Source organism: Triturus cristatus, chromosome 1_2 (genome assembly GCF_964204655.1).
Source record: "Triturus cristatus chromosome 1_2, aTriCri1.1, whole genome shotgun sequence".
In the NCBI taxonomy this organism is placed as follows: Eukaryota; Metazoa; Chordata; class Amphibia; order Caudata; family Salamandridae; genus Triturus; species Triturus cristatus.
In genome coordinates, this window is record NC_140580.1 from 984,086,155 (window position 1) to 984,158,243 (window position 72,089).

Genomic DNA, 72,089 nt, shown 5'->3' on the forward strand with positions numbered 1-72,089 from the left:
GGAAGCTGGAAAGAACTCGGGCATTGTGTGTGTTCCTGGGATAGCACCTATATGCGCCGATCTCAATTTACTCTTCCTTTAGGATTGTGCTGTTCTCAAGTGTTTTAAATGCCATCATAGAGAAGGATTTCACTGTGCTAGTAGAGTAAGACATTGCTGACTTTCACTGATCGCTACAAATTCAAAATAGTTGATTAGATTTGCCAGCAACAGCTAAGTTGGTTATGCAGTGAGTTAAATGTCAATTAGTCAGTTTCACAGAGGATGACTCTGGTGGCACGAACTCTGGAATGCACACAAGCCGCACCGGCTAGATGCCAGCCGCCTCCATGAAGCGTATCACTGCCACAGACCCTAGCTCGATTGAGGCACAATTATCCCCCCACTCCTTTCTGATATTGTCTCAATCTTTTGCACTCCTTTGCACTCCTTTCTATTAGGTGCTGCCACACCTTCCCTGCTGTGGGCTCACGTAAGTTGTAGGAAAGGGCACAAGCGTGCTGTGCTCCAATATATTAATTCTGTGCCAACTGAGTTTCTTTGCCTCTCTCCTACTACCCTCTTGCCCTCCTAGGTGTTTTCCTGGTTAAGCATGGCTAGGCAGGTCAGAGGGGGGAGGAAGTTGGTTGTTTTGGCTTGTTTTAGGCTACATTAGTAGCAGACGTCTCTGTGGTCTAGGAGTGAACTTGGCTTACTGAGCTTGATATGTGACTGTCAGGCTCAAGGCCCCCAGAGTTCCAGGACTCTGAGGCTCTGTGTCAAGAGACCAAGACTCCACACTGACACCAGTACAGAAACAAATAGTGGCCAAATGGCAGCCCAGCCGGCCAAGCAGGTTGAGTTGTAGCACAGCGGAGCAAAGTACAGAGCAAACCCAGGTCTCAACAAGTCAGCACCTACCTGATGCAGACCCGATACAGACTGTAGGGTAGTGCAGTGCAGGACCGCCAAGCCTCGAGACAGCCAAGCCACTCACACCTTGGGCTACAGGCTATGGGCTACAGCCATCCATGGGTGCAAGCCCCATCGGCCTAACGCCGGCCGCTTCTGCACCTACAGAGGCACCGTGGGTCTGACCCACCCTTAGATACTGAGACGGCTACTGACTGCACCTGTCTTGCCCAATCTGCCATTCACCAGGAGCGCGGCCCCCTACTTCCAACTCCTTACTTCCTGCTGCCCACTGCTGGTTGCTGTCTACTGTGGGGGTCGGGGCTGGTGAAGCCGGATCAAAAGGGAGTCGACAAGCAGCTGTTGAGCACACACTCGCTGGTGCACCCGCTGGCGTGCGACAAAGCCAGAAACCTGAAACCAGAAATCTGTGTCCCTGTGTTTCGCTAATCGGAGTGTGTTAAATTGGTGGGGTAACTCTTTTACAAATTAAAAAAACACTTTCTGGCATTAATGACTGTAGCAATTCCAAGATAACACTTGATGCTACTACTTGGATTATTGTTCTTTAAATCAGTGTACCTCAAGAGGAAATGTCCAAATGAATAAAATAATTCAAACACAGTCAATCGAAAATATTGCAATAAAACCCTTTGTGGGAGATTGGCTATATTTGTATTTTTTGTAGATCTTAAGCTTTATGAATAGAGCTTATATTTTATAATATGTTGAATTTAATTATATAGCTGTATGCTTTTATTAAGAAACCAAAAAGATGCATTTTAAAGTAAAATAATTATCAGTATAGCAGTGAGAGAAAACCTAAACTATTGAATCAAGGCAGCACGTGAGGAAAGAAATAAAAACAGAAATAGGAAAGATATCTGTGGAAAACGCATCTGACATTAACCCACAGCATGTTGTGAGCGACAGTCACAGGCGTAACTGATAGTTCCTCAAGGACAACAAAGGCTGCACAATCTCTGCCCACAAGTTTACAGAGGTCATTCACTGCACAGACCAAAACTGATTTGATCCTTCTCCTCGGTTAGAAATTAGAAACTGGACAGTTCTGTGTAATAAGAAACGTGTTTGTTTTTGTTGATGTTTCCTTTGACTTTGATTGGAGACTCTGGTTTCCAAGAAGCTTATGAATATGATCTCTTGCAGTAAAAGTAAGGGTGGGAGGAACAGGTTGAGAGAACGAGGGAGAGAGGATGAATAACAGAGGGGATGCATAGAAAAGTGCGTGGAGAGAATTGAGAAAAGGGTGGATGAAGAAAAGGATGGATGATGATTCTATGGAAAAAGATGTTGCGATGGATGGAAAAAAGGAAGGATGGGAGACGAATCTAGAGCTGTAGGATGATGAAGAGATGGATGGATGGAGAAAAGGACGGGTGATGGTTTGACAGAGAGAAGAAAAATAGTTTGGGAGAAATAAGATGGAGTGGTAGATGAAAAGAAAGAAGGATAGATGGTTGGCATGGATCATATTCAAATGGATAAAAGGAGGAATAGATCGATAGAAAGGGTACGGTAATGGATAGAAAGTAGGCCTTAGTGGCGTTTGCGGAGTTTCACTCTGCGGAATTCTGCAGATTTACTGCAAAATAGGGAGGGGAATTGCTCGGTCAACCCTAAAATAGAATTGCCTGCTTTCTTAAAAGTGAGCGTGTAGTTTGCGTGCCAGATTTTATGTATTAATAAAACCACAGTAAAGGGCTGTGGATGTGTGTTCCATGCCAACTGGAGGCTGCTCACTATGCTCTGCCAGTGCTGCACGCAGCTGCCCTGACCTCTAGGTAGAGGTCTTATAAAATGATCCCTAATTTTGTTTCCTGTCCCATTGTTTAGGCTGGCGTGCCAACACATAATGAACGCTGGCTTTGGAGGCTTCGGGATGACCACAAGCCAAACTGTCACTCCTGGAGCCTAAGCCTTGCGCGAGAGTCAGCACCTTCCCCAGCCCGGAGGACCTCCGAGTCTGCCTAATCCCCCTCTAGGAAGAAGAGCCACTCCTGCCCCGCAGTGCCGCCTCTGGCTGGACTAGGTACACAAGCTCCGTGAAATGGCATCCAAAACCATCACACACTAACACTGGGGAAGGCTATGGTTCCTGGGATAAATACAATATTTTGTTTTCCCATTAACGTGCTATGGTTGAAGCAAGTTCTAAAAGTAGTAAGGAAAAAAAAACGTAGTCAATAGGTCAAGGTTGAATGCGTTATTTTTTTCCACTGTGTAACTCATCAGGATCATAACACCACCAGGAAGTCTCCTAACCTCAAAGTAGGCCCTGCCCCTGGGTCATGCCTTGCTGGAACTGATAAGTGATAAGTCACCCAGGACCCCAGCAACTAAGGGGTTAACCATGTGTGATCCTCTGTTGGTAAGCCTGTGGGATTCACTCTTCCTTTACTGCTGGGTTGCACGTGCCAGCTCTGTGCCTGAGTACTGTACATAGATGAGGCCACCCACTCACCACACACCACACACACACAGACACACACACACACACACACACACACACACACACACACACACACAAACACACACACGGGTCAGCGCTGCACTGCTTTTAGAGAATAGATCTACTGACAATGCAAGGAAACCAATGTGTGGATGCCTTTTAGCCCTGCGCACTACTGCTGAAGAAGTTTGTGATAAGGCCTGTGATCCTTCTAACTGAAAGGATGTCACTCCTATACGCATGTTTTTAAGATCATAGTGATATATCATGAAAGACAGGAGTGTTGGGTGCAACAGTTTGTGGAAAGACATTGATTCTGGAATCGTCTGTATATACAGTGATATTATTGCCCTAATCCTGATACCAGAATTTTCACCTATGAACCTGCTGGCAACTACAGAGCAACAAGCAGTATACAGTAACCTGAAGCCCTAAACTGGAGAGAGAATAGGTCATGGGGATTCAGGGTCTTTGTGGCTGGTCTTGAGAGCATGGAACATGGCTTTCTATGAGCTGAGTGGGTAATAGTGATAGCATGCAATGCAAATATTACGTTTAGGGGTGTTTTATTGGTTACAATCAAGTTTAACTGAAATCCCAAAACCCTAAGTATGTTTTATTGTAAAGTGTTATTTAGAGAGAGAATAGAAGTAAAACAGGAGTTAAAAAGCTGATTGACATTTACACTTGGCATAGGAAATGGGAAAGCATGAACACTCCTTGTTTTTTACTCAGGGATCTTGTCTGCATGTTTGCATGAATACAGGGTTGCATCCATTCCAGCATTTTATTCCCCATAATCTTCTAATCATAGGAAATCCGTGCTGAATTACTGATGCGCACATTAACAGTAATTCCAGGAGTAGGGGCGATTACCAGCCAATTCACAATATATATATATTTGAAATTGTCTGATATTTGCCAAGACAACAAACGATTTGAAGTTGGGGGACCACCAAAAGACCTACAGGAAGGATGTAATGAAACTGAACAGACAGAAGTGTTTCAATGCCATTGCTAGAACCGGAAAATTACAAAATAAATGATGTAATCTCAGTAGCTGATTTGTATGCAAGAAGTTAGTAACTATTTACAAATTATATATTTTTCCTGAGACCAATCATTACCAAACATAAGGGTGTTCCATGCTTGGGTAGATCAAGGTAGGAATACAGCCAGTGAATGACAACTGTTGGATACTTAAAAACAGAAGAGAATGATGGATAGATGAAGGTGTTTTGGGGGGACACCAATTAATATAATGTCATTATCACCCACAACTAAATTTCACAGATGAGGACATTCTTGCTAAAAGTACTTCATCAACACTAGAAGTACGTGTCAAGTTTTATAATTATTCCAGATGAGAATGATTACCACTGCTGCCAAATGACACAAAATGACTGAAAACAGAGGTAACGACTTTGGTCCATCTGGAGCAAAGTTTTCAGTGTATTCTGCCCCATTAATGCTCAATTTACATCCAAGTGTCAATTTATCTCCCCCTGAAAATAACTAGTATCCAGCCAGAAATTCGCACTCTTGCACTGGTCTGTACTACCAAAAAAGTTACCATACACCCTGTGACTCATTTTTAAATAAATGAGAAATTCGTCACCCAAAGGTTTATGACTTCACCGTGGGTGGATTTCTACCTCTTTAAGGGACTCATAAATCTTTTCTAGAATGTACCAGGAAGCCTGCACAAGAAGCATCTTCTCAGGCTTAATCCCGGACTTTTTTTGATGGATTACACTTTTGCATGCATGAATACATGCACATATACTCACTTGCAAAAAAAACATTTATTTATTTTCTCGACTGGAATAATATTTTTACCCATGAAGAACCACCTTTGCCTACACCTTTCCAATTTTGGGGATGTTTCCTTCCTATCCTGGAAATTGACTTACTCCTGTCCTTGACAAGTGTACATTTCTGACCATTACAAAAGTGGAAAGGACTGGAATATGTTTTCTGAATACCCATAAATGTGGGTATTCTGCTCTGAAACATCCACCATTCTGTTCAGTAGGGGATTTACTCAGACAAACACCAATTTATGAGCATAAAAACAATACTAATGAGGAAATGTGGGTTTACACGTGTAACTAAAGTTATTTATTTGGGTAATTCTGACTTACATATGCAAATAGTACATATGTATGTGGTATTTAAATAGCTCAATCCTAACCAAATGGCAGTTGTGCTTTTTTTATGCTTTAAGAATGCGTCCTTCTGTGTTCTCGATAACAATTCTGCTATGGTTGTGCTAGAATGCAAATTTCGGTCTTTCATTTGTAGGGGTGCAACTACATGCGTTTAGCTGCAGACTCTAACGTACGGAATTCGTATGTGTTGCTGACGTATTTGATGTGATTATGTAACGTGTTAATTTAGATTTGCACCTTAAATAGTGTTCTTATTATATGTATATATGTATATTCGTTAGGCCTTCTGCCATTTCTTTTGTTGACTGATTTCTTTAGGCCTGAAATGCAATTTCCCTGGGAGCTCTCGTATTAGTTTTAATAGTTGAACTTCATATGCATGTTCGACTTGTTCTTTGTCATACTTCTGTGGCAGGTGGAGAATTCATCCTTGTTAGAATAATGTCTTCGTTTTAGGAGTTAGGCTTAGGGAGAAGAGGATACATTGAGCGCTGATACTGATAAAGGAGAACTGTTGTACTTTCTCATTGGAGTGAGTCTGGGAATCAAGGTCGTCTTGCCTAGGCCTGGGAGTATTGCTGGCAGTGAAAAAACACATAAGGGGTGGTGACTTGGACGAATGGTGTGATTCCCCAATGCATCCTGGGATACATCCTGAAAGAATTGAGGTACTGAAGTTAGGGAAAGTGTCCTGGGGACTTCTGCTTTGCCTTGAGATAGAGAGCATCTTGGAACGAGCTCTGTAGCTTTATGCTACTTGACCCATCTGACGTGAAGAGGCTTCTTAGGAAGACTTCACGCGCTGACACCTTTATGGATGTTGCCTTGGGAAATACTAAGTAGGGATGTCACATTAGTGGTAGTGTAGGTTAAGGTTAATGCTTTATACCCACAAACTCCCAATGAGGTGGAATCTCGATGTTTGTGCTGTCATCTTTTACGTTCTGGTCCTTGAATTGATTATTTTGTGTATGCTGCCTCGCCTTAACTTCAATCATAGGTTTGGCTTTGCATTAGTTCCAATGTATTTCTACATCCTCATCTTGTGGCGCCTTAATGTCCAACTGTTTTGGCTTTGTAATAAACTAAATCTAAATGAGAGTCTGTGATTCTTCGGAGTCATAGTTCATTGGAACTGCATGATTGCTTGGTTAACGATTTTCTTCCCTCTACGCTTTCATGCTAATAAAACTAATCAGCAGCCCGAGGTTTCCAAATTAAATCTAGAACGTGGAACCCAGCTCCTTCAGTTGAGACCTAGGCAGAGTAATGGAAAGGATATTTGAGACTCACCTACTTGCCTTTTCTTGTTCCAGATAGCTATCAAATACATAATATTACTGTTCGGTTTAGTTTTGGAGGTTGCTTTAGCTGAAATATTTTACAAAGAATCTCTTGCCATTTCTGCTACCAACCACGCATCAGTAGTTGAACTTTTTAAAATGTTAATTTCAGTCCCATACACCTGCTGTTTCGAAAAGTCCTTTCTAGTAGCCTCGAACAACAGGCTTCCCCTATCAACTATGCTTTTGCCCAGATGGCCTACTTGTTAGTAAAGATTTTTGGCTTGGCAGCACAAAGTCCGTGGGGGCAGGGGAAGCAAGCGGGAGGTAAAGCCTGACATAGCCTTTAAGGTACAGAATAAGGGATGGGCAAATTTGCTCTCAGGCAACCCTTCTGTGATTCTTCTTCAGGAAACTTACTTCCAGGAAGGTAAAGATTATAAATAAATTTAAAATGGTTGTAAATAATGTATTTTTCTTTTGTCCCAGCTGCTCTAATTTTGATTTGCAGGCAGGGGTGGGGGGCACCATTGACTGAGCGATACAAAAATACAATCCTGCTGGGTAATTGTTTTGATTAATCTATTGAGGTGACATAGGCTTTTGTTAGTCATAATAGCCTGGTAGTTCATGTTCCTGAGCCCTGGTGTGGTTTGGTCAGAAAGTTATCTTCTTTAAATTGTCTAATATACAATTATTCAGTTGTATCGAATATTTAAAACACTATTCCTAAAATTTGCAGTTTCATGATAAACCCGGGATTTTAAAAGCGCTGCAACACATTTATAGTGAGTTAGATGTATTGGGTGTGTAGTGTTAGGGCAAATGAGAGGCTCATCAGTTCAAGGGATCTAGGGTTGTAGTCTGCTGCCATCTGCCTAATTTGTTTTCTTATATCTTTTGGTCTCTACTGGGCTGTGGTAGTCGTCATTCACATGTGGTTTTTTGCAGACCATTCTGCACTTGCAATTACAATACAATACAATACAATACAATACTTTCACTGGAACTTATAATTCCAAACAGTCATAAGGCAGAGAGTGCGCCACTGATGCTGTAAAAGTCTGATTTATTGTATGAGAAGCATTCAAGGCTGCTGTCATTTCAATTTATGAAGACTGAACCATAAGAGAAAATGTAATTCATGACTGTATGTGAAGCAGTGGAAACCTTGTACACCTAGCTCATGTCTGGGGCACCCTGCCTGGATTGAGAAAAGTAAATACTAAAATAACTTAGAACAAGTAACTTATGATGAAACCAAAGATGCTAATAGTGGCTTTTTAGATTGTTCTATGAAGGAAAAGTTATAGAAAAAAGATGGAAACCATCTATGATACAAGCAGTGGGTGAGTAGTTTCAAAGTGGTCTAAATGTTTTTGCTCATTATCAATCGGAAGAAGATGTGGCCTAATGGCCAGAGTTACTGTCTTTGGAATGGGCAACCAGGTTCAAGTCACAGATTCTGCTCAACATCCTGTGATTCTTGGCAAATCAGACAATTTCCCTGTGCCTAAAAAGGAATACCTAACCTTATGTAATGTAATCTAGTGATCATGTAAAACACTCGGAAGCTTTTGGGCCAAATTTGCACCAAACTGCAAACAAAAATCCAAGGGGCACATGCATCAAGCCCGCATTTTGCGATTTCTAAATAGCAAATTTTACCGATTCGGTATTTAGAAATCTCAAAATGCAATGACCGCTTAAAATTCCTTAATTGCGACTCGCAAATTGCGAGTCGCATTAAGGAATTGATTCCTATACATTCCTATGGGCCGGGAGGCCCATGGGAATGAATAGAAATTGCATGCACAATTTGCCAGTACCCACTAGGTACTCGCAATAGCGCATGCAATTTCAAGGGTGCATGGCCTCCAAAAGGTTACCCTTTAGCACCCCTGAAATTCCAATTTTCACACATGTTGCGCACACACATGCCCCAAGGGCATGTGTGTCTTTAAAATGTGACTTTGAAAAATGCACTTTGTTGCATTTTTCAAACTTTTTGCAAATTACCCTCAACTTTAAGTTGATGGTAATTTGCGTAGTTGTTTGCGATTCCCTAAGTGCAATCGCAATTTCAGGAATCGCAAATTTTGCTTAAAAAGCGAATTTTGCATTTGGGATGATGCATCCCAAATGCAAAAAGTGTGGTCGCAATCGTAGAATCTGCCCCGTTGCGAGCACAAAAAACAATGATGCATGTGCTCCATAATTTATATCACAAAGTAGCCACTCTCTGAGGATGAGCTAGCTAAATGTTCCAACCTATATGATCTTCTTCATTTCATTCCTGATAAACCCATGCCTTTGAGTTGTCATTGTTCAGTTGGAGGTTTGAGATCCAGTACAACATGTTCCTACTGTATAGTAGCTAGGACAGTCAAGCTTTCCATGGAAATGTACAATCTATTTCTAGAGTTGCACAACCCCTCTTAAACTCTTTTATTCACGTTTCTGCTGGCCAAGGGACTGGTCTCCTTTCCTGTCAGGGTATTATTGTTACCTTTTTCAAACCACTCAATCCTTCTTCCAATCTTGGGGGTTCATTATGATGGCAGAAGGACCGCCACCGCCGGGTGGGTGGTGGCGGTCCTTCTGCTATCAAACAGTGACTTACCCACTGCCAAATTAGGATGGCAGTGGGTACCGCAGCGGACGAAAAGTCCGTCTGACGTTTTTACGCCAGAGGCAATCGCACCGATTGCCTGGCGGACGGAGGAGGGCCACTATTATGGTGGCGGTGCATAGAAGGCACACTCCACCATATTAGGATGTGGGTTTTAGGAGGCCTTCCCAAAGGCTGGCGGGGATTTGGTTTGGGGGCACGTTGCGGGACCCCTTGTGAGGGGGTGTCGCTGCACTGGGGGTACCCAGGGTACCCCCCTGCATTTCCATGCACCAAGTGGCAGGCACCACATGGTGCCTGCCAGGTGGTGCAGGGAAATGCGGTGCAAGCACCTTTAACATTGCGGACGGTGCTGCAGCCAGCAGCACCGCCCGCAATGTTAAAGGCCCAGGATGCACCCGCCAGTATGGCGGGCACATCCTAATAGCAGTGGTGGGACCGCCGCTTGTCTGGCGGGCGGTCCCAAACACCGCTATGGTGGCGGGCGGACTTGCATAATGAGCCCCTAAGTTCCTGTAGATTGTATGCTGTTCTTAAACAAGATATAAGATCATGACAAAACTATTAGTTAACAGAGTTACCAGCCACATCAATCCTAGTATCCATAGAATAACTTTACCACCAGGCATCAATTGGCTAGCAATACACATTTGTTTTATAGACGCTTTTAATTTATGATGTAAGTTTGTCTGATGTGGTCCCTATGACAACCCTAACTATGTTAGTAGTTCAGGATCCTTTTAATTCAACATACGTAGCTCTTATTACAGAAAATGTCTCCAATTCAATTACCCATGCTGCAGTTGGTGCATCCTGCAGAAGAATTATATGGATGATATTGCTTTTTTCTTAAGCGTAGATTACATAGTATTCAAGCTGCATTCCAATGCACTGAGATTGTACCACTTTAGGGGGCTACACAGACAATGTTTACAAATCAGGAGTCCTTCTGTTTAATACTACTTTGGATGTCTTTTACCTCCCCCTCAAACTTTAATTCAAAAGTGTAAGGGAGTCATTTAGATTATAGCTGATGCAGATAAACCATATACCAAACCTGCAGTTTACCCACCCTAATTAGAGCTGGTGAAATTGCAGGGTTTTCAATGGTGCAGTCTCAGCTGTCTCTGCCATTAGAAACTACAGGGCCATCACTTTATAGTGACACTCTCGCTACCTCATTTAGAGTTTCACTTTCACAAAATATCCTTGCCAGAGATATGGGACCTAGGGTATGACCACGCTCCAGACCTGTTTTTCTTCACCAAAACATGACTGAACCCAACCTCTGCCTTGTGCATTGATTTATCGATTTGTGCCGGTGCAAATTCGCCAGACCAGATCATCAGTGCTAGCCCAAAGGCAGAGTTTCCATCTTATTCAAGGATACCTGTGCTGCTCCATCTTCAGGGACACCACCTCTAGTTACATGGAACACCTCACCTTAAAGTTACACATCACAGCCAATTTAACCCTGTGCGTAACATTGGGCATAGATTTCATCGCACCCCTCATTATCGACTCCAGCACCTTTATTCTTCTCAGAGACTTCAATTTCCACCTAGAAGAACACGCCAACACAACCTCTCCAGTCCTCATAGAGAATCTCGGAAACCTAGCCTTTACCCAGCATATTATTGGACTCAATCATGCTGTAAGACTCCTCTTGGGCCCAAATCCTAAACTCCTTCAGTAATGTGAGCGTTGTTACGAAATATTGGACACAATAGGAAAAACCTCAACCCCAGAACCATCATGCAACTCACCAAAAGACTACAAACCATCCAGAATTTAGCAGCTGAACTCACCCTCAACCTTCACCGCAGGAATGATTTAACAAAACACCTCAGGGAGCTCCACTGTCTCCCTATACATGATCATGCTCAGTTGAAACTCATCATGCGCATATTGGAGGCAGTACACAACCTAGACACGCATATCTGAACCTGTGAATCACATTCTACTAACCACACTGCCAACTCTGTTCTGCCAGACTACTACTCGCACACATCCCACGCATACACAGAAACACATATGGAGGTCCTTTCGTAAATCTCTCCTAAATCATGGAATTACCTCTCTCTTCAATTTAGAGCCTCCGCCTCACTTATTAAATTCTGAGCAGCTAAAGACCTGGCACTTTGATTAACCACCTACACCTGGCAACCTGGGTAGACTAAGGACTTGCACCTGCTCAAAGCCAAGATATTTAATGGCAGTACTGGAAATGGAAATCTATTAACAGCCCTAGAGAGGTAGCTCCCAGCATGCCAGGGTCATTGATTTTTTGATTTTCAACAAAAACATGCTTTGTGAAATTGCTTTTCGAAAAAAAACACATTACCAGGCAGGCAAAGTTAAGAATGGCAGGCGCATTGGGGTGTCTAAATTGGGTGGCGGGGTCATCTTTTAGATTGGTGGGGACACTTTACCAGGCAGGCAAAGTTAGGAATGGCAGGCACATTGGGGTGTCCGAATTAGGTGGGGGGTCCTCCGCTTGGGGAGTGGAGTCCCTAGTTTTTTTATTGGCTGGTTGCTGGGACAGCTGCCTGACTTTAACTGACCCCCTTATGTCTAATTCTAAACACTGTCACCATGTATAGATTTCTTACCTAGTCTTAACCAGTCTCTGTTATTGTTTAAGTTAAATCATTTATTTCAACATTGGCAAGTGCTATTGCTCTCCATCATTGAGTGGGTTAAATTAAAATATTGTTCTTGTTCACTATTCCTTATTGTCTTTAGGATTTTTTGGAGAGGGTTGAGTAAATGTTTTTGAGTTATGTTTGGGCAAGGAACTGCCCTCGTATGAGCCTTCAGTTGCTTTCTTTTTTATTGGATGAGCTGGTTTCTGCTTTTCGAAAATTCCATACATATTATTTTATTTTGTTGGCTGCTCTGGTTAACTGGTTTGCAAAGGCTTCAGATACATATTATTTTGACAGCTTAATCATATGTTGACATATATATCGCTGATCTTCGCTGCTTCGTATGTATCCCATGTACTCCAAAATCAGTATGATTTAAAACTTTGATTTAGTGAAACCAGTAAAAGTTATTTTCTTAATTGTGGGTAACTTTTATTCATGCTGACATGAGCGTGGACAAATGTATACCCTATTTACTTTTTTTATGGAACCCAATTGAGTTAAATGTTTTTTAGATTTTTTAGATTTTGACATCTGAAATTATTTGGATCTATCCAGCTGTAGAGTTCGGTGGAGGTAAATGTATATCAATTTTTATATTTACAGAATTGTAGTTCACTGAAGAATCTCCTTGTCAAAATATATCTCCAACTGAGCCATTACTGTCTGTATTGTTTTTGGGGAGGACAACAGTATGAAACATGGCTACAGAACATTGCCCAGGACAACATAATTCCTCTTCTATGTCAATGGGAGACTTTGGGTGCAAAAGAAATAATTTCCTTCGATTCTACCAGGCTTCGTTTTTTTAATCAGTCTCAGACAAGTGCCCTAGGTGTATTTTGGCTGTGTTAGACCAGTCAGCCTTAGGGTGGTCTTCCCCCAAACCAGTGCTAAAGTTCTTGTGATCACTCCCCTAAACTTGGTTTGATTGGCATATACATAATTGGCATATTTAATTTACTTGTAAAACACATGTAGAGTGGTGTACAATACACACCAGGACTTGTAAATTAAACGCTACCAGTAGGCCTGCAGCACCTATTGTACCACCGCTAAAGTAGCAATTTAAACATGATCCAGGTCTGCCAGTGCAGCCTGAATGTAGCATTAAACTGCCATTTCAATTGACATTAACACTCCCTTGCCAACCCTGAAACTCCTCTTTTGTCACATATATGTTGCCCCTAAGGTAGGCCCTAGGTAGCCCATAGGGCTGGTGATCTGTAAATAAAAGATTGAAAAATTACTTTGAAGTTTTATATGTCCTGGTAATGAAAACTCCCTACATTTGTTTTTTACTACTCTGAGGCCTACCCCTCCTAAAGGAGAGGATTGGGGATTCCTTATTAGACTTAATAAGCTGCAGACCCTAATTGGGAGCATGTAGCTATGTTATGTTTGGAATTGTAATAATAAACCCTGTTTAATAGCACAATTTTGGAAATGCCACTTTTGGAAAGCTGACAATTTTCTGCCTTTATGGTTTTTGTGCTTGCAGCCTGGCTTGGGTCACATGACTGGGTGTAGCTGACAGATTTTGTGAATTCCTCTCAGACAGTCACAGAATAGAAGGATTAGGTGTGCCTCGATGGGCCATCTGCTGGCAGGATGGGGGCAGAGATGAGCACAGTCTGACTTGCAACTGAATAGGGTATGTTCTGCCTTCAAACAAAGTTCCTAATGACCCCACTTTGTCACTGCAGCCAGCTTGCAGCCAGGGCACGAGAGTCAGGAAATTCCATGCACTTCAAAGAACATTTCTAGAAGCTTCTTGCGCCTTCCAAAAGAAGAGCACAAGGGTACAAATAAATAGGTCCATCAGATACACTTTTAAGTTCACTAATGAACCTGTGGAAGGACTCTCAGTGGACTTCCTGTAGCTGTGACCTGCTGTGCACTCTGTAAGACTGCTACTGCACCTGGAAGGACTGCTTTGCCGTCTGGAGAATGCCTTGAACCATCAGAGACCAGTCCCACTGTTGAGCCCTGCATCTTCACTTGCAGGCAGGACTACCTGAGTGACTCCAAGGGCTGATTTGCTGGCCTCCTGTTCAGAGCTACAGGAATGCAAGAGGCTCCTGTTATCTTGAACCCACACCTGGACCCACCCCGAGTTAGTACGGAACCCCCAAAAGGTGTCCCACTAGTCCTGGGCCCTTGGTTGTGGTGCATAATGTGCCCATCTGGCTAACCCTCAAAACTGAGGACTTGGAAATATTTTGGCCAAAAACTGATCTGAGAACCAGAAGGAAACCCGGACCAACCTGCTCCCCTATTTGCCGGAGGTGCATCACCTGTCAGATTGACTTTGTGGCTTCCTCAGCAACGTTCTCCGCAACAGCAAATTCTTTTAATCGATCCTGCGCCAAAGTGGTATCTGGCCTTATAGAACTGTCTTCGGCTACAGCCTTCTGCCTCGTCCTGCTGGAGGCTACCGGTGGAACGTAGAAATCTTCAACACTGCTTTGACCCAAGGCTATCCGACGATGGTGCTCCCTCCTCAGACACCTCCTGCCAACTTGCCACGCTGAACTTTATCTTCTCAGAACATTTTTCTCAGAAATGTTTCTAAGACAGAAGGTAAGGGCTGACTGGGCTCAATCCACTACTCATATCAGAATGGCACTCCATTGCGGCCAAGCTTATTTTTTTACTTTGCCTGGTTTCGTCTGACTTGATGTCCACGGTTGGCGCTTTGATCTTTTAGGTGCTAGTTTTCTCTAAAAACTGTAAAATAAACCATCCGGTTCTACTCATTGGATATTTTTTGTTTTGGTGTCAAATAATTTATCAAAATGCACTCTATTTCTCTAAATTGGTTTGGGATTCTACTCATGTTGTGTTTTCACTTTATTACTGTTTGCGTGCTGCATAAATACTTTACACATTGCCTCTAAGTTAAGTATGTCTGCTTTTGTGTCAAGCTATCCAGGGTTAAGCACAGGTTAATTTAGTGACTTTTTGTGGTTCATCCTGCAAGGGATTGTGGCTGTTGCTTGAGTTCACCTCCTAATCAACCAACAACCTAGTTTATCACAGTCATCATTTGCAGACTTTTTGCAATCTTTGAACTGCTCTGCAATAATTGTCAGCAAACATTCCCATTAAATCTAAAAACCTCCGACATAATCTTTGTCTTTTCTGCCTATGTATCCCTCTCTGCATTTCATATATTTCATACATTCATTTATTTGAGTGCACATTTCTTATTTATAAATGCCTGCTGAATTTAGAATTATTTGCATAAGTATAACATATCAATTTTTAGCTTTATAATGCATCAATTAATCATATATATATTCAAGTGATTTATAACGTTTCATGTGATTGAGTGAAGGTGCAACAATATTAATATGTTAATTGTTGCTTTTCACATCACTCAATGTGAGGCCTGCCTTTTTCAAAATAATTAGAAAAGTGAATTTAAGCTGGGTACACACCAGTGTAATGCAGAGAGGAAATATACAATTTCCTGGGGGACTCAGTTGAAACAAGCAGAGAATGCAAACCTCATTCATGAAGGCCAGAGACAGGCAACTCAGAGCAATACCATTCTGAACACATCTACACAGTTCGCCCATATCAATACAAAACAAAGAGGCCTGTTGTTCTGTTAAGGTGCTCAGGTGAGAGGCCACCTTAGAAGCTGGGACAGGCCCTTTTGTTGCTAAGACAAATTAGCAAGAGGCAAGAATAGAGGGGGTTGGAGACAAGGGACTGGTTCAATTTTTCCGTGCAAAGAAATCCAGAAGTACTGTTAAAATATTGCTATCTTTTTACTATTCTGTTTATTAATCGCTTTCTTTGCCAATATTTAAATCAATTTTTTAGTTATACCGATATACATCATATGAACTAGGATAAGATATTGATCTTTATAAAGTAGAACAATATGTTTCTAGACTGTATTCTTGACTGTGCCGAATCTTGGTGAAAAGAGATTTGGAACTCAATATTAGCAAACTTTTCTATGAGTCTCACAGGACTGATATTTGCCCAGAACGTACCATTCTCATGTAATATGTAAGTGGTTCATGGGAGGCAGTTTACCAGGTAAACTGACTCAAGTCGGTAAGCTGGTATTGAGCTTACATTTTTGCCAGAGGGTCTAGAAAAATTAATCCAGAGCCACATTTTGTATGAAAATTACAAAAACATTCATCACTGGTTTTGTGACTTTGGTATCCATTAAAGGGCAGAGTCTAAAGCTATTTATTATACCTCTCTTAGTTACCCATCCACAAATGGTGACCAACTGGATGTCGGCCCAGGTTGCACAGTGTTCCAGTGTTGAAGATGAAATGGAATATTAGACATTAGAATATCACCACCCATAACACTGATTTTTGCTTAGGTACAGTGACACCAAGATATTTGTAGAGTATTTGGTAGGCAACACATAGGAAATCGTCTGTACAACCAATTAATGTAATTGATTCCTAGGTATTCACTGATGGATTAATTGTGTGCCTATTTAGATTCCTTGAGAAATGCATTTTTATTCTGGCTAAATTATTGACATAATTTGTACTTTTTTAATTTATCTATCCTTACATAATTTTGTTTGTACCTTTCTGATTGCAAATTATGAAAATAAAACATTTGCCACGTTAATGCTTACAAAACAGTTCAGAAAAACTGAACTACTTGCCCTTCCTTGTTCAAATGAACATTGTAATATAGATAAAACTATTGAATTGATAAGAAGCTGGTTATCTACAACCATGATGCATTGCCTTCCATTCTCTGGAAACAGGCAACGGAGCAGTCCAAATTATTTTCGATGTTATTAACCACGTATCCAGAATGCTTTTCCACTCAGGATCAGACTGTTATCAAAGAAAGCTTTCTAATTCGTAGTTGGAAATGCTTGAACATACCATCTATATTAGGTGGCTTGGAATATCAAAGAATTTACAAAAACAAATTTATAGACAAATATCAAGGTCTTGACAGCAGTTGTCTTCTTGGCAGAAGCAGTTCCTCCAAATAAACCATTTCACAATAAAAAGGTATCTTTGTTGCTTTCTTCTATGAAATAGATGGCCGCCCACACATCTCTTATTACTAACTTCTCGCCACTCTTGACATGGTGGAGTCTGACACCATAACTTGTGCTTTGTGGCTGATCCAGATCCACCAGGTTATCTAATGAAACATTGACAATTTTACCTGCACCAGATGACAATTCCACTTCTCCATATAGATCATCCAGTAGAGCAATGAAGCCCAACCACCCCCTCAGTCATAAATCTAGCGTTCTGAGAGGTCCCATTACCGGTGATGCACAAAGAGTTAAAAGTAGTCGGACTTGGGTTACAAATGCTTATCCCTGATAATGGGGAAGTATGATCGGTCAACATAACAACCTACTACATATGCTATAAAAGCATAACTAGACCAAAGACTTTCAATCAACCACCTCTTTTTTGTGACGTCACAAAAGAGAATGTGATGAATTTCAGGGATGAGAGTGTGACCTCCTTGGAAAACATTTAGGTTTACTGAAATAAGGGTACTGCCCATTTGAGGTGTGAATTCAACCATAAAGTGATTGTGGGTGCAATTGGATGCATAGCCTGAAATGACTGTACATCTGAGAATAAGGTTTATCAGATAAATGTGATCCAATTAACCTAATATGCGTGATTTGCACAGTATTTTGGTGCCTACCTGATCTGCCAGAGCGAAGGGAATAGGGCACTTGACCACGAGCACCAGCCGCCATCTTGGGGCAGGGTCGGGACGCGGTCTAGCTCTTCTCCACTTCCGGGAGAGAGCTATTTAGTCCTCGCTCGACTAGGATGCGCAGCGGACGAGCGCAGCGGGCGCACGCCGAAGACGCGCCTAAGACAAGCCCGTCTGCGCCCGTCCGAGCCAGATCCGGGCCCAGGGCCACTCCCCCTGGTCCTGCTGGTATCCTACATACAGCTTCCACCCTACGCTATACTTCCACACAGCTGCAGGAATGGAACACAGGACTGGGTATGTCTTGTCAAGTACTTCCGTTATTAAAACACTCATTATCCACACCCATATCATGTGCAGGTTGCTCTTATACTCTGCCACCTCCCCTGTCTGTGACAAATACTATAGACCACCCCTTTATAACTACCAGCGCTCCTCGCTTAGCGACACAGTATACTAGAGCTGCACTCATTAATTCACGCTCTCTCCCCAAACATAGTCTGGACATCAGGGAGAGCATTATTAATCATGAACTGGACATCTTATTCATCACAGAATCATGGGGAGATGATGCATCTGGCCCTGACTTTGTTCAAGCTACTCCTGAAGGTTACAGTGTAGCTAGACAAGATAGAGCCTCGGGGCGAGGCGGAGGCTTAGCCATTATTCATAGGGACACTTATCGCGCTAAATTTGAGCCCATTCTAAGTACCAATTGCGAAGCTCTCGCATTTACTATTAATCTTACACACAAACAGGCGTTTAAAGGAACCCTGGTGTACAGGCCACCTGGAGCTCGAACCAAATTTCTAGCTGCACTCATTGAAATTATGGAATCAGCAATAGAATCCCCGACTTATACAATTCTTGGGGATTTTAATTTTCCTCTGGAAAACTTGGAAAACAAAGATACACTCCAACTTATTACTGATATGCAGGCAATAGGACTGCAGCAGCTGGTGAAGGGCCCCACGCATGAAGCCGGACACACGCTGGATGGCCTGTTTACGAATGACCATGGCATTGAGTTGGTAGCAACACTACCTTTGATCTGGTCTGACCACCAAGCCATTATTTTTAGGATCCGGATGCTACCACTCAAACCCCCTCAGACCAAAGATAGGGCACCAGTGGGGGCGCGGATGTGGAAAAACGCAGACATACCACATCTCTCAAATCTCTTGCTGTCATCTGCTCCAGAAAGCGGAGACAATACTGAAACTATGTCCATTAAATTTCAGGAATGGATCTTAAAAGCAGCGAACGAAGTTGCTCCTGAAAAAACTTATCGCCCCAATAGAACCACTCCATCTGCCCAGTGGTATACAGAAGAGCTGCGACTTCAGCGTCAGTTCTGTAGAAATTTAGAAAGGCGCTGGAGAAAGCACTATAGTCCATTGGCTAAGCAAGAATACAAAAGTGCTCTGGCTATATATAAGAAAGCTATCACCACACAAAAGAATCTTTTCTTCACTGGTCGTATTGAGCATGCCCAGAACTCAGCTAGGATGTTATTTCAGGTGGTGAACTCTCTGTCTAGTCCTCCAGCTGGCTCCACAATAGAGAACTCGCAGGAATTCTGTACTGCCCTAGCCACATTTTTTACTACTAAAGTAATGGATATTTACTCCACTTTTTCTAAAGAGCCGGTAGGAAGAACCACTGATTTAACTATTCAACCAGCACTGAAGCACCCTTCCTTTACTCAGTTTCAGTCAGCTACCGAAGAACAGGTCAACGCACTTGTTGGCAAAATTAAATCAGGCTCTCCGTTGGACCCATGTCCTCCGACCATAATGAACCAACTACACAATGTGGTTACCCAGCCGCTGACCGACATATGCAACTCCATCTTTAGAACAGGTGTCTATCCACAGACCTGGAAGAGGGCTATTGTTAAACCCCTGATTAAGAAGCCATCTTTAGACCCTACCATCACTTCCAACTACAGGCCAATTGCCTGCCTTCCATTTCCTGCCAAAATAGTGGAGGCAATAATGAATAAACAGCTCTCTGAGTTTATTGAACAACATAAGCTCTTAGATGACACTCAGTTCGGGTTCCGGAAGGGACACGGAACTGAGACAGCATTGATAAAGGCCTCGGATGAAATTCGAGAGATCATGGATTCGGGAGGTGCTGCAGTGCTCATCTTATTGGACCTGTCAGCTGCTTTTGACACGGTCGACCACGTCATCTTGGTCGACCGTGTCGCAGCCCTTGGAATTAGTCATCTGGCTAAAGACCTTATAGCCTCCTTCCTTGTTAATCGCAAACAGGCAGTCAATCTGGGCAACTACTACTCGCCCACTTCTGAACTGCCCTGTGGAGTCCCTCAAGGATCCTCGCTAAGTCCCACGCTTTTTAATATCTATGTTGCGGACTTGGCGAGGGTTATTAAATCACATGGGATGCGATTAACTACCTACGCGGATGACACCCAGCTTGTGCTGGCGGTGCATAAGAACGGTCCAGTGGTAGCAGCTAAGTTTCAGGAGGGGTTACTGGATGTACAATCATAGATGCACAGTAACTGCCTGAAACTTAATGCAGAGAAAACCGAAGTTATGACTTTCGGTAAGATCTCCCCCGAATGGTCCCCAACTTGGTGGCCCAGTCAGATGGGCTCCCCCCCGATTCCAGCTGTCAAGGTTAGGAATTTGGGAGTGATCTTTGATAACAGGCTATCTTTTGGTTATCATGTCAACAAGGTGGTCTCTGCTGCATTCTTCGTGCTGAAGAAAATAAAAAAACTCATGCCATACCTACCCGCTTCGGCAGGGAAAACACTGATTACCACCTTAGTGTTTTCGAAGCTGGACTATGGAAACGCCCTCTTCCTTAGCACTCACAAATACATCCTGAACAAATTGCAGTCCGTGCAAAATGTGGCAGCACGAATTCTGCTTAATATTCCTTGGCGACACTCTACTTCAGCAGCCATACGTCATCTACATTGGCTAAGAGTGGAGAGCAGAATTAAATTCAAGGCTCTCTGCATCGCCTACAAGGCCATTCATCAGACTGGACCAAAGTTCTTAAAGGAAGCTTTTCAGGTGTACATACCTGGAAAGAATCTAAGATCAGCAGCAAGCCACCTATTGCATGTTCCCCGAACAAGAACGGCCACATGGGGAGATAGACGCTTCCTGGTAGCGACCCCCATACTATGGAACACACTCCCCTTGTATATTAAAACAGCACCAACACTCATTGCCTTCCGTAAGGCTCTGAAAACTTGGCTATTTAATCAATAAGTTCCTGTCCTCAATTTTGTGTATCCTAGAGCATCTCATTGCGCCTAGACACCCTAGGGTATTAGTTGCGCATTAAAAATCCCATAAATAAATAAATAAATAAATATGTTTCTTCTCATTTATGTGTAAAAACATAATACATGCATACATTAAGTGAACTGGTGTACTGGGTATTATAGTATTTATAAAATTAACATTTGTTGGAGGAGCCAAGATACTCGTCCATGTTGACGCATGCTCCCACCGCTATGATCACCCAGTTATTTAGACACCCCGTCTCATTATCTTGCCCCACCTGCGACATAGTGGAGCAGGGAGGTGGCTGTAGTGGAACTGATCCCGACCTGCCATTCCTGGCAGTGATGCGGGTCGGGCTGGACAACTGAGGCGGAGTGGGCGAGATGACGCACACAAGGAGGGATTGCAGGGGACCCCACTGGGCCCCGGCTGCACACTAACCAGTTCCGAGCAAAGCTAGGGAACTGGACAGCCACAGTCATGACAAGATCTGGTCTACTCTTGGCCGCAGCAGTAAAGGAGTGGACTGTGAGGGTCTCCTGAGAATCGTGGACAGTGGGCCCCACAGTGACGAGCTGTCCAGTGAGAGCATCTTGAAGGGGCCCAGCGGAGGGTGGACACGGAGATTTGCGGTGACACACAGTGTGGGCCGCTGCTTTCCTGGTGCTGCCGGATGGGGAGCCTCTTACTCTACCTGCACAGTGATGCACTACTGTATAAAAGACATATTGAAGTAATCTACAAATTTAGGGGCAGAGATAAGCAATGGCACCATAAGCATACCCAGAGGGCTGAGTTGTTCTGGAGACCACTCCAAATACCATTGAAGTCCAAGAGTGGTTTAGGGCCGCACTCAGAAGCTCAGTACACAATTGAGGAGGAACTCACAAAGATGCCACAAAGTGTGGCACCAAATGAAACTTCCCAACCCAGAGACACCGAGTCGCCCTCCAGACTGGAATTGAAACAGCCAATCTTAATGGGCAATAGGGCCATTAGGGAGTAAATTAATGGTGTGGCAATTACTGTAAAGATACAAAACAGTGTTGGATAGAATGCTTGAATTAATCTCAGTCACTGGTAGTCACTGGGGCCACATTACAATCCATTGTTATTTTCCACACCATGCCACCTCAGTTTAGACCCAGCTATATGCAAATCAGTCATGCTCATGCTCCAATAGGAACAGATCTGTCCTAACTTTCAAGCCAGGATCTCCCTGTTTCAGAACACAAGAAACTTAGGACCAATTTCGCTCTCTGATTCATCAGCCGAATACAGCTTGGTCTCACTAACACAGTGTACACGGGGTGCAGATCTGGGCATACCCAACTCACTGAGGGCAACGCATCAAAGTATACAAAAAGTGATGGATGGAATGATTAAATTAATCTCAGCCAATGATAATTATTCGGGGGCCATATCTCAATTCATTGTTATTTTTAACACCATGCAAACTTACTGACCATTAGGAATTGCACTATGGTGTGGCGCAAAATAGATGGCATGATTCAGGAGATTGGGCGTCACTCTCGTTTCAGACTGAAAGCAAATAAATCAGTCCTATGCTCCATAAATGCAGAATACAACATGAGGACGAACCTTTCAATATACAACTTCGGCTGACCCCACTCAAATACTTGGGGATTTATCTGAGCACTAAACAAGCGTAAGTCTATGAATGAAATGGGGGAAAATTATTGCCTGACATAGTATACGCAAATGGTTGATATTCCAGATGTCACTAATGGGGCGTATAGCTCTGAGTAAGATGATTGTACTCCCTAGCACCCTATACATCCTCCAACATATGCCTATGCCTATACTGGAAAATTGCTTTTGTAGATTGGACAACCTGATGAGACTATTATAATGGGGCATAGGAAAATCTAATATAAGCCTTTGTGTATTAATAGTCCTGTGGGAAGGGGGGCGTGCAGGCCACACATTTTAGAATTTACCAAGAAGCAATCCAGCTACAATATTTAGTCCCCTGGTTTGAGTAAGAAGGAATGGACCCAGTAGATCAAATCATTCGGCAACTGTTATGACTGTTGGGACTGTTAGCACTCCCCTTAATCTTTTGCAAGAAATAAATTTGATTTCCAATTCAGATCTGAACAACCATAGAGATATAGGACAAAGCCTCCAGGCAGAAATGGTCTGAATATATATATTTGCAACAATTATACCCTAGTGCACAGGATTATGGACCACTCTCCCAAACTTTCCGGAAAACATGAACAAGGAAGCTATGCATAACTGCATGGGAGATTTACATGAGGATGGCAGGTTGTTCAGTTATGCATCCTTCTGCAATTGATGGGGCATCAATAGTAGACATTTTCTAACGTATGCTGGGTTGACAGGGGCAATCCGGAAAGCCTGGTACACAGGCCTGACAGACATCTCCTAAATCAGACGCTACTTGACCTGCTTGGGGGCAGCAAACTAATCAAACTTCTATATGGGCTACTGATCCGATGAACTGACAGAAGACTGCTTCTACTAAGATACCTCTGGGAAAGTGATATAGGGGAAGGTTAGGGGACCGAAAGAAGGGGAGGTATCCTCAGTAGTTACAGGAAAGTCACTAGCAAAGCCAGATTGACACATATCTATTATAAATGTATACACAGGCTATACGTGATGTCACATTTATTGCACAGAATGGAGCCCAACAAATTGTATCACTGCCCCAAACGTAGGATTGAAATGGGCACAAAGTGTACACGTGGTGGGACTGCCAGGTGGTATGGAACTTTGGGGGAGAGGTGATATTGCACCGAGTGCTTTAATAAGGGATCCCGTTGCAGCCAACTATACAGTTATGCTTGCTGGGCTGTGTACCCCGCAGTAAACACACAAAAGTAATGCGTAAAGTAGTGGACTGGGATTAATAGTGGCTAACAAATGTGTTGCACTGAAGATGGATTATCTGCCAGGTACTGACTAAAGGGCGGTGGACTAAGGAGTTTGGGGCAGGCAGAATTTGGAGAGAGGCAGAAGTTAACATACACCGGGAGCAGGGGTGCTGTGGAATGGATTATGGTATGAAGATGTAACTACAACGCAAGAGGAAGCTCTGCAGAATGATACAGAGCAGACCAAGTGAGAGATGCAAGGGAATACAGATGTGACTTATACATGTTTGATGGTACTCGTCATACCACAATGTTGTGCCACGTAACAACAGTGATCCCATGACAGGAATGTGTCCAGAGATGAAAGTTCTTTCCTGGCAGAAGACAGGGTTGGGACATTAAGGAAATGTTGCTGTGATTGAAAATCAATAAAGACATTTTAAAAAAAATGCTTTTATCAAAAGGGTTTGATTGCTGTGATTAGTAGGACCAAAACTCCGACCTGTCATGGCATAGTTTCTATTTAAGTCCATAGAGGCAAAGACAGAAAAGAAGGACTTCTTTTGTCTTTCTTAGCCCTTGGAGTTATGCATTTTGTTATAAGAAAAGAAATCTTCATAGAACCAGTTGCGTCCAGTTCTAGTCTCATAGTTTAGTCAGAGACATTGTTTGTCTTGGGTTTCCGATGGCATTAGAAGTAGAAGCGGAGGACAGGACAGACAAACACAGACAGTATTCCCTGAAGTGAGTAGTTATTTGCCTGCACTGAAAGAAGACTCAGTCAGCAATATGTGCTATGCTGAAGCAGGCAATATGTTTGATTAGAGAATTGATAGTAAAACAATTAACTCTCTGTGGCTGTTTGATCACCAAAGCCGTACGCTGCAACCAAACTTCAAAGTTATTTGCAAAAGTAAAGAATTATAGCTTAAAGTGTTATGGTTATTGTTATATAATTGACTGTCCCCAACAAAACAAGCAGTAAAGCCGTTTAGGCGATTGCAGCCATCTTACTGTACAAGTGAGCATCAATACATATTTCATCTAGGAACTGATAGTACTTTGCAGTTGACGTAGTTGCCAAGTTTTCCATGATGAGCTGCTCTCGTCCAGGTTTTTTCTTTGCATTTGGAGCTTCTACTCCTGTATTAAAATTTTAATAAACTACAAGTCCCAGAATTCAAAGAAGCCACCTGGACTGAAGCGGATCTGGGAAACTTAGCAGGGCTGAGTTGAGAGTGAAATTTAGAAAGAAAAATGGAACATTTCACATGCTCAGCAATGTTTCTGTATGTCTGTCCACATGTCAGTACACTGTATCTATCTAAGATGTTTTGTGCTGGGCGTGAATTCACACCTGCAACTTTGGAGCACGACTCATTTTTTTAATCATACACAGACAAGCAGATTTGATTTTAGTGCATTTAATGGGAATACAGAGTAGACATACCACCTCAGGAAGTCAGAGATATACTAAAATAAAGCATGTATCGTGGAAGTTATCACAACAGGTAAAGCAAGCCAGGTTTTTTTCGAAAGGGGCTTTTGTGGCCACCAGACCACCATTTTCAGCGCGCAAAGGAGGTCTTGGCTCTTGTAAATCCCCTGCAAGAGAAATACATTGATATTAGCAGGATCAGGAGAGCTGAGCCCCTCTTCTCACTATGTCCCTGTCACTCTGCTAGAGAAATTCCAGTGGACTGGTTAGAAATGGTTTCTAGTGAATCTAATTGCAGCATGCTGGTTGTTAAATCTTCCTTGACAGTGCTGCTGTCTGCTGACCTACTGTTCCCAGTTCTTTAACACATACCTGGAGTGGGCTTAGATTGCCCCCAGAGGAGTATTTCTGTCTCATGCTAGTGGCTGTTTGGTGTATCATTGCACTATTTTCCATCTAAAAAATATACTGAATCATCACACATTAAATTCATTCTCTCGTGTATGCATTCTACACAGAATGCAATTTTTGTTTGGGTTGTTTTCCACTTTAGAAGTGTGTTTCAATGTTTCAATCTGGACTAAAAAAGCAATCCGGAACACTTGGCTTTACCACTGCTTGTTTGGCATTCATTAGCTTACAAATGTCAAAAGTCGTAAAGGGCCTTCTACTGTTTAAACAGACTAAAAAAGCCAAGAGCCACAAACAACCAGTTCTGAGAAGCAAATTGAACTATTCTCCACGACAGTACCTCATGAGTCTACTCTAAAATCCAGTTCACAGGCAAATGGACCCAGCTCGAAGCAGTCACAAGGAAGTCCATCTTGGGCTGCTGCATCCAGATCCCATAAAAGCAATGGAGGGGATGGGGGAGCTGCAGGTTAGGACTGAGGTGTATGAGAGGTGCTGTGGGGCTGCAGCTCTGAGCGTGCACTATTTAACTTACATTGATCCATTCCTGCATGCCCTTTTGACACAAAGCAGCACTCCCCTTGTGCTGCTGTTATGCAGGCTGCCATGCATGCTTGTGCTTATGTCTAGGTACAATCCATGACAGAAACATCTGTCTTAATTCAGAGGAAATCCTGCATGGCCCAATGTCATGTTAGCATGCAAGTCCTACAAATGAAAAGTCTTTCACTCATGCGAAAGATGCACGTGTCATTCTTGCCAGTTCTGCCTACCTACGGGAATGCCCCTGCCAGCCCTTCCTACTCATGTCGGGCTTTCTTTACTGATTCCAGGTCTGCACATATATGCGAGTTCTACCAGTGACAGTTCTGCCCACCTGTGCAATTTCTACCTGATCATAGCTGCTGTGCCCACCCATGCTGGATCTGTGTATTCCTCCTTGTTGTTCATATCTATAAGTTTGCTTACCCAGCTGTTACTGGTAGACAGAGCGAGCTCTACTTTAAGATTCCAGTCCTTTCTTTTCAATGCCTGCTGTAGTTTTTTTTAATGTCAGTTACATGCATCACTCATAGTTTGTTAATTAGTAGAGCAAATGTCTGAGCTTTTCACGCTGTTTCTTATCCATTTGTGCTTCATGGGGGCAGTCGAGTCTAGTGCCATCTGCCATACGACTTGAACTTACCTAAAACTCTCCAGGGACACAGTCGACTGAAAGAAAAAAGACAAGTAGTGTTAGGAATGTTCTGTCTCAACCACCCTGCTCTTGGCTCAAACAAACATTTAACACATTAGATAATTCCACCAAGAGGATGGCTGTGTGTGTGGGAGCAGGACTGGGAAGTCTCCTCAGCATGGGAGGGGCCGAGTGTGAGGCACGTGCAGTCATGTGTTGCAAATCAAGCATAGAAGGTGAGGCAAATAGTACTCCACCACTACACCAATATTACTACATCATGGAACACTACATCATCGGACGTTATATAGTTAAAAGCAAGTAACATACATAAGGGGTAAATAATGATAAAATAAGGGAAGACCATCTCCAGTAAATTCACTTGTTTTTTAAAAGCGGGTGTGGTGTTGGTCTACCCCCCACAAAAAAGATGTAATGTCTCACAATCTTAAAGTGACAATATGGTTGGCTACAATGTAGGGGAACTCAATATATTGACATGCAACCCTCCCCCCTCTGGGGTACACATAAGGAGTATGGATTCGAAGAGGCAATCTTTTGGAACCTCCCTTCATAACTGCAGAAATTGGGGAAGTTCAAGCACCCACACTAAGGTGCCAGCCACCGAGGGGAATAGAGAACGTGAACCAAGGGTACCAGCATGCAGAATCTAGGTTGGCAGAGTGTGGGCTGGAGCAGGCACTCGCGAAGGTCCTTCCACACACTATGGTATGGCTTGTGTACCTGTGATCTACTATTATCTGGCAAAGTTATCAATAATGGTGCCTGTGTCACAATGACAGCTCCACCTACTGGTAAACAAACTTTATGAGCACAGACTCTTTTCCATTTTAATGAAATATAGCACTGCATCAAGCACCATAACCTGCATAAGGAGCTGCTCTGTAGTGTCCGTGTCCCACCTTGAAGGCGTTTTGTGTATTCTAATGAAAAAATATAGATCTAATTGGGAAAGGGTAGAAATATATAGAGAGGAGGCTCCTGTCATAAAATACTCAATTGAATAATGGGCCAAGACAATTCTGTGAACCAGCCCCTACCCTACTTGCCTTCTTCATAGCAGATTTACCTCAGACTCTCTTGAAGACTGTATTGTTCCCAATGAAAATAAGTGCATTCTTCTCTATGCAGTTGATTTGGAGATAATGGACCATACACAAATCAGCTTGCAGAGGAATATGCTTAGGGGGCATATTGCGAGGGTGTGGTGGAGCACGGCGTTAGCATCCTTGGCTTAATGCTGCACTCCGCCACTTCTGAAAAGCAGGGCTGCACCGTATTTACAAGGATACGGTGCAGCCCTGTGTCTTTCCCAGTGCCGGGACTAATTTAGCCACCTGGTGCCCACAAAGACACCCTTGCACCATAGTGCAGGGGTGCCTGCGTTGAGGGAAGGTTGTTTATGTGCAGAAAGGTGTCTCTTGTGGTGGAGATAGGGGCTTGCAAATATGCCCCTAGATATGTTTAATAACTACTGTGAGTCCAACCAATAAATATGAAATATGAAAATAAAAATAAAATCTTAGCATTTGGGTCTAAAGATAAGCCATTTAGTGGTACATCTGTAAATTAAAAGTTCATGAAGTAGCCACATACAAATAATTGGGTATGAAATACCAGAAAACTTTCAACTGGAATACTCAGGTTGAAAAAGCTGGGCCCTGTTTTCATATTATCCGCACTTAAGATGTTTAATGGAAATGCCACTGGACTTTCTTTCGCACATATTTTAAAGGTGTATGACGCGAAGGCTCAATCTCAAAATGTATATAATCAGAAGTCTCCTGTCTAAATGGCAAAAATCCTTGAAACAAATAGAGGAATGCTTCCTTAAATCTATGTTGTCTCTTCCTAAATTCTCTATTAGACAAGCTGTAGTAATGGAATTTAAATTAACTTCCTGGTAACACAGAGCCATGCTTCTACCATTGAGACATGGGAAAGAGCTACTTGTTTGTGGCCAATAAATAATGCTAATAATTGCAATAATGAGGATTTAAATTGCGAACTAAAATAGGATCAGGGTAGAAGAAAACAGATTATGAGAGTAAGAGGTTATGTGGAGACCACTCAATATTTAGCAGGGCTGTGCAAAATTCACTTATTTTGCTTTTGCGTAATTAGGAAAAAATTATAAAAAAATGGCAGTTATATTAAATGAAATGCAAATCCATCACTATGGGCTAAATTTTACTGTGAAATGAATCCTCACATCAATTTTTGGCATTAGAACGCATTTAAGTAAGAGCACTGCAAACAAGCACCTTTCATGCTCTGTTGTTCCTGTGCGTACGCAGTAGATTTTTACAGAGAATTGCACTATTTGCAGTAATTTTTTACCTCTACTGGCATGTAATTATGTGAAGCAATGTAACGCCGTGATATTGAAAATGCCACGTAACTAGCATAATACAAAATACCCCAAATTGCACAAATTAAGCCCATGCCTAGAATTTAGCAACTCACTTCGGGGCACATGCATCAAGGTATTTTGTGATCGCAAACAGTGCGATTCTCAAAAATTGGCTGTTTGCGATAGCAAAATGGCCTTCTGTAATGAATGAAAGTTTTTGAGATTCACAATTCAGGTAATCCCAATTTCTTGCGATTACCTAAATTGAGAATGCAAATGTATTACTTGTTAAGTGTTTATGTACTATCTTTAGAGACCTATGGTCTAAATAAACTATTTTCTGAATGTGAATCTGTAATGCCTGATTGGTATCACAGAAGCAAACCTTAGCTATGTGAGTCCTTCTTTCATCTCAGAGACTTTGAATGAGTAAACTCAGTATCTATCCTTTGCAAAAAACATCCTTGGGCTATAGCTTTCCACAGAGGACCGTTCTCACACCAATTTGTTACATGTATGTAAGTATTGATTGGCCCAGTTACTGTAAGGAAGTGGTCTGCAGAGTTATGTACATGGAAACAATTCCAAACTCTTGATCTTGGGTCAAACTTTGTTGATGGCAGTGTCCAAGAGCACGGCACAGGTACCACACAGCGCTGCCTCAAAGACAGGTACTTCTCCTTTATGGCTAACTGAAGAACGGGATTCTATGCCTTAAGGTTGCATGGAGGTCCCCTAACTGGTTTAAGGATGACTGGCAGTAAGCTGGCTGTACCTTGGGGCTGCACAGAGGACAGCTAGCTGTGCCTTAAGGCTGCCTAGAGGTCAGCTAGCTTTTCCTTAGGACTGAGGATGCTTGGAAGGCAGCTAGCTGTATCTTAAGGATGAGAGTGCTTGCAGGACAGCTAACTGTGCCTTAAGGCATGTAGAACTGACGTTTTATTTCTTGTTCTATTCTTTTCATTGGCTGTTCCATTTTACATATTGTCTGCAAAGGACCATAGCCCACCATTTTCTCCATTGCAGAATCTGCAGATTATCTTTGATACAGAGTTCTTATTTTGTTATACTCTTCAGATATTTCAGATCCACACATGGGGTAAAACTAATTTGTTGCAAATGGAAGCTTTCTAATTGTTTGGCTGAAGATACTTTGTGATCTGTGATCTACCTCCACAGCAGACATCTGCTCACCTGGCATCTATTGGTTTAAAATACATGTGTAAGATAACATGCATTTGTGGTCACTTGAGCTGCATTATCTCTATCATAAGTGAATTTGTTTTATATAAAACTGTTGTCTGGTCTTCTTGCTATGTTTGCCTTACCCAACAGTCTTTTTGTTGTATAACGCAGTTGTTTTCTGTGCCTTAAACCTGTATTTTAATGAAATGTTTCATAGTGTTGCTATGTCTAAGCATATGAAACAGTAAGTTATTATTAATCAATTTAATAGAGCTCAATTCACCGCATCCAAAAGAATGAGTGGTGCTGCCCTCAAAAGAGCCATCTTTCCTCATTGTACAGCATTTTGTGACCTAACTAGTACAAGTGCTTGCATCCTTTGTATGCTGGATTGTGAGGCTGCCATTGGCTTCCTATGAATCATGCAATGGCTGTATGGAAATGACCAGCATGCATTATGCTTACTGTCTCTTGGCAGGTGTGTGACATCATTCATTGAGAGCCCAAGTACCGGTATGAACATCTTGAAGTGTCCAATGGCTAAAGCAGGGATTTCAGCGACTTCTGGCTGTCTGGCTGCAAACAGAAATCAGGAAGACAAACAAAACAAACTTTATAATGGGTTCAGTCACGATTTCACATGTCACGTAGCATATTAGTATAACTTACCTGCACAAAGAAAGTCATCTGAAGTTTTAAATTTTACATTCTTATTACCAGTTAGAATTAGAATATTTGTATCCAATAGTGTGGAAAATGTGCAAAGATTTAGGGTTTTCTATACTCCTGGATTTAGGGTCTTGGACGGTAATGGGATAGCATTCTGGGAGGAGGGTGAGTAATCAAAAAACAATTTGTGGGTAGTTTACTACGCTACTAAGCAAACAAAACTACTCCTGTAAAATTCAGGATTAAATGCATTCTCAGGTCGAGCGAGAATATTGTAAACCCTATATATGCACATTTCGGATATGCATTGTCCAAGTGGAATTCATAGCAAATGGAAAATCCACTTGAATATACCTAGGAGTGGGGGTTACAGGTTTAGGTTTTGTTAAATTTTACAAATGCTTGATAATTTTGAAATTATGAAAGACGCAGCTGTGAGAAGACAATATGCAAGAACCAAAAAAACTAATTTGTTGAAAGAAACTAAGGCATGATGGACATGCCAGTCGAGTGCAGTTTTGGGAGCTTACACCTTTACAAGGAAATTAAATATGAAACCTAGGATTGCTTTACCGGGCCTTAATATTGTTAAAGAGAGTAAATTGTTTAAACCTCTTCGGTAATGAGAGCTACTGTTCATCAAGGACAATCATTCTCAGCTACTAACAAATATAGTACCTGTTACAAAATCACTCTCTCTCTTGCTCTGAGACTGACAGTGCCAGGGCCTGTTTGAGCAGGTAGTGTTACAGGAAGGCGACTGGTTATATTGCAGGCTTCATGCTGCCAGTCTTACTGAGTGTTATTGGATAGAGGGCTTTGCCATTGGTTGGGCTGGCTGCCAATTGAAGAGTCTGCCACTCAGCAGTGCTGCCTTCTGTGCCATGCAGGAGGCCGCACTGCTAAGTACCAGACCTTGGTATCATTTACTAGGTATTACCTCATGTGCAAGAGATACTTACAAGCAGCTGGCTCCTGTGGTACCTGGTGGAGATCAATTGCTTAAAGCCTTGTGCAGTAAAAATGAATTGTTTGTTTGCTTATAGAAGTCAAAAGTCATCATTAGGATTGTCTCTTTCTTTAGATTGTTTCCAGCAAAATTAAGAAATGCTGTGGTTTTAAAAAAAGTATTTATTTGAAATGTTTGTAATATTACGGAGATGAATTATAGGGTGGTAGTAACTATGTGATCACAGCAGTGAAGGCATGTGGGGTAAGATGAAAGGTAGCTCTGAGTAGGAGCGGGGTGTATTTTATGCTTCTAAAATTAATATCTAAAATGCTTTCCTCAAAGTAATGACAAAGTCTGAATACTGGATCACTCAACAAAGAGATAGGGATAGAACAGAAGTAGCAATGTGATTGTGGAAAATGGTGACAACCAGATTAGAGAGAGGTTCTTAAAAACAAAGCGGTCAGAATAAAGAATCTGTATGAAGGAATGTGGAGAGAAAGCGCATTCCCAAACTAAGGACTTAGGAATAGTCTAAAAGAACAGAAAAAGGATGAGGTCATGGAATGACTAAGCTGAGAAGTGATTCCTAGACAGTGTGCAAATTTGAACAAGAAAGGAGAAGCACTAAAGAGCAAGTTGCAAAGTGTTTTCCTTGTGACCATCTCATATTAATCACAAAAACCTCAAAAATACACAAAGGTCATGAGATTCAGTATGATTTGACTTATGCTTGAAAATGAGTACTATGTTTATGATGCTGTTAAGATTTCCAGCATCACATTGTCCCCATTGTGAATCCAAATGTAATTTGACAGATCGGCCCCTGGTTAACTGTGAGGAGAAACTATGGCTGCTGTTACTATACCTGAAAGTATCAGCATAAAGTTCTATGCTATGGTACTGACGAAAGTAAAGTGGAAAACTCCATGGACTGTGTGAAGGATAATAATCAGGAACTGCACGCTACTTCACTGAAGCGAAAAAAACTTTGCACACTCCTAGCAGATAAACTTACAAATTATAAAAATTACGAAACAGGTACGAAACATTAACCTGGGGATGCGTTAGCCAGAGAGATCTCTTGCAGAATTAATAATGGATTAAAGGTACTAGAGGGCACAGGAAAGGATGCATGTACTCCAGCAGAGAGAAAATAGAATTTGTGTTCTGTTTAAGGAAGATATGGGAAGATTTTATTGACATGAAAACCTTTGAAGCATAGAGAAGATGTGCATAATGGCAACCTTAAATGATCAAAAGTGATCTCTAGATGTTCGTGGGTGAGGAAAGAGATAGACAACACGGATGAAAAAATAAAGTGGGCTGGGTTGAAACAACAGGTCTTGTGAGCATAATAAGAGGAAAGGATAGTGGGGAATGACCATTCAAGGTAAGGGACATGGTAATAGAAAAGTATTCAGATTGGGTTGAGTCTAGAGGATAAAAGGAAGATTCAATGAAAAGAGAGGAGAATAGGAGTCAATGTAATGATAGGGCTAATTGTGAGCTTCTGATTTGAGATACAGCAAAACCATGTTCAGAAGAGACAAAGAATGACAGTTAGGAGAAGAAGCGTCCAGAGAAAGTTTCATCAGTACAGGTAGTAAGATGGCACACTTGTAATATTCAGGAAAGATACCAGACAAGAGTAATAGGTGCTGTGAAACAGGCAATTAGCAAGAGAGAGACTGAGAGATTAGGATGGGAGGGAAGAAGACAGTTGAAGCTGCTGTAGGGTTTTTATAACATATGAAGAGGAGATTGAGCCCAAGAGAAATATATATGGGAAATAAAGAAAGGCGGACCTGCCTTTTGCCTACATGGACATACCATGACAAATGCAGTGTTTTCTCTTTCCCCAGGAAACATGTTTTCCTAATTTCTAGGTATTCCTAAACTTACGAGTCATCCCTGGCCTAACATATTCTTCTGACAGGCCTAGATGTGCGAGTTGAAATAAGACTGTTGATTGTAATGAACCCTCGGTGCGGGAGGGGACAGAGAGGCTATCAGTTGGTGTAAACGTATGATGGACAGAAAACTGTGATCAAAGTCCCCATCAACAAATCGGATGTCACTGGTGTCGAGATCTGAAAATAAAACAACAGCAACTGCTTACTCACACTGTAGGAAATGTGGAGGAAAGGTTTACATATTACATGAAATGTATTAAACAAAATGTAAATGTATTGTAAAAAACATCTGAAAAATAGGTTAGCTAAAAATAATCACTATATCGGTACTCAAAACAAGCTAAAAACAGTGCCATTCTTCTTCCACTAGATAAAGATAATTAAGACAGTTGACAGCACCTTCGTGTAGTCTTAAAATGATGTTCCCCATAGAAACTGCTGCGTTTTAACAATAGCCTCAAATAAGTATTTACTCATAACTTATTTAACTGTTTTATTAATCTGCATGTATCTGAATTAAAAAGTGGGAAATATATTAACTGTTGCAACCAAAATAGCATCTGACAATTTCTTATAATGGTATCAAAGTTTGTGTTGGAAGGACACTGATAGAGTTTATTATGGAAACGTATTAGCCTTTTGGCTCTGACTAACAATGACTGAGCATGAACAAGGCAGTGCTGGCTGAATGCTTGGCTGGCATCTGCTTTTGATGTTGGCATGGAGTATGTTTAAGCGTGGTAGTAATGGGCAGGAAAGTGTCTATCAACCTTCATTTTTGAACTGTTCTTAGTGCAATCTACAAATGTTTCTAATGTAATGGGAAGAACAATCTGAAAAACACGTTTAAGATCAATTTATAAAGTATATAAGTGGGAGGCCAAACATTAAACCATATGATTTTCACAATATATTAGGCAAAATAATGTGCCTCGAGTCAATAGTACTTGTATTTCACTTTTTAAGATGGAATCTGCGGCTCTTTCCACACCATAGTGCTTTTTGCTGTATACACAGGCAAAGTTGCAGGGGTACTGGGGAGGCGTGTTGCAGCGACCCCTAAATGATGTCCACAATAGAATTGTGGACAGATACTGGTTTTGTTATTATCCACTTTAAGAATCCAGCAGAGCCAGTCAAAGGTTTCTTCACTTTACTTCATGTTTCAGGTCAGGGCTGACACAACGGCTGAGTAGCTGACAGTGGCGGCTCATCCATTAAGGCAGAGGAGCATCGCCCCACTGCAGGCAGCGGAGAAAACATGAAAAATAAAATGGTAATATAAAAATGTTATTATAATTTTATTTCTTGTCCTGCCAGCAGAGCCGAGCTTATCGGCGGGCGGTGACATTATTGGTGATGGACAGCAGCGGGGAGGAGGAGTGGTGGGCACTGTACATGTGCATGCCGGTTTGGCTGACTGTCTTGAAACGTGTTGTACAGACAGGAGGGGAATAGGCACAGGCTCCCTGTCATGAGTGAGTGCCAAGGAAGCCCTCTGCAACCAATCCAGGCACTTCTCTCATTCTGGTTAATAGTATTGCCAGCATGAGAGCAGCGTCTGCACTGGTTAGGTGAGTTTATTAGACTCTGGGAACCTGTGCTGGAGCCATGGACTGCAGGCACCGGAGGAGAGGACCAGGCAGCTGGTAAGTACACTTTTAAATTTGTTTGTTTTCATTAAATGTTTCTTTTGACTCACTGACAGGCACTGTGGGAAACTCGCAACTCCAGAACTCTCAATCGTAGTCCGTTATAACCACAGGTTCAAATGAACCACAATTGAAAGTATTCTTCTGGGTCAAAATATTCTGCCTGCGCTGCTCCGCCACTTTAATTTGACAGCAGCCGCCTCTGGCATCTAAGGCTGTTTTACGTTTACCTGCTCTTTTCAGGGCTCTGCATGGTCATTGCTAAAGATATGTATCACATAAGCATACCCAGCTTGCTCTTGTGATATATGCTTAATAAAGTAGGCAAAGTTAGCTGCCACTAGATGGCACTGTAAACCAGGGCCCTGAATGTTTATGACTCAGGCTGCACAAAAGCTTTTGACAAGCCTGTATAAGGTTATGGGCAAAGGAACCACAGAAACTAGGCATGTTGCTCAGTCTCTAGTTTAAAATGCTTCAACGAAGGGCCTCATTTAGACCTCGGCGGGCAGGTTACCCAGTCACAACGGTGACGAATATCCCGTCTGCAAAAATACAAATCCCATTATATTTCCATGGGGATTTATATTTCGGCAGATGGGTTATCTGTCACAATGAAACCGTCTGCCGAGATCTAAATCGGGCCCGCCAAGCACTAGCTCACTCATGGAGGGAGAAGGGAAGCACAGGATCCCACAGTTATGTTTGAGTTTCCATTGATATTTGTGCCATTGCTTTTTGACCTCCACATGATAACAGGTCATTCAGGTGGGTAAAAAAGTGTATGGAGTAGGCCTGGGTGAAATTTAAATTAGGCTGGCGTAATTTGCATAATATTTTGAATTTTGCCAAATGCTTTATGTGAATTTGGCAAAATTATGCCATTTCACAATTTCGCAAAATTATGCTGCTACTTGCGGCACAAATATAGTACAGGGACAACTCGAGCAACCAGAATGTGGGTGGCTGTTGTTTGTTGCTGTTCTGTTTGTTGCACTTTTTAGTCCAGAAGGCATCCTCATGTCAAAAATTCATGCACAAATGCATTTTTTACTAAAATATAGTGCTAAATGACGGCTTTACATTTTGCATATTTATGTGCAATTTTTCCAATTTTACCCCTCAATATGCAAAAGCAAATTACACAAATTTCTCACACCCTTATTGTGGAATAGACACCCCTTACGGTTGATACTCACCACTTAGAGTGTATTGACCGTCTTTGACGGTATGGTATACCATATCCATCTTCATGCATCCTGAAGGTCTGGAAAAGAGCACAAATAAGCTTGCATATTATTTAGTAATCCATTGTGCTGTAGACAAAGAACACATATGTACCTTGATATTTATTTTAGCACATAAGTATTCATCAGCTCACTAGACTTAATGAATAAGATACTGTAGCAAAATGCCAATGTTTTCAATAGTCATGGTGGAGATGCATCAAACTACCAATTAGGCCCAGTGATTAAATGTATACCAGATATCCCAGTTCACAAGTCATGATGTACTTTTTCAGTCCTCCTGAAAGGTATCAGTGTACTCGTTAGGGGTGGGCAGAGCTTGTGGAGTTGTACCACGTGGAATTTTGCAGAGCTGCATTAAAACTCTGTGGAATTCTGAGGAGTTCTGCTCTGCTCTACCCAACCTCAGAATAAAGACTGGAGGCCATCCGTTGCCCCTCAAACATGAGCCAGCGGCCTGTCATACCCTCATAGACCACAGCGAGATACACGGGCCAGTGCAATATCATCCTAGCCCCCCCAAAAATGGGGCTGTAAAGTCGTGGCCCACCGACACATCTCTGGTGATAGTGCCCAGAACAAGCTAAAACATGAGCTTGAAAATCCAGCCCCTTCCCTCTTGGCTTGTTGTTGCTGCTGCCGCTGCTCAAAACTCCTGCGAACCCACCATGACAACATAGACGATGATCAGCCAGACAACACTACTGTGAAACACAATCTTAGAGGATGTGCGGTTGTTTTTAGAGGAGATCAGCCAGTAGTGAAATGAAAGGTGAGATAAGTTAGAATAACAGGCCTGTTAAAACAGTTTTTTAGGCACAGACCATTTTGGGCACTTGTAATATGGGGATCAGGTGATATAATATAGGAGTAGTGAGGATGAAATATATATGTGGAACACTATCTTTCTATGTATGTGGGGCTTCAGAGCACAGTGCCTGAATGGGTCACAGAGCACTTCAGAAAACACAAACACTTCTGAGCTTATGTCATAACACCAGCGGAAATCGCATTAGTTGGTAATCAGCCCTTTTTCTTTTTGTTTCTTCCTTGCAGCAATGGTGGGTTACCTGATTAGCGCTGAGACGTTTTAAGGTTTGCGCAAAGTGGGCAATAGGGCAGGGTTCCCACCTGCCAAGAGGTCCTTTGGGAAATGAACTTTCTCTCTAGCTCACTTCTGTGTAGTTCTGCGTCTCAGCCTTCAACATATTATTCAATATTGCTAGGCACTATAGAACTTGAATTAGCAGAAATTGCATTAAAAAACTCAGAGTTGTTGCAAAAAGGGGTCCCGAAAATATTTCTTGGCCATGACCACAAAATCCTTAGGATTAAACTTGATTAGCACTGAGAAGGGCCTTCTAATGGTACGTCAGCACAAAACCCTTCCAGGTAATCATAACCTGAGACCATTTAAAATTACCTTTAATCGAATCTCATGTTGTCTTATATGTTGAGAAAAGTTCCAACTTGCCTCTTACATTGTTTTTGTTTCCTATTTTGGTTAGCTCACGCTTTGCACATTATTCTTTTAGTTTGTATTATTCATGTTAGTTTATATTTGTTGCTGTTCATTTAACTTGTTTTTCTCACCTAGTATTTTTCACAGAATTGGATGGTTCACCTGGTTTGTCATCTAGTCCCCACACCTCAGTCTTATTACTTTGTCTTTCTCACTTATACCGGACACAGATCAACTGACTCGTGCCATTACTTACAGGCTGCTTAATATTCCTACCAGAATGGCTGCACAGCAGATGCGAACCGTGGCTGATCTGGCAATGTGCTAAAGGCCAGCCCGTCCGCACTCATCCACACCAGGATAACGCGTTCCACGGGTCATGCTGCCAGTTCTTGTGTTCCTAACCATTGCCTAAGGCAAGCGCACTATTCTAAGTGAATCCCTCTGCATTCTCACTAACAGGTGGTAAGTCCATGTATAGACATTGCAGCATCTTTTCTTTCTGTGATGGGAACCTAAGTTAACCTATCAGATGAATTGCATTGACTTTACTGAAACCTAACAGACTCGCCCACTGACAAAGCATTAGCCATTCAGACTGGTTTTGAATTAAGACATAGCAACCATTCTTCAGCCTTGGGTGGTGGCATTTCTCTTCTTGTGCACTACTCATTTAAAGTATCTAGTACAACACTCTCTGCTTTTACTATGATTAATTTGCCAGCTAATTCTATGCAACCCTCATCTCACTGCAGTATCCTGTGAGTCTTGCTTCATCAGTCCTAAAATTAAACTTTGGAGAAATCGTGTCCAATGTATTGGTTTCTAATAAGCATTCCAGGTGATGTTATTAGGAGAAGGAGATTGTAATATTTGAGTGTTGATCAATGGCTTCAGATCAATACAACGTAAGGGTTTAAAAAATCACTCAGTGTGAGCAATTGAGCTGTTGATCGAGTGGGGTGTTATCCCTGCTCAAGCAAAGCCACAATCCCTGTCAGGGTGAACCACAAAAGTTACTAAATTAACCTGTGTTTAACCCTCTGGTAGCTTGGCACAAATGCAGTCAGGCTTAGCTTAGAGGCAATGAGTAAAGTATTTCTGCAGCACACAAACAGTACTAACATAAAACTCAGATCATTAAAAGTCTCCTAACAATTTAGAAACATAGAGGATGTTTTAATAAATCGACACCAAGACAACAAGGATCCAATCAGTAGAACCGGAGTTATGAATTTTTAAAGTTTAAGGTAAAAAATAGCACGCCAAAGATTAAAGGGATAACCGCGGACATAAAACCGCGCAAGACAGGATCAAAGTAAAAAAATATGGCCGACGGCGATGGTGCGCAAATCACATAAAGTAAGCGCTCACCTTTGGACTTAAAATACATTTTAAAGGAATGTTCGCAGAAAGTAAAGTTAAGAGGGCAAGGCTGCAGGCTGTGTCCAAGATGGAGACGTCTTCATGGGAGAGCCGCTGGACAAAGTTGCAGTGAAGATTTCTATGTGCGGACTTAGTATTTGTTTTGGAAGTCAAAAATCTTCAGCGGGATGCGGCAGGAGGCTCTAGCCGATGAGAGTTCAGGAGGTTGGATACCCCTTTAGCCAAAAACCGTTGAACAGAATTTGATGGTGCTGAGAAGAAGGTAGCAGGACCTACTGCAAAGTCAGGCCGACCGGCTATGCACATTGGCAGATAAACATGCAGGTTGGCCTGTCCTTCCCTCAGTTGCCAGAGCAGTTTTTAGCCAAATATGTTCCAAATCCCAATCGTTAGATGTTGGCAATCTGGGCACCTTTAGCAGCACAACCGTGGGGCAATGATTGGAAGGGCCTGGAGGGGCACCACCTGGGGGCTTAGGACTCACTCAGGCTGTGTCTAGGTACAGGTTCCATATGGTTGGAGCCTTTGCTGTCCCTGAGGCTCTGATTAGGAGGCCAGCCCCCAAGGCCTTAGAGTGACTCTGGTAGGCCTGGCTTCAAGTGATGAGGCATGGCTCAAGCAGTGGAGCTGGACTATGAGGCTTGAAGGCAGGCTCCAGGCAGCAAAACAGTCCATACAGGTGCAGAGAAACAGCCTTCTGGAGTACATAGCAGCAGACAGTCCTCTGAGAGCCCTTCCGCAGGTCCAAAAGGTGAACTGAAGAGTGGTTCTGAGGGTCCCATCTTTATACCTGGTGTCTTCTTTGAAGTAGAACAAGTTTCTAAAGTAATCCTTTTGAAGTGCTTGAAGTTTCCTGACTCCTCTGCCCTGGCTCCAAGCTGGCTGCATGAACAATGCAAACAATGCAAGGATGACAAATCCTTCTGTGTGAGCACAATCTATTCAGTTGCAAGTTGGGCTGTGCCATCAAAGAGGAATTGTTTATTACAATCTCTCCGGCACCAAACATGAAATGCTTACTTGTTCTCAAATAAAATATAGCATCTATTACATTTAATAAGTCAACCCAATGCTATCTTACTGGAGAAGTAGGCCTCACAGTAGTGAAGAATGAATGTAGGAGTTTTTCACTAGCAGAACATGCAAATCTTAAACGTGCACGTCCAGCCTCCTAATTATATTGCACCCTGCCCTGTGGCCTGCATAGGGCTTAACTTAGGAATTACACATATGCAATATAAGGGGAGTGTAAGGCTCGGCAAAGGGGTTATATTACCAGGTCCATTTGGCAGTTTGAAACTGCATTCAGACTACAATGTCAGGCCTGGAGCATGTTTTGAGGTGCTACTTAAGTGGGTGGCACAATACCTGCTGCAGGCCCACTAGTAGCATTTAGTATACAGGCCCTGGTAATATGGTGCCCCACTCTATAAGGGACTTATAAGTAAATTAAATAAGCTAATAATGTGTACGCCAATTTTACCAGATTTAAAGAGAGAGCACAAGCTCTTTAGACAGGTTAGCAGTGATAAAGTACACAGAGTCATAAGACAAACAAAAATGTATTCAGCTAAAATAGGGGGGGTGAATGCAAAAAGTTTGGGGGAAGGTCACCCTAAGGCTGACAGGTCAAACACTTTGGTGAACAATTGAGCAAGTCTTAACAACAAAGGCTAATCTCTTCAGCTGATGAGTGTGGAGAAAGGACTTCTCCTTAAGACTAGAGGTGTGTGGAATTTGTAATACTGCCTGTGGAATTGGAAGAATTTAGCAATTCCGCATTACTCTGTTACTCCTGTAATGAGGATTACTAATAAATTCCTCCGCTTATTCTAACGGGTGAATTAATCAGCACCAGCACCATTTCCAACTTGAGCAATGGCTTCTTGTCTGACTCTGCCATGGACGCTACGATTGAAGGCATTCTTGCATATCTATCGAAACCATGCACAGTGAGTTGTTGTGCTCAGCAACCACAAAGCCAGCTTGGTTATTGGAGAGGGTGCAGCTATTGAGAGAAGGCATCAACAGCAAGGCTGGGATTAACATTGGTGTTAACAATCAGAAGCTAGAAAATTCATACTGGAAGCCCTACAGCAAACAATATAGTGTCTAGATTCTTCCTTCCCTAGTCAGCCTATCGAGTGATTCCCAAAGTCTGCCACACTTGCACCGCAGCCAATCGGCAGCTGTTGGTTTAGTTGGTGCGCAGGTTTTGTGTAAGTGGATTTGGCACTAGAGAAGTAGGGCAGACTGTGGCAGGTGAGATGAAAGGAGTAAGCTCAGCTGTGGAGACAAGACAGCTGATCCATGTTTGCAGCAATAGTGAAGTGAGTGTCAGCTACCGGTTGGCATTGGCCCTTGACCCTCCCCACAGATTCCAATAAAATCCAGTGTAGCGGTGTAGGAACGAAGCCTCGCCATGCCACACCAAAGTGCATAAAATGGATCAACTCGTTTGACTCTGCCAAACAGAAGCTTCTGTTCTTGGAAGAATTGAACAGAGGGCTGTTTTTGAAATCTCTGAATGTGCCTTGTGTGCCACAGAGGTGTCCAAAAACAAGTCATTGTCATGGAAATGTTATACCTTTAAAGGACAGATTTGCATCAAATGAGGCCTTACATGCAGGAACGTGCCATGAAGGGAAACACACCCATCCATAGTGACATTTTTAAAACATTAACTGCTGTGAGCAGAATTATGATTTTCATCTTCTCTCATTTGCAATCGTATCAGAAACAAAAAAGCCTCTCTCTCTAAAGACTCCATAATGTGTCACAGCGTTGATGCTTGTTATTTTTTATAACAAAGATAAATTCAGCTCCGCTTAAATTTAGCTTCTTCTCATCTGCAGTTGATGTCTCACCTTCATGTTGCGTGCACTTGTGTGACAAATGCTCAAGTCATGAAATTGCGAAAGGGAGAAAACTTCTTGTTGTTTCTTCTCCCTGCCTGCTTAAAAACACCTAAGATTACCTGCGAACGAAACAAGGTAGCATGCAAAGAAATCTCTTAGTTTCCAATGTAGTGTACAGGATATTTCACCTTTGGTCCTCTCTACAAACCAGGGGTGGGCAGAACTACACAAAAGTTTTTGTGTAACTCAGTGAATTTCATGGAGTGAAACTCCACGAGTTCCACCCATGCCTACTTCAGAGATTGTTCTAATAGTAGGACCCCCGCAATAGCTCACCAATAGAGAAAGATCTGTTCTACTGGGTCTGTAAACTAAAGGTAAATACACCACTTTATTTTCATATTTTTATCTTAAAACTTTATCTAGCATAGGAAGCCCTGCCTTTCTGGTCTACTATGTGTACCAATATATCTATTGCTAATGGCATAGCTGTGAAGATATCATGTTTGCAGAACACCATTGTGAAAAATCCAGTTTTCAAACAACTTATGAAAAAATTAGGAATGTTCATTAAAATACTTCATTCTTTTTTTACACTTACAAATTTTAAAAACGAGAAACTAGAGCACAGGGGAGAGTTCTTTGTTGATGAGGTTGAACAGAGGCTGAATATGTAGATGAGGTTAGTGTAAAATGCAGATATGTCTACTACAGTTTTAAGTGTATTGTGTGTTCTTTTGTAGGCCTGCAGATGATGGAGAGTGTAGTATTTTCTCCATTTGCCAAAGTAAGGAATGGATAGGATTGGATAGTATTTATAAAGCGCATTTATACCCACGGGTGTCAAGGCGCTAAGCAAACGTTTGAGGAGAAAAAGGACCAGCTTCCAGCTAAAAAGCAAATAACCAAGTTTTCAGAAGTTTCCTGAAGACCGGAAGAGAGCCCGCCTTTGAAATAGAATGGGGCAGGGAGTTCCATAGCTTGGTCGTTGCCACATAGAAGGAGCAACCATCCCATCTGGACCTGTGAAATCTGGAAGAAACCAGTCTTCTTAGTGAGGAGGATCTCAAGGTCCTCCCTGGATTGTACCACTGAAATACGTTTTTTACGTGTGAGGAGCCATTGCTGTGCATAGCCTTGTCCACCATACTCAGGACCTTAACCCCTTCGGTGCTCATGACGGAACGGTTCCGTCATGAGCCACGGTTGAGCTGTGCTCATGACGGAACCGTTCCGTCATGACCACGCCCGCGCAAGATTCCGTCAGCACAGCGGCGGAATTTGCGCAGCATGGAAGGGGTTAAAGGAAATGCGCTTTGTTATGGGGGCCAGTGCAAGGCTTGAATTCCTCCTTGGCTGACTGATACTTCAGGATGTTAACAATCAGCCTTGCCGCTGCATTCTGTACAACCTGAAGCATGTTTAGGGCCTCTCTGCTGATGTTAAGGTACAGAGCGTTGCAGTAGTTCAGCCTGGATGGAACTAGTGCGATGATAGTAGGCCAATGTAGTTCATAGTATATATACGGCAGGACTTTCCGCAGGGCTTTTAAGATGAAGTAACAGGTGCTGACTGTCCAGCTGACCTGGGCATCGAAGGTCAGACCCTCATCTGACCAGATGGGGTTTGGTGATCCAAAGACTAGCACCTCAGTTTTGTCCGCATTGACTTTTAATAAATTGTCATGCATCCAGCATATAATGCTGGACATACATTGATTAAAATTTTGGGTAACTGATTGCAAACCATTTGTTATGGAATCTCTGCAAGTGGGGTAACAAAGAGGTTAAAAAGATTAGGGCTAAGCGAACATCCATGGGGGACCCAACAGAGAAGGCAGAAGGCCTTTGCTCTAAAGCACTATAGCTAACGATGTGAGTTCTGCTGGTCATAAAAGAGTGGAGAAGCTGTAGGGCCCTACCAGTAACTCCTGCTTCCAGCAGTCGCTGAATCATGCGCACTGGGGCAATGGTATGGAATGCCACTGAATGGTCAAGCAAAATCAGCACTGCAGATCCGCCTTGGTCAACCTGCATGCGGATACAGTCGGTGGCTGCTACCAGTGCGGTTTCGGTGCTGGGACTGGCACGAAAACCATTCTGGGAGCTGTCAAGGATTTCCTGGGATTCAATGTGTTTCATTGGCTCAACATTGATGAATGAAAGTAACAAGGCGTTTGTCTGTAAAGACCAGCTAGGCTAGTGATTCTGTCTTAAGAACACTTTCTCATGGCCCCTTCATTGTTTCCCATGAGGAAAATAAGATTCCAGCTCAGATGTTTACAATAGACTACTGCGCTTTTGTGTCACAAGAATCATGCATCATTCCAATAAAGTGGTAAAGATACTTACCATTAAGGTAGAGGGAAGTAGCAGATTACTACTAAAAGTAAAACCAGATTGGATATGGCCTGATGCAATAAGTTAAACAAATAAAAATTTCTGAAGCTGTGCTCAGAGCAAAAGGTTGAATCGTTAGTCAAGTGATGGGGTAAAAAGGGTTTCCAAAAAATGTCTAAAAATTGACCCTAAAGTGAGAAATGTTGGCCAAAGTATGGAGAGTGAAATAATTTTCTAAATGTATGCACATACCTTAAAGTAAAAAAATAAGCTCTAATAGAAATCATTGCTGTATCTTCTGTATATTTCATGCTCATTGAATCCTGCCTAGTAAATAGGCTACTAGCTTTGTTGATTGCTTTGTCTAACACTTACCCGGCGACGCCTGTGGCAGCATATAGGGATCCGTCGTCAAGTAAGCTGAATATGGTGATGGGCATCTTCATCACTGACTTCATCTGAACAAATTCCGGACAGTTTGATGCCACTGCCACAGCATACCACTTCCCTAGAATCTGAAAGAGAAGGGACAATCAAAAGACTCCAGAATGCTGACACGCCTGTTGTATATAGAGTTACTGCCACGAGCCAGCTATCATATGGCGCGTGACAGTACTGGCATGTGAATCACCTGCACAAGAGCAGGCATTATGGTGTAGTACCCTTTTCTCCCTTTCCACAACGCCAGAGCTGGCAGATGAGAACCACCTCTACCGGTGGCCGTAAGACAGTATAAAACTGCTTCTAAATCAGGGCATGGGAGTATTCTGAAGAGGCAGTACTCAAAAGACTGGCCCAACAGTTTAGTACAAGAAGAACCTGCATTGTTTTCAGAGTTCCTGTAAATGCTCCCCCATTGATAAACATTGCTTTTCTAGAGATTAATGCAGATTTGTCAAGCTGTCATCAAAGGTGTTGAATGTTAGACATAATAATAACTACAGATGGGCTATCTATCGCTGCCACTGTATTGTCTATATAGAGAGAGAAAGGGAGATAAAGAGAAAGGATACATATTGGGTAATTATTTAATGTGGTCCAATACTCCCATTGTGGGGTTCTAATGACAGCATATCAGTTACTCTTAACTTTTGAGTAACTTTAATACTTTTGACTATTCACCGAATCCGACTGTAAAGTTACTCAAATGTGTAAGAGTAAATAACAAATGTAAATTACTCAAAAGTTTAAGTTACCTTTGTGAATAAACCCTGCAGTTCATGAATAGCCCCAGGCTCTTCAGTTTGGTGGAGACATGTATGTTACACTCTTGAAGTAAATATAGACTCAGATTTTGTGAATACCCCAAAAAGTATTAAACCTACACAAAGGGGTAAATTATTCAAAAGTGTAAGGAACCTTTGTGAATCTGGCCCTAGGTTTCTAACTGAAACTGATGAAAGTAATACTGGTAGAGATTGTGTCACTTAAGCTGCATTTTTAACACATATTTTAAATAACTTTGTCACATAATATGATTATCCATGATACACATCATACTAGCCATGACAATTGTAAAGTTCTGCAGAGTGGTTTGTGACTGGCATTATGATGATGAGATCCATTTTTCTCTACGAATGGTAACATTTGTTTCATATTTCATGGTTCCTTGTGAAATATGCTTGTTGATACTACAGCATTTTGCGGAATAAAAACACTCAAACATGCAGTGCATAGTATTTATGCAGATGCAAATAATGTATTATCATATTATTAACACTTTTGAATATGGGGAGGAACGAGAACTCATGAGAGGCAGCTTTAAATAAATCATGATTTCTGACCTTCCCTCAACAATGGCAATAAACAGCATGTTACGCTCTGTGCATCTGCATGTACAGTTAATTCCATGCTATTTTTGATGTATATGCAAAACTAACAGATGTAATTGATTTCCCAAAAATATTTATGAGAACTCATAGGTGAAAGTGATATCCTGCCACAGGAAATTGGGCATTTCAGCTATACCATGGATCTATTGTTAATCCCCATTATCTTATTAAAGACAGTGGGTGGGGTGGGGTTAATGGCCCAGTTGTTTTTCTCTGTAAAGTGTCTGCAGCATTGTATCCATGAGAGTCAGCTGTGTCTTCATTATTTCATTTGCCTTCTGCTTTGAGCACTTTTTGTTTAGATGTTAAAACTTCTCTTATTCTCTAGAACTGAAAGTCTGTGGACAGTTGGGTAGAATATTCTTTAGATTTAGGGTGATTTTTATACTTCGAAAATAATCACCTGAGTGTCAGGAGTTCATATGATTCTGCATCTAATTTTTTGCTGAAATAAATACATAACTGATGATAACTGTCTAGCAGCTGTGGTCACAGTGTAAGGAGCGCTCATAGGCTGAGACTTCAGAAAAATGCAGCAGTATGAACATCCTGTTTTGTTTTAAGAACTGTCTTTCGGTTTTTATTTTACCTTGCTGCCTTGGAGAAGTGAAATGAACTCTTTATTAGGCTCTGAACTGTGTTCGGTTTAGCTTTTTCTTTCACATTTATTTCCACTTCTTGTGTCATGACACTGTTATCCACTTCAGATAATTCTAGTATGGCTTGTATTTCCTTGTCATGTATATCATTTTTTCTGAAGCAGTTAAATTGCCTGAAATCTGCACTTGCCAGAGCAATTGGAGGATTAGTATGGGTATTTTTATTGATGACTATTTCTCTTGGGATTAAGAACAGCAGGGTAGATCTCAAGTTATTTAGGCACGATTTAGAGTTTGGTGGACATTATACTCTCTCATGAATGCAACAGAGTTCCATGCCCGCACCTGCTTTTCACTGCTTCGAAGCCACAAGCCTTTGGCAGTAAGCGCTACATAAATACTGCAATCCCAATCCGCCATTTTAGGAGAGCCATGATACAGGCCGCTGGTGATCTCTCACAATCCTGGGCACCCCAGGCACCAGAAGGCAGCTTTCAATGCTACTGCCCCTGTCAGAGTGTTGCAGCAGTTATTGACAATGCATGTAGGGCACGCCAGCACCCATGGGTGTGTGTGTGGGGTTGTGTGTGTGTGTGTGTGTGTGGGTGGGTGGTTGTGTGGGTGGGTGGTTGTGTGGGTGGTTGTGTGTGTGGGTGGCTGTGTGTGTGTGGGTGGCTGTGTGTGTGGCTCAGTGTGTTTGGGTGGTTGTGTGGGTGGCTGTGTGTGTGTGTGTGGGTGGCTGTGTGGGTGGCTCTGTGTGTGTGTGTGTGGGGGTGGGTGGGTGGGGGTGGGTGGCTCTGTGTGTGTGGCTCTGTGTGTGGGGGTGTGTGGCTCTGTGTGTGGGGGTGGGTGGCTCTGTGTGTGTGGGGGTGGCTCTGTGTGTGAGGGTGGGTGGCTCTGTGTGTGTGGGGGTGGGTGGCGATGCATGTGTGGGGGTGGGTGGCTCTGTGTTTGTGTGTGGGTGGGTGGGTCTGTGTGGGCGCAAATGCAATAGGTCTCGCATTTGAGTGATTAAGCTATTGACATTGTAAATAACAATGCTGTTTCTTTAAATGTTTTAAAAACAAAAACATAAACAAAAATAATGTCATGAGCAATGCCAATAGCTCTAACTTTAACAATGCCGAAACCATTGCATTGTAAATGCTTGTTTTGTTTTCCTGAAACAATCTCTTGCTTTGGAAGGTTGGTTCTTACAAAAAAATGTAAAAACCTCGTTGAATGACTGTCAAAACCGGCGGAGGCCAATCACTATACTTTTTGTACAGTGAAAGGCATCACTAGTGTCTTTCAGTGTACACAAGAGAGCAAAAGTGACCACTGGACCAGAAGCAGTTAACTCCAAACTTGGCATACTGTGCCTTCTGATCAGAGGCATCTTTAATCTGCTCAAATGTAACCCTTGGCATCATGGTTTTAGTTGAATACATTTTCTTGAAACAAATATAACTGGAAAATATACCACAGTATAAACCATATGTGCAGATGCGCATATTGCCTCTCGTGAGTTATAGACTCCGTCCCACACACAACAAGGGGAGAGGATATAGCCTGACGGCTAGAGCGGTCAACTGCAAAGCTGGGGAAACGTGTTTGAGTCTCGGCAAGGGATGCACAACATCCTGCGATTCTGGGCAAATCACTTAATCTCCCCGTGCCTAACAAAATGAATGTGTCCCTCTGTAACGCAACTAGTGCTCGTATGGAGTGCTCTGATACCTTAGGGTCAAGTTTGTGCTATATAAAACTCCGAAGCAAAAAAAATGGAAATAAATTACATTTAATTTTCTCTGTGTATATAATATAAGACTATTCGCAGTCGAAATGCGGTAATGAAATACATTTTCAACTGCCATGCATATTCCCCCTGAGCGTGCGCTTTATTTTGCTTGGGAGAAGAATATTAGCCAGCCGCTGAATCCGGATTAAGGACTCCAAAACTACAAAACTACCAAGGATATTGGTCGCTACTCCAGAGGTAAGCTTGGCCCATGGGGACGTTGCTCTGGTGGGGGGGCATGCATGCACTTGTGCTCGGGCGTACTCCCTCGTGGGTGTGGCGCTAGGGGTTCAAGTACTTACGTCTCCGATTACTGGCTAACTAAGGGGAATTTATTATTTAAATAAGCATGTGCTGGATTGACCGCGAATTTGACCGGTGCTTCACGACTACATACTTGCCCCAAAAACTTTTACTGAACAACATAAAGAGTACAATGGCACCCTTGTAACATACTCGTATTCTTCCACATATCTTTGCAACGCTCCAAATTTCTCAATGCAAAAACACCAATTGATGGACAGAATGCAGAACAATGTCTTACATTCACCCCAGTACAGAGATCTGGGCCTAAATCCATCGTTTTTTTGCTCACCATGCCGTTCCAGTTTGAACCCAGCCATATGCAAATCAGTCTTGACCCTGTGCCTCATGGGTACAGTCCAGCCCGAACTGCCAAGCCAGGTCCTCCCTGGACTGGAAACAAGCATCCTAGGACCGGTTTCGGGGTTTCACCCCTCTTCAGCCAGGATAGCTTGATTCCAGTGGCATGGAGAGCACGGGACCCACGTCTGGGCATATCCTTCCCACTCGGTGTGACAAATGCAAAAACACCAATTGATGGATAGAATGCAGAACAATGTCATACATTCACCCCAGTACAGAGATCTGGGCCTAAATCCATCGTTTTTTTGCTCACCATGCCGTTCCAGTTTGAACCCAGCCATATGCAAATCAGTCTTGACCCTGTGCCTCATTGGCATCGCTATTTGATTGTCTTTGGTGAATGTGGTGATGACAGCCCATATGGGTCGAATTGGTTTGCACTACAATTCCCAGAAATCACGGCGGTTGCCGTCCAGATTTTCCGAAGTATGGCAATTAAAGCAGGACATTTGTTGTAAGTGCGATTGTAATTTGCCCCACATGATGCCTCTGATGAGGGCAGTGACCCGAAACGCGTCACGCGTCACGCGTCAGGCATGGTATGGCAGGGTAATGGATTCCTAACTACCGTTTTCTTTGAGGATCAACCGTTGAACTAACTATAACGGGAGAATTTCTATGGTTTTGTACGAGTGAAATGTCCAACTAACTATAACGCCCCTGAAACCTATGTTTTTTTCAGTGAATTTCGAAGGTTTTTTAAATGCTAATTCCTAACTATAACGAACCTGAAACCTATGGTTTTTTCAGTGAATTTCAAAGGTTTTTTAAATGCTAATTTGTAACTATAACGTGTCTGAAACCTATGATTTTTTCAGTTAATTTCTAAGGTTTTTTAAATGCTAGTTTCTAACTATGCCTACAGTGGTAGGACATGTAAAGAAAGAAGAAAAAACACACAGAAAGAAGAAAAAGAAATGCAGAAAGAAGCAACAGAAGTCCTCAAAGACGAAGAAAAGTGCAGGAAGAAGGAAGACGTGCAGAAAGAACAAACAGAGGAGCAGAAAGAGGCCTTGTTACAAAATCGTCCTGTACCCTCAACTTTTTCAGATGGGTACTGGTGGTAACTGACTAACCAGTCCTAGAGCCAGTGCTATGCTAAAAGACACTTAGAATACCGTTAAAACACCTACATACACTAGGGAACACTATGCGTTGGGATACCCCTGTGATTACCATGGCCTCCTTTGTAAGACCCTAGTACATGATAGGGCAGGGGGATTAAAACTACCGCTTAAAACGCGCCACAGGGCACGTTTGCACACTGGTGAAGGGAGGGGCGAGCTGAGCTGTGGCCGTTTTAATTTGGTGGAAAAAGTCCCCATGAATCCTGAGTGTCCCTTGGGTACAACTAGCCCACTAGGTACCTCCAGTAAGCGCCACATAGCTATGTTGCAGAGAGGTGTAAAAAGGTCACGACCTGGACCACCTCTCTGCAACGCAGCGCAGTGGCGCTTACTGGAAGCACCTGGTGGGCTAGTTAGCCCCCAGGGGCCCTCAGGATTGAAGGGGAATTATTTCCCCAACTTAAAAAGCGTCACAGGGCGTGTTTGAACACGTCACCTTAGGCCCCGTCCCCTCCCTTCACCACTGTGCAAACACACCCTGTGGCCGTTTTAAGTTGGGAGATTAAGTCTCCTTGCATCCTGAGGGTCCCTGGGGTCCAACTAGCCCACTAGGTACCTCCAGTAAGCACCACAGAGCTGCGTTGTAGAGAGGTGTAAAAAGGGGCACAGCCTAGACCACCTCTCTGCAACGCAGCGCAGTGGCACCTACTGGAAGCACCTGGTGGGCTAGTTGGCCCCCAGGGGCCCTCACGATTGAAGGGGAATTATTTCCCCAACTTAAAACGTGCCACAGGGCGTGTTTGCTCACGTCACCTCAGGCCCCGTCCCCTCCCTTCACCACTGTGTATACACGCTCTGTGGACGTTTTAAATTGGGAGATTAAGACCCCTTGAATCCTGAGGGTCCCTAGGGTCCAACTAGCCCACTAGGTACCTCCAGTAAGTGCCACAGAGCTGCGTTGCAGAGAGGTGTAAAAAGGGGCACAGCCTAGACCACCTCTCTGCAACGCAGCGCAGTGGCACTTACTGGAATTACCTGGTGGGCTAGTTGGCCCCAGGGGTAGGGTGACCAGATGTCCCCGTTTTCCCAGAACGGTCCCTGTTTTTGGAGAAGTGTCCCGACACAGTGTCCAGGTTAAACACAGAAATGTCCCTGTTTTTCATTGTTACGGCTGAGCATGCGCGCGCATACTCTCTTTGCACTGTTTACAGCATGTGTTGTCACTGAGGTGAGTGCTGTAGCAAGAAGGGAAATCCTTTGAAGAGAGACATTTTACACGCAGCGCCACCTACGTCATTTTGCCAGCCAAAGTTTCTACTTTGAATAAAACAATATTTCTTCATCCTGTAGTTTGTATTCATAGCCATACAAACTTTTCAGTAGCCCTTATGCATACCGTGCAATGATTAATGCATTGCTCATTGCATGTTTTATTCCTAACCAATTGATGCATCTGTGTTCTCCATATCAAAGCTATGACTTGACCTTTTGACTGACTTTTCAGATCACGGCAAAGGGTTTAGCTGGAAAGAGCTTAAAGGAGCAGGGTTAACGCCTGTGGAAGAGGCGAGAAGCGCTGCTCGACCTTTTTGCTCAGGTCTTCACACTATTGCACTATGAGATGATACCAATGGCTAGAGTGCACTATACATATCCCAGTAAGGTAACATGACATCTGAGCAGTGACCACGTAAATGTGGGAGGACTGTGTGGTCGGCCAGCCTTTGCGACTCTTAAGACCCTAAGGCAGTAATACCTGGAGAGAAGTGTTTTTTTTTACATTGGTCCAAGGCTGTCATTTGGCATTTTAGCATTCTGCAGTTTACCTCCCATGCTTTTCTGTCATGAGCAACTAAGCAACATTGGTGAGTTGTACTTTACGTGGTGCTGACGCAGCAGCTATAGAAATAAGCTTTGATAAAGCTAGTAAATCTGGCGTCTGCTAGTCTGTGATGGTCTATTGATTTTTGGCAAATATATGCTATAGTCCTTAAAAGTGTAAATGTAATAAAAGTACTAATGCTGCTGTGCAAAGGAGAGGGGTGCCAATAAAAGACCGCAAATTTGTTGTCTGCAATGCTTCATCTCTGTGGAGGGAGCTGCCATTGTAGTCCTTTTTCTATGTGTATGACAGCTGTGAAATTATGTCGATGGTTTCTGCAAACCGGAGTCCTACTTTTATGTCTATGACCTGTCCCCGTTTTTTGTTTTGAGAATCTGGTCACCCTACCCAGGGGGCGCTTTTGCAGGGTGCTGCAGGGAGGGGGCGGGGTCTCCGGGGCGATGCCGGTCTTTTTTTTGTGTGTTTTTAAGAAGGGGGACTGTGTGCCCCCCCTTTCTTTTCCTAAATTTTTTGGCCCTGGGCCTGACTCCTATTGTTTGGTTTTTAATTTTTTTTTTTTAAGGGGCCCCCTCCCGAGGCCATAATCGGCCCGGGGGACCCCATCGCCCGGGGCAAGGCCTTTTTTTTAATTTTCATTTAATTGGAGGGGGCTGCGTGGCCCCCCTCCTCAGGCCATTTATGGCCCCGGGGCCCCCATCCCCCGGGGCCGGCGTTTCCTATTATTTTTATTTTTTATTTGTTTTTATAATTTCGGGAGGGGGGCGGCGTGGCCCCCATCCCGGGCCACTTATGGCCCCGGGGACCTATCCGATGGGGACCGTGGGTGGGTCCCCAATCTCCCCCTGGTCCCACCGGCTCCCCGCCTCTTGCGGGAGCCGGCATTGCTTTTCCACATTGGAAGCTGCTAAGATGCAGCTCCCCGAGTGGAAAAGCAAACTGCTTTGGTATTTTTGAAGAGAGAGCAGGTTTCCTGCTCTCTCTTCCAAATACCAAAGCAGAGTTTGCTATGGCAGGGTGGGAGCCGCGAGGCTCCCGCCTTCCCATAGCAAACAGCAGTGTCCCGGGGGTGGGCACCCCGGGACACTGCAGGAGCCTGCCCTGGGGGGTGGCGGTCCCCAGGGCCATGACAAGGCTCCAGGAGGGGGGCCGCATGGCCCCCCTCCCACCATTTACAAAGCCCCGGGGGTAGTGGTCCCCGGGGCTTGGGGGTCCGTCACGGACCCCCTAATTTTAATATTTAGAGCCCCAGGGAGGTGGCGGTCGCCGGGGTGTGTTGGGGGTTCAAACCCCCCACACAGGTTTTTTTTGTTTCAAGAAAAACAAGCCCCGGGGTGTGGCGGTCCCCGGGGCTGCGGGGGGCCGTGAGCCCCCCACAAATAATTTAGATAAGCCCCGGGGGTGAGGTCCCCGGGGTTTGGGGGGGCCTTTGAGCCCCCCCACACATTTCCTTCCAAAGCCCCGGGGGTGGCGGTCCCCGGGGCTGGGGGGGGCTGTGAGCCCCCCCGCAATTATGTTTGAAAAGCCCCCAGGGGTGGTGGTCCCCGGGGCTGGTGGGCCCCTTCGGGCCCCCCATCCCAAAACAAATATTGCCTCCGGGATTTGGTCCACCTAGGAGAGAAATATTAATGAAGCGCGGGAGCCCGCGCTTCTTTTAAAAAACAATTTAGGATGAAATTCATGCTGGGTGCGCGAATCTCGACGATTTAAAAAAAAACAATGCTTTTTTGGGCCCTGGGGGTCCTTGTGGGACCCCCTGAGCAGGCCTAGGGGGTCAGGGTGTTTCTACCCTGCCCCCTTTTTGCGCATGACTTTTTCTGTTTTCTTGTGCCTCGGTTCTTCCGAGGCACAAGATGACAGCCAATTAGCATAAAGCTCGTGATCGGGAGGGTGCGCGGATCCTGCGCGGCCATAGATATATATGTGTTTTTACTTTTGATTTTCTCAGCAACTACTGAACGGATTTACACCATTTAACAAAAAGGGTTCTTTCTGAACCAAGAACTACCTCTTTGTCAAATTTGGTGTAATTCCGTTCAGCAGTTCGGGCTGTAGCCGTGTCTAAAGTTTCCTATGGGAAATTGCACAGGGAAACACGTTTTGGGACCCCCCCTTTTTTCTCGGCCCCCGCTTGCCAAATCACCCCGAATCTTTCGAGATAGGAGCGGACTGGAGCGCCCCACAAGTTTAGAAAAGTTCAGGAAGATTCGTCAACCGGCGCCAAAGTTATTGGGAATAGAATGTTGAGAATTTCCTATGAAAAATAGGTCCTAACTATAACTATCTACTGGCGACCGCCAGTAGATAATATATATATATATATATATATATATATATATATATATATATATATATATATATATATATATATATAATGACAGTAAAAATAAAAATATATGTGGCCTGATAATACACTTGTTTTTAGAGCAACTGTACTAAGGAAATACACATTAGCACATTTATTACTACATTGTAAAATTTCAGTTCATTACCACAGCATATCAAAACTGACATGAAAAGCACCCTTTTACTTCTCATGGGTTGCATGTAACAATTACTTTAATAAGGGAAACAAATCTACTAATAGTCATGAGGTCTCTTCTGTGTGAATTTTCTATTCTGCACAAATGTAACCCCTTGCATCTTGGATTTGATTAAGAATCTTGTGCATAATATGTTAATTCCTAATATTGTTGAGGGAGTGGAGGGACATCATTCCTCACTCTAAGCCTTTACTAATATGTTTTGCGCCCCTCCACACACTCATCAATGAAAAGTTTACACGGGAGTTTGACTACACCCAAACCCGCTGCATATGGCCTGTGCAATGGTGTTGGACACAGGGTCTGCATTGAACAAGAAAGTTCAAAAAAGACATTCAGTTTTCCTTGGCTAGTAGCAAAAATTTTAACGACTAAAGTCCTTGTGTAAAGTGGGTCCAGCAGCTTATATAATAGGACTTTAAGGTCCCCGCTAATCTGCTTTCGATTGAGGCTTTGTCTTTCTTGCCAGCAGCTTACACCTTATGTGTAGCTTGTCCTAGAAACTTTTTCTACACAGCATGCATCTAAGATCTAAGAATACGAATTGCTGTATAGTAGCCTTGTGTGCTCAGTTGTCGACAGAGCGGTTTCAGCCATTTTGCCCACGATGATTTGTACGCCGGGCAAGCAAACATTAAATGGGCAGTGCTTTCAATCGGGGCCTTGCAACATGGGCAGTTTTTCTCCTTGCTTGGGCTCCACTTTGCTGTCGCCTCACGAACAGGGAGAGTTCCGAGCCTAAAGTGGATGTAGAGTTCTCTATCTAGTGGTACTTTAATTGTGTCGAGAAAGGGCTCAAAATATCCAGTCTGCTTGTGGGAATAGAATTCTAGTGTTAGTTTGCCCATGCTGAGATTATGGTTCTCTTGTAGGTCCACCCATTCCCAGTATAGGCGTTTGAGTTCCTCTCTCCTCGGGGGTACCTAGCCGGCCCAGCAGCCCTGGAGACCCATAGCTGACAGCGTTCTTTTAATATCAGCAATCCAGCCTATTTTCCCGCCAGTGTCTAGACTAATAATCTCAGTCATGGCTTCTACATAGGAAGAGAGTTCAGGCGTCCGCCTAATGTGGGCCCAAAAGAGTAGGGGGGGGCAACCTAGCTATGTCACCCAATGACCACCTACACAGATCTAACAATAGGGGAGCAAGGTGGACGTACTTGGGTACCATGACCAGGTCTCTCAGAAATATGTATCCTGACCTGCAGAGCTCATCAAGTTTTTCGAACCCCCAGACTTCTGCTCCATAAAGGGCAGAGCTGACTGCTTTTAGGTCGTAGATTTGGAGTGCTGGGGCTACGGGCCTAGTATGAGAAAGGCGATATTCTTTCCCAATTACTCCAGTTATTATTTTATGTCCCAGCAAAATCTTTGCTATGTGGGGTTTCCAGGACATCTTGTCAGAAAATCTTATGCCCAGATAATCAAAGGTGTCCACCTTTTCGAGGGGGACACCACCTAGCAAAGGGCCACTTTTGTATGACCTGTGGCAATTAAAAGCCATAAATTTGGTTTTAGAGATGTTTATGACCAATCCCATGTTATTGCAGAAAAGTTGAAATCTATTATTAACATGCTGTAACCCTGCTGGGGTCTTAGATATCAGCAGGGTATCGTCTGCGAATAACAGGGTTGGTATTTTGTTTTTAAAGTTTCATGCAGATTTATATGACTCACCAAAACCTCCCTGTGCTATCACTACTAGCAGAATCTGAATCTCAGAAGTGGTGCAGGCAGAAGAGAAGTATTCCCAACTATTACTGCAACAAAATACAGTATTCAAAACAGTGCAAGTCTGGAATAGAGTTCTTTAGGAGTGTTGTGTCAAATCCATTTGTGAAAGAAACTGAAATGGTCAGGTGAAGATTGAGGTGCACTTGAAAGTGTGTGTTACACTCATACCCCAATATCCAAGGTCAATGATTATTGGATCTAGGTCCATTGGGAGGAGTGTGTTACAATGTCATATCAGAATACCTGGGGTGATTAAAGATTTGATTGAGTTGCATTGGAAGGAATGTGTCTGTAATGCTGGGGATACATTTGAGGTGCATTGAAAGGAATGGGTAGTTAATACCAGACTATTTAAGATATAGCGTGATTCTGGATTGAAATGAGATGTATTTGGAAGGGGTGTGCTATAATGCAATAGGGAAATATCTGAAGTAATTCAGGACTGAATTGAGTTGCATTAGTAGAGGTGTGTTTCCTGTCATACTAGATTGTCTGGAACAACTGAAGAGTGAACTGAAAACATTGGAAAATATATGTTAGGCCCCAAAGTAGAATAATGACGGTGACTAAAATCAGGGTTGCAGTGCATGACTAATAAAGATCTAATTTGCTGCACTGGAATATCAAAGTTATGCAGTTTAAAATGAACATGCATTGGAGATGATGCATTATGTAGTGTGTCCTGTGCACCTCTTTTATTCCTCACAGACCTGATAATTTTCTAAGTTTGAGATATGCAACAGATTAACGCAATAATGAGAGTTACCTTCTGAGGGTCAAAGTTGCTCATTACTGGAATCTCCATAGCCTGCACCTGAAGCAGGCCTGAGAAGAGCAGACCAAGGCTTATCCACATCGCAGACATGATGGTCTTCAAGGTCTCAAGCTGTCTGTGACTCTGGGTCTTTTATGGCTGGACTACTCTGTCTCCTGAGGCTCAGATGATTGCTGCGCCGCACACTGAGCATTTATACATCTCACTACAGGAAGTAAAGCAGGAAGGTTATTTGCTGCCAAGACTTTGTTATGTAACACATTGCACCACTGGAGATACAAGAGATATCTTGATGATCTAATGTCACTTTTATGCTGTCAAATACTTGACTCTGCTTGATAAAACTGGCTTAGTTTCTGGTTGCATGCACTGATTAACAAAAGATCTTAATTTACGGTTAAGTAATCTCCTACATTGGTTTCCTGGCATAGCTATTCTAGCTTGCTTGCTCCAAATGTGGGAAGAAGATAAAGTGCAAGCCAACTGTAGGTCATGAGGTGATCCCTAAATCTTAATTGCTGGACATCCATGTGAGACACCGAAACATAGGAGAGCAATGTGTGATGGTTTTCACATAATGACATGTTGCATGAGTTTAAAGTGATCACCGGGCATGACAAGGCAGTAGGGAGATTCATCATATTATTGAGGTGCAAAGGTCAACTTTACTGAGTAGAAGAAAGCAACTGTAGAGTATGCCATTAATGTCATTGCTAAAACTCATGCGTATTCACATGGGATGAGATGATATGCAGTCAAAATGATGTATTGCTGTCTAAAGGGGCAGACTCAATCCAAGCAAGATTCCAAAAAACTGTTTCCTGATCTGTACTGGACAAAGCAAGTCATACTGTTTTTCCCCTTTTGTCTTGAAATTGAACAGATGCAAGTTTGGGTCTTGTCTTCAGCCCTTTTAATCCTCTGAACCTCTAGAAATTAGGGAATTTATTGGTAATGTTGCTGTCTGTCCCTTGTACTGCTTTAGTGCGTATTCCAGACCACTGCTACCCCATCTTAAAAATAAGAGTCAAAGCATTAAGATTACTTTCTATTTTGCCCGGAATGGCCATGTCATGAATGCAAGAAAGGTATTCCACAATGTCAATAATATAATCTACTAACATGTTCCCCACATTCAATGTGTGGTTCAATTGTCTTTCTCTATGTATTAGATGTTCTTCTTCCACGGAGTACCTTTAGGCGTAAATCCACCAGCAAGTCCAGGAGCGCCCAGCCTCTATTATTGTGTCTTTTGTCATTTTTTAGAGTGATGTGATACCAGAATATAGTTGTTAGATTATTCTTTAACAAAATAGTGCTAATTGCAGTTAATAATGGAAAATCTACACCTAGTGTGATGATTTGTTTGTAAATACTATTTAGAACACAATATATATGTACATATAAATTACTGAAAAAACAAATGGTTACACTGGCGTTATAGTTAGGTTTTGCAATAAGTTCTTACTTGGCATTAAAAATAACCTTAGAAATTCGCTGCAAAAAAATAATTTGAAGGGACTCTATAGTTAGGTGAACATGTTACAGTTTCAAACTAACAAAACAACTGAAACTCAGCAGTGATAGATCTCTCAAGTAACTATAACTCGTGCCCCAAAGTATCTATGACCCACGCCCCCACCGTGTACAGTTTTGTCATCAATAATGTCATTTCAAATGTTTCGGTAATGTTATCTATGATCTCATAGAACATGTCATGAGTGATGTAATATGTGGGGTAGTTAGCAGTTCACGGTGAGGGCATGAGTTATAGTTACTTTCAGGCATGAGTTATAGTTACTTTCAGGCATGATTTCAATACATTTAAAAGTATATGTGCTTTGAGACCCGCGAGGTTCCCTCTGGGACCACCCCCACCAGGCTAGTGCCAAAAAAAATGAGCTCACTTAATGGCCAAAGATAAACATATTTCTAACATCATAGCACATTTTGAGCCCCATTAGGCATATTCCGAAATATTATGAAAATTCAAATGAAACAAAACAAAATTATAGATATCTTAGCTCTTCCACGTTACCTACAGCTCCCCAACTGCTCAGTGTACATTATTTTCAATTCCAACCTATAAAAGAAAAAATATAACATAAAACAACAGTCAGTGCCCTAATGTACCTGTATGCTCAGAACATGCAGCAATTAAATATTCGAAAATATCAATAAAAACATATAGGCAGAGAAAGTATAATTACACGTACAAAAATGTGTACATTTCCTCATCAATGTTCAACCCAAGGAGTTCTTTAGTTCCTATCCTTAAAATGTACTTTCTTCTAGTTGTCTCAATATGGCTTCTCTATCTCTTCCCCTCATGGACTGTGGTATTTGGTCTAGCATGCTGTATGTTAGAAGATCAGAGTTGATCTCTAAAGTGCCTACCAACTGAATAAGTATCATCAATGTTTTTTACCGCCCGTATGTGCTGCAAAATATGTATGTGAACCCTAGCAGTCTGGATGCACGTCTTACACACACAGCAGCTACTGGATTGGTTTTGTTGACATGCCACCTCCATAATTACCAGGAAGACTGGTTTTAACACATGAGCGCGCTGCGAGGGGAACCGTAGGGCTTTCCAGCAATGTGTCTTACCCGTATTGTCCAGGATTACCAGTTTAGTGGGAGCCAGCGTGTGGGAAAACCCATCTTTAGAGTCCAAGCAGCATCTCATTCCATGACAAAATGCTATAAGATTGTTTACTGAATGTCACAGTGCTCTAAATTGGCATGGAGAGAATTTTTATTTGTATTCATTGAGCGGATTCATAGTCTCAATATAACTTTATTGAGCACTTGCGCAGATTGCTTTACACAATAGGGCCATAATACCAAAAAAGGTGCTCATTGTTTCAATATAACTTTATTTAGTACTTGACGTATATAGGTTTAACCAATGGAGCTGAGATGTACAAATTATTGTGAGCCCAGCGTCCGTTTGATTGTTTCTGAATTATTGTTAATCTAATGTTTTGAAACATTGCCTAGCCCGGAGTATAAGTAGAAAAAAAGTGTTTAATCAATACAGTGATATATTATACATGTATGTTCCAATATGGCCGCCATTGCCGCTTCAGTGGTTTGTCTGCCTTCAGTGTCGGATTTCTGTGTAAATAGGAAGCTCAAACATGTGCAGGCATCGTGAAAAAGGCCTTTGTAGTTATTACGGGAGCTGGTATTTTTATATATATATATATATATAGATAAACAATTGCCCTGGAGCATTCCGAGATCACACGACAGACGTTCCGCCATCCGGCTCTGATTTGTACCCTCCCTTCGCACTCCACATGTCTTTAAAAGTGCCGACGCGTTTCAGGGCTTCCATGCCCCTTGATCTTGGGCTGCACAAAAGAAAATGGATTCACGCATTATTCTTATATCCGGTTCCTTTTATTTAATTCAAGCCCCTCAGTGGGCGTTCGCTTAGTGCACAGTCCATCTGAAGCTTTGTGGGACTTGAAGTCCATAATGCGCATACACTGCTAACTTTAAGTAAGCTCCATTGTTCTTTTGTTGTATTTTGCTTAATTTATCAATTACCTTGAGAAGGTTGCTTTGCGCTTAAGCAGGTTATTTGACAAGGAACGCTGTGCCAAAGAATCCCACAAAGTTGGAGACTCAAGCCTCGCCTCGCTGGAAGTCACGTTTTGCTCCCTGCAGGCGATGGTGCTTCTCGGCACGGCCGGGCTGCCGTGTGCAGATATAGTTAAACAATTGCCCTGGAGCATTCCGAGATCACTCGACAGACGTTCCGCCATCCGGCTCTGATTTGTAGCCTGCCTTCGCACTCCACATGTCTTTAAAAGTGCCGACGCGTTTCAGGGCTTCCATGCCCCTTCATCTTGGGCTGCACAAAAGAAAATGGATGCACGCATTATTCTTATATCCGGTTCCTTTTATTTAATTCAAGCCCCTCAGTGGGCGTTCGCTTAGTGCACAGTCCATCTGAAGCTTTGTGGGACTTGAAGTCCATAATGCGCATACACTGCTAACTTTAAGTAAGCTCCATTGTTCTTTTGTTGTATTATGCTTAATTTATCAATTACCTTGAGTAGGTTGCTTCGCGCTTAAGCAGGTTATTTGACAAGGAACGCTGTGCCAAAGCATCCCACATGTCATCAGTGATGTCATTTGAGATGTCATCAGTGATGTCATGAGTGATGTCACTGACCATGTCATGAGTGATGTAATATGTGACGTCATCAGCAGTGCATTGCAGGCGCGCGAGTTATAGTTAGCTGAACTAACTATAACGGGGGAAGTTCAATGGTTTTGTACAAGTGAAAAGTCCAGCTAACTATAACACCCCTGAAACCTATGGTTTTTTCTGTGAATTTCTGAGGTTTTTTAAATGCTAATTCCTAACTATAACGTGCCTGAAACCTATGGTTTTTTCTGTGAATTTCAAAGGTTTTTTAAATGCTAATTTCTAACTATGCCTACAGAGATAGGACATGTGAAGAAAGAAGAAACAATGCACAGAAAGAAAAAAAAGAAGTGCAGAAAGAAGCAACAGAAGTCCTCAAAGATGAAGAAAAGTGCAGGAAGAAGGATAACGTGCAGAAAGAACAAAAAGAAGAGCAGAAAGAAGCCTTGTTTCAAAATCATCCTGTACCCTCAACTTTTTCAGACGGATACTGGTGGTAACTGAGTCTGACTAACCAGTCCTAGAGCCAGTGCTATGTTAAAAGACACTTAGAATACAGTGAAAACACCTACATACACTAGGGACCATTATGCGTTGGGGTCCCCCTGTGATTAGCATGACCTCCTCTGTAAGCCCCTAGTATATAATAAGGCAGGGGGATTAAAACTACCTCTTAAAACAGGCCACAGGGCGTTTTTGCACACGTTAACTCAGGCCCCGTCCCCTCCCTTCACCGCTGTCTAAACACGCCCTGTGTCCGTTTTTAGTTGGGAGATTAAGTTCATTTGAATCCTGAGGGTCCCTAGGGTCCAACTAGCTCAGTAGGTACCTCCAGTAAGTGCCACAGAGCTGCGATGCAGAGAGGTGTAAAAAGTGGCACGGCCTGGACCACCTCTCTGCAATGCAGCTCAGTTGCGCTTACTGGAAGCACTTGGTGGGCTAGTTAGCCCCCAGGGGCCCTCAGTATTGAAGGGAAATTATATCCCCAATTTAAAACGTGCCATAGTGCGTGTTTGCACACGTCACCTCAGGCCCCGTCCCCTCCCTTCACCACTGTGTAAACGCGCCCTGTGGCTGTTCTAAGTTGAGAGATTAAGTCCCCTTGAATCCTAAGGGTTCCTAGGGTCAAACTAGACCAATAGGTACCTCCAGTAAGCGCCATAGAGCTGCGTTGCAGAGAGGTGTAAAAAGGGGCTTGGCCTCAGAACACCTGTCTGCAGCGCAGCTCCCTGGCGCATACTGGAGATGCCTGTTGGGCTAGTTGGCCCTCAGGGACCCTCAGTATTGAAGAGGAATTAATTCCCCAACTTACAATTCGCCAGGGGGCGCGTTTGCAGAGTGCTGCAAGGAGGGGGCGTGGCCTCCGGCACGATGCCAGTCTTTTATTTATTTTAATTTTTTAAGAAGGGGGGCTGTGTGGTTCCCCTTCTTATTCTAATTTATTGGCCCTGATGACCCCATCCCCCAGGGCCTGTCTCCTAATTATATTTTTTTGACCCCAATCCCCAGGGCCGGCCACTGTTTTTTATTATTTTAAAAATATATATATTTATAGACACACCTAGGACATGCTGGACAAACCGTACGTACCTATCACCATGACGATTTGCGTGATATTCATTAAAAGGCGACTATGCATACAATGAATCCACGTGGAATGTATTTACACCACTAGTGAAGCTCTGACATGTCTGATGCCCTACCGTGCCTAATCCCGGTAGACACCCTTGTCGTTTATTTATACAAACATGGGTAGCTATTGACGGGCACATTTAATACACATGCACACCAAGCCATTCAAAGGGGATTCGACAAAAATTCGACCAAAACTATGCAAGAAACCCCCCTCACGGTTAATAAAACACACATCCACTGCCGGATGTGTAATACTTTTTATTTTACTCTCTGGAAAGGGGACGAACATCACTTGAGAGTCACAGCGCGCTCCTGGCAGAGCCCAATGCTGTGTTACACCCACCATTGCCTGCTGAGTGCCACACACCTCTGTCTTGTATTCCACTAGCTAGTGCATATGCTATGACACTCTCTAGCCCATGTGCACTGTAACTCCACCCCGTGAATATGTCATGCCACACTTGTCTTCGCACGGGTTATATTGCCCCATCTAACGTGCCTTCCTCGATGCCTATGTTATAACGCACAGTGCTATGCCATACATATTACAATCTGGGATCCATATCTTTGTCACAGTGCATATGCAACGTTACACTCCCCAGCACATATTTTATATTACAACTTTAGAGACTAGTTAGGTTACACAACACTGCCCTGTGCATATTACACTCCAAGGCGCATATCGCATAGCACGCGCTAGTGCCTGTGCTATCTCGCGCTCTCCAATGAATCTGTAATTGCGCACAATGTATTGCATATTATATTTCACGCCCGGTTCATCTTATATCACACTTTTTGGTGCATAGTTTATACCATACACTATATCTAGTTTTCATTTTCAATCGTGCTCTCAGGACTATGTTCTATATAACACTGTGTTCACCTACCCTTTTCACGGGCATTACATTTTGCGATAGGGGGTGGAGGGTCAGGGGGTGTTTCTGCCAAGTGAGCCCGGAGTCACAGTCACAAACGTCCTCTTCTTCCTGAATAAAAGTGAGATTATGCTGCATACTTGTTCATATTTTAAGTAGTTCGCACCGACACACGTTTTAAAAACAATAAAGTTCCTAATACCCGCCTTCTCTGAACAGTTAGCTTGCTGCCCCATCCCCCTCCTCCCTATCCTCTGTTGTGTGAATCCATGGACTAGCCTCCTCCCTCCTGCCATGCATGGTCTGATGTGCTGCCACTGCCCTCAATTTAGTATGATGTACCAGTCCACTCCTCCTGCCCTCCATTGCCCAATTCTATGCCCCATCATTGACCTCCTGCTTAAACTCTGTGCTTAGCTTGCTGCCCCTATTCTTCTTCCCCCTGCCCTCCGATGTCTTTGGGCATGCCCCTGCTCCATCCTTTTTGCCCACCATGTTCCATAGACCTGCCACTCCTATCTACTCTGAGTGTTCTGTTGAGCTGCCACTCCCCTCCCACCTGCCTAGCATTGTCAGATGACTGTGACCTGTCCCTGCCACCTCCACCCTGCCTGTCCACATGCCATGCCCCTATCCTCTTCCTCCTGTCCTACATGGTCCATTGTACTGCCACACCCTTCTGCCTTCCCTGGTCTGTTGTGCTGCAACTGCTCCTCCTGCCTGCCCCGTGCGGTCTGTTGTGAGGCCCCTTCCCCTGAACTTTCTTGTCTGTGCACAGGTCCTGACCCTCCCTTCTATCCTCCATCGTCCTTTGTGCATGCCCCTGCACCCTCCTTCTTGCCCATCATAGCCATTGTGCTGCCACTAACCCTCCCACTTGCCATGCATGGTCTTCTGTGCTGCCATGGCCCCTCCCACCTTCCCTGTGTGGTCAGTTAGCTGCCCCTGACCCCCTCCCACCTTCCCTCCATGGTCTGTGTGTATGCCATCACAGTCTCAGTGTTGCTCTTCATGGTGTGTCTTGCTTCTAGTGCCCATCCTGCCTGACCTCCATGGCTATCTTGCTGCTCCTGCCCTGTCCCCTTGCCCCCAGCCCTCTGTTTACATGTGCAGACCCCTACTCCCTCCCTCCTGGCTTGTCTGTTCCATTGTAATGCCCCTGATCCGTCCCTCCTGCCCTTTATGGTCTGTTATGCTGCAGCTTTCTCTCCTGTCTGTCCATTATGGTCAGCTAGCTACCATTGCCTCTTGCCCCTCTGTTCTCTGTTGTCCATGTGCATGGTCCTGTCCCCTCCCTCTTGCTTTCTATGGATTGTTGTGCTGCACTCCCATCCCGCATGCCCTGTGTGGTGTATTGTGCTGCTGCAAACCCTGATGCCTGCCCTGCAGGGTCAGTTTGGTGCACCTCTCCATGTCTCTCCTGTCCTCTGTTATCCAAGTCCATGTCCCTACCCCATTTCCTTCCATTATCCAATGTACCATACTTGCGAACATTTTGAACTTGGTAAGAAGGAGATTTTGAAAAAAAACTGGGGTATTGATTTTCCCCTTTGAGTTACATTGAAAAAGAGGAGATTGTAGACAGGAGACAGATCAAATAAAGCCCATTTGAGCTTAAAAACATTGGATGTTTCCTGGCTGAATCGGGTCTGTTGGCATGTATGGTTGTACTACCATTGCCTCTTCCTTCTGCCCACAATGGTCTATTACATTGCCACAGCCTCTCTTGCAAGTCCTGTATTGTTGGTTTGTTGCCCCTGCCCCCCTTTCCACTGCCCTCCATAGTCTGTTGTGCTGCCACGGCCCTTCCTGCCTGCTCAGTGTGGTGAAATTGTTGCCTTTGCACCCTCCTACCTGCCTTCAATTTTCAGAGTCCGTGCCCCTGGCCTCTGCCTCTCAACAGTATCCTAATGAACAACTAGATTGCTAACATTCTATATTTATTACAAAAGTGTGGAACGCCTGACGTCATCTTGATGTAATCAAAACTGTAATACCTAGAGCATTTCCTTTAGAAATTACATATATGAGAGGGTCTTATTGGCATCAAAATTATGGTTAGTGCTCTAAAAGACTAAAATAAGGACATATTTTCTGAGTTTTCAAATAGCGACAAAGCACTTTTAAATTATTTGTTATCTTTATGTTTTTTTATCCAGTTGACCACTTGATTAAATGTTGCACTTAGGGGAGAGGATGTGGTGTTACTTCCAGAACTGCAGACTTTGCAACTGGGGAACCAGGTTAGAGTTTCTGCTTCAGCTCGACATTCTGTGATTCCTTTTCAAATCACTTAGTCTCCCCATGTCTACAACCAAAATGAATTTGTTCTTGTGTGATGTAACCAATGCTCATGTAAAGCACTCCAATACCTGACAAGTCTGCACTATATAACACTGCAAAAACACAAAATAATAATTGTTTTGCACACTTCTGTCATTGGGCTATATTTGGGCTACATCTGGGTGATTTTGGGCTACATTTGGGCTCTTTTGTCTCCGGTGGCCATCTTGGGAGATTTATTTGTTATGAAGTTTCCCAATTTCCTGCAGTCTCCTCAGTAGGAAATGCTTTCAGTTTTTTACTTTGATTCCATCATGAAAGTATTCAGATATGTCACACATTTGCCATAAATTCTGAATGTTAGCACTCTAGTTGCTCATTAGATCACTGTAGTAAAACTACTGTTCACCATGGAAGTCTGCTCCTGGTATTAAAAGTGCATGTTTCAGTATGCATGTCAGAATTTTTTCATGAAATAGAAGAGGATTTGAGAAGTCACTCAAAATGTGCCCTCATTTTCTTTCTTCAGCATTAATCATAATTTCTATGGCAAAATGAACCCCCTCATTGTGTTCCTTTTTAAATTAAATGTTTTAAGTGTTACCAGTTTATTCCAATCAAGATGGCTTCAGGTGTGCCATACTTTTGTCATAATGAAGACAGTAAGCGCTCTAGTTGTTTTTAAGAACACTCTGGGACATTCTGTCATTGGGCTATACTTGGGCTACATCTGGGTGATATTTGGGCTACATTTGGGCTCTTTTGTCTCTGGTGGCCATCTTGGGAGACTTATTTGTTATGAAGTTTCCTAATTTCCTTATTTACTGCAGTCTCCTCAGTAGGAAATACTTTCAGTTTTTTACTTTGATTCAATCAAGAAGGCATTCAGATGTGTCACACATTTGCCATAAATTCAGAATGTTAGCACTCTTTTTGCTCATTAGATCACTGTAGTAAAGCTACTGCTCACCAGGGAAAACTGCTGCTGGTATTGAAAGTGCATGTTTCAGTCTGCATGTCAGAATTTTTTAATGAAATAGAAGAGGATTTGAGAAGTCACTCAAAATGTGCCCTAATTCTTCTTTCTGCAGCACTAATCATACTTTTTTTATGGAAAAATGAACCCCCTCATTTTGTTCCTTTTTAAATTAAAGGTTTTAAGAGTTACCACTTTAATCCAAGCAAGATGGCTTCAGGTGTGCCATATGTTTATCATAAGTAGGACTGTTAGCGCTCTAGTTGTTCTTTGGAACACTCTGGGAAGCTGCAGTAAAACACAAAGGAATCAACTGACAGTCTCTGCCCTTGTTGGATGTACATGTTTTACTGAGAATGTCAGACTTCATTCTCACATGACTGAGAAAGATAATGTGAATTTACAGAAAATAAACTCTCAGTTTAGCTTATAGATCACCTTCCAAACCTCTGTGGGAAAAGCATGAGAAAATATTTTTCTCTCAATTATGATATCCCAGCAGAAGGCTTTTTCACATGGTGAAATCACCTTGGAACATACCACAATTCCTAAAATGAGTATGGTACCATCAACAAATGATTTATAATGTAACTAAAGTCTTAAAACCTTCTATTAACTGCAATGCTTTTTAATGAGGTGCTATCATGTATATAGGTCCCAAGATGGCTGCCAACACTTCTTGGATGAAGTGCTGACAGCCAATCAGATCTCAGGATGAGATGTGTGGTTAGGCTCCGCCCACATATATATGATTTTACTTTTGATTTTCTCAGGAACTACTGAACAGATTGACACCAGACCTGCAAAAGGCACTTCCCTGACCTGAGGACTACCTCTCTGCCAAATTTCAAGTGATTCTGTTCAGCCGTTCGGGCTGTACCTTGGACTAAAGGTCCCTATGGAAAATTGCATGGGGAAAACGCGTTTTGGGACCCCCCTTTTTTCTCAGCCCCCGCTTGACGAATCCCCCCGAGACTTTCAGGGTAGGAGCGGAGCGGAGCGCCCCACCTATTTTGAAAATTTCGCAAGGATTCGCCAACCGGCGCCAAAGTTATTCCAAATAGAATGTTGTGGATTCCCTATGGAAACACGGTCCTAACCATAACTATCTACTGGCGACCGCCAGTAGATAATATATATATATATATATATATATATATATATATATATATATATATATATATATATATATATATATATATATATATATATATATATATATATATATATATATATATATATAGATATATATAGATATATATAGATATATATAGATATATATAGATATATATAGATATATATATATAAATGAACACTCCTCGCTCAGAAATGGAATGACGACGCCACGTCTTGACAATCTATATCAGATTTTAATCTTCGGCAGTGTCGGACGCGTTTCGCCTGAACCAGCAGGCTTGTTCACCAACAAAGTTTTGTAAAAAAAAACACCATTTTAAAGCTGTGCACATGACAAGTCACATGATAAACTACAAATAAAGTGCAATGAAAAACAGACTCGTAGTTCATTTAAGATTCACCATCAAAGCAAGAACAAGCATAGCGGAATAGGTGTGAGTTAAACTCAAAATAGTGCATATACTTTTCCTGCGTGAATACGCAATGAATGCTCAACTCCTTAATATTTAACACACCAAACCGTAAATGTTGCCCTAGTGGGCATGCACAATGGTTCTTGCTACCGTCTGTCAAATTAAGCCCTAGTGGGCAAGCACTACACATGATTCTGCAACCTATGAAAGCAAATATGGATTTGTCTTATTCTTTATAATACAGTGCTACCCAGTGTAAAACTAACAAAACATTACAATTACACAAACATGTTTAAAAAAGAGATTACGGAAAGATAGCAGCAATGGCATAATACTAATGGCCTAATTGGAAACCTATCTCAAGCCCTTATAGATGTGTATACAGGTCCTCTTTCATGTTAAGGCCTGACGGGGCTCTGCTGTTTAGTTCTAAAATATAGCGGGATTCCAGTTTTCTTAGATCTTTTTCCCTATCACCCCCTCTAATATTGGGAGCAATTGCATCAATGACAAAATATGTGAGACCTAGAACATTATTCTCATGGTATTTTGCAAAATGACGAGCAACAGGGTACGTTTTATCCCCATTTTTAATAGCTCGAAGATGCTGCAGGATTCTTTTATGGACTGGTAGAATGGTACTGCCCACGTATGATAGATTGCATGGACAGTTCAGTACATATACAGCAAAATCAGTTTTGCAATCATATTGCCCTTTGATGTTCTTTTCAATTTTAGAGCAACCCGTTACATATTTTGAGGTATTTTTACCATGATGACACGTTTTTCACTTAGTGCATTTGATAAGACCATTCTTACGATGCAACCAAGAAGCTTTGGGGCGTGTAACTATGGGTTTGGGTGCCATGTTGCTCACAAGCATTTGTTTAAAGGATCTAGCTCTTCGGAAAGTTATTAAAGGTCTGGCTGAAACTAACTTGTTTAACACAGGGTCATTACGGATCAAATGCCAATGTCTTGCCAGAATATTTCTTACTTGACCATGTTGTTTATTATAGGTTGTTATCATTCTACACTCATTTGATCCATCTTCCCTGCTCTTGGCTTTCTTGCTAGACCCTGTTTTTTTAAATAGAATATCTTCCCTTGTTTTATCCTTAACTTTATGGACAGCTGCTTGAATACATTCATCCCCATAGCCTCGGAATTTGAAGCGGGAATAAAGATTTGTCAATTCAGTCTCCCTGACTTCGTGCTCACTACAATTCCGCATAGTTCTCAAGAATTCCCCATAGGGGATGCTTCTGATCAAATTGTGCTGATGAAAACTAGTTGCATGAAGCAACGTGTTTCCTGCCGTCGGTTTCCGATAGATTTTGGTATGTAGCTTGGCATCTTTTACATATACTGTAAGATCAAGGAAATTGACTTCTGTATCACTTGTGAATTTCATATTTAGATTATTAATTTGCAGCTGTTTCACAAATTGCCTGGCTGATGATTCAGAACCTTTCCAGACGACAAATAAGTCGTCTATATACCGACTCCAATGTAGTATGTTGTTGTGCCATACCTCCTGGTACTCTTGCCGGATCACCTGCTCCTCCCACCAGCCCATATGCAGATTCGCATAGCTGGGGGCGAAGCAGGTGCCCATTGCAGTCCCACACAACTGGTGAAATCGTTCCCCATTGAAAAGAAAAAAAATATTCTTTAAACAGGTACCTATCATGGAAATCAGCATTTGTGGGTGTGCCCATAAAGAAATTTGTTGTGTGCCTAAAAAATGTTTAATGGCATTCAGGCCATCTTCATGCCTGATACTTGTATACAGTGTTGTGACATCGATAGTTAATAAAAGCATATCTTTTTCCCAAGGTAAATCATAAATGCTTTTCAGAAAATCGCCCGTGTCTTGTATAATAGAGGGTAACAATTTTACCATTGGGCATAGAAAGGAGTCAATGAATTTGGAGGTATTTTCCAAGGCACTTCCAATGGCCGAAATAATTGGCCTCCCCGGCGGATTATTGAGATCTTTATGCACCTTGGGTATAAGATAAAAAACTGGTACTATTGGATTGTTGATCTTTAAATACAAAAACTCTTCACGTGTTAACAAATTTTGATCAAACCATTGTTGCAATTGTGTATTGTACAGCTGATGCCTCTCTAACATGATATTGGAGGGGACTCTAACATAATTAACTTTGTTGTTCAGTTGTTTATATGCTTCGTCCAGGTATTTCTGTCTACCCCACAGGACTATATTCCCACCTTTATCAGCATTTTGCACAATACAATTATCATTCGTGGACAGTTTTTTAATCAAATCCATACACTCTTTCTGCTGTTGTGAACATTGTTTATATATTGCGCCAGTACATTTTCAAATCATTCACTACCAATTCATTAAAGACGTCTATCGAGTCTCATGCAGACATGGGAATGAATTTTGAACGTGGTCGAAAGTGCGTGGCCTCACTTGCACCAATATTGATCCCTTGATCATTGGCAATTTCTTCTGTGGTTAAATGCCCATCATCTGATGGCATGATTTCGTCGTTGGTACTACTGGATCCCATTTGTTCCAAGTCACACATCAAATCCATATCATGTACTTGTAAATTGCACAGTTCTCCTTGCTCAGCCACACTTCTGTGTACACCTGTTGTTTTATATCTCCCAGGGTCTGACGCAAAATGTTTTTTTACCTTTAACATTCGTGTATATTTAAATGTGTCAATTCTTGTTGACACATAATCAAATTCTTGTGGTGGGCAAAAAGACAATCCCAATTGTAAAATCTTTTTTT

The 72,089-nt window shown here is 42.6% G+C and overlaps 1 protein-coding gene across 1 annotated transcript; it reads right to left on the minus strand.

The window, feature by feature from the left end:
* Positions 1-26,963: 26,963 nt before the first annotated feature.
* Positions 26,964-57,919, minus strand: LOC146868521 (olfactory protein-like). Its single transcript, XM_085624130.1, has 7 exons — positions 57,821-57,919; positions 45,370-45,509; positions 36,902-36,969; positions 34,162-34,227; positions 31,183-31,200; positions 30,979-31,089; positions 26,964-26,989 (listed from the first exon to the last, which is right to left on the minus strand). The coding sequence occupies exons 1-7, from the start codon at positions 57,917-57,919 to the stop codon at positions 26,964-26,966; spliced, it is 528 nt and encodes a 175-aa protein (XP_085480256.1).
* Between the last annotated feature and the right edge of the window lie 14,170 nt (positions 57,920-72,089).

Bases quoted from the DNA above. Each gene is read 5' to 3' on its own strand.
- LOC146868521 (XM_085624130.1), bottom strand. From the start codon at position 57,919: ATGTCTGCGATGTGGATAAGCCTTGGTCTGCTCTTCTCAGGCCTGCTT. The intron at 45,510-57,820 runs GTAACTCTCATT...CTTCTCTTTCAG, and splicing joins GCAACTTTGACCCTCAGAAG to ATTCTAGGGAAGTGGTATGC. The intron at 34,228-36,901 runs GTGAGTATCAAC...TTTTATTTTCAG, and splicing joins CGGTCAATACACTCTAAGTG to ATCTCGACACCAGTGACATC.